This window comes from Bombina bombina, chromosome 9, assembly GCF_027579735.1.
Source record: "Bombina bombina isolate aBomBom1 chromosome 9, aBomBom1.pri, whole genome shotgun sequence".
Classification (NCBI taxonomy): Eukaryota; Metazoa; Chordata; class Amphibia; order Anura; family Bombinatoridae; genus Bombina; species Bombina bombina.
The window spans coordinates 128,014,664-128,086,752 of NC_069507.1; the positions used below are offsets into that span (position 1 = coordinate 128,014,664).

Consider the following 72,089-nt stretch of genomic DNA (forward strand, 5'->3'; position numbering starts at 1 on the left):
AAACGTTTATTCTGTAATTTGTTTCCTGCTTTCAGAATTTGTTATCTTTGCTAATGGGATTAAACCTTTGCTAAAGTTGTGTTGTTTACAAGGATTGAGGCTATAACTGTTTCAATTTATTAATTTTCAACTGTCATAGATCTTCTGTGCTTCTTAAAGGCACAGTACGTTTTAATATTATTCTAATTGAATTGTATTTCCAAGTTGCAAGTTTATTTGCTAGTGTGTTAAACATGTCTGATTCAGAGGATGATACCTGTGTCATTTGTTGCAATGCCAAAGTGGAGCCCAATAGAAATTTATGTACTAACTGTATTGATGCTACTTTAAATAAAAGTCAATCTGTACAAATTGAACAAATTTCACCAAACAACGAGGGGAGAGTTATGCCGACTAACTCGCCTCACGTGTCAGTACCTACATCTCCCGCTCAGAGGGAGGTGCGTGATATTGTAGCGCCGAGTACATCTGGGCGGCCATTACAAATCACATTACAGGATATGGCTACTGTTATGACTGAGGTTTTGGCTAAATTACCAGAACTAAGAGGTAAGCGTGATCACTCTGGGGTGAAAACAGAGTGCGCTGATAATATTAGGGCCATGTCAGACACTGCGTCACAGGTGGCAGAACATGAGGACGGAGAACTTCATTCTGTGGGTGACGGTTCTGATCCAAACAGACTGGATTCAGATATTTCAAATTTTAAATTTAAACTGGAAAACCTCCGTGTATTACTAGGGGAGGTGTTAGCGGCTCTGAATGATTGTAACACAGTTGCAATACCAGAGAAAATGTGTAGGTTGGATAAATATTTTGCGGTACCGACGAGTACTGAGGTTTTTCCTATACCTAAGAGACTTACTGAAATTGTTACTAAGGAGTGGGATAGACCCGGTGTGCCGTTCTCACCCCCTCCGATATTTAGAAAAATGTTTCCAATAGACGCCACCACAAGGGACTTATGGCAAACGGTCCCTAAGGTGGAGGGAGCAGTTTCTACCTTAACTAAGCGTACCACTATCCCGGTGGAGGATAGCTGTGCTTTTTCAGATCCAATGGATAAAAAGTTAGAGGGTTACCTTAAGAAAATGTTTGTTCAACAAGGTTTTATATTGCAACCCCTTGCATGCATTGCGCCGATCACGGCTGCAGCGGCATTCTGGATTGAGTCTCTGGAAGAGAACATTGGTTCAGCTACTCTGGACGACATTACGGACAGGCTTAGAGTCCTTAAACTAGCTAATTCATTCATTTCGGAGGCCGTAGTACATCTTACTAAACTTACGGCGAAGAATTCAGGATTCGCCATTCAGGCACGCAGGGCGCTGTGGCTAAAATCCTGGTCAGCTGATGTTACTTCTAAGTCTAAATTGCTTAATATACCTTTCAAAGGGCAGACCTTATTCGGGCCCGGGTTGAAAGAGATTATCGCTGACATTACAGGAGGTAAAGGCCATGCCCTGCCTCAGGACAAAGCCAAAGCCAAGACTAGACAGTCTAATTTTCGTTCCTTTCTTAATTTCAAAGCAGGAGCAGCATCAACTTCCTCTGCACCAAAACAGGAAGGAGCTGTTGCTCGCTACAGACAAGGCTGGAAACCTAACCAGTCCTGGAACAAGGGCAAGCAGACTAGGAAACCTGCTGCTGCCCCTAAAACAGCATGAATTGAGGGCCCCCAATCCGGGATCGGATCTAGTGGGGGGCAGACTTTCTCTCTTCACCCAGGCTTGGGCAAGAGATGTTCAGGATCCCTGGGCGCTAGAGATAATATCTCAGGGATACCTTCTGGACTTCAAATACTCTCCTCCAAGAGAGAGATTTCATCTGTCAAGATTGTCAACAATCCAGACAAAGAAAGAGGCGTTTCTACGCTGCGTACAAGAGCTCTTGTTAATGGGAGTAATCCATCCAGTTCCACGATCGGAACAGGGACAGGGGTTTTACTCAAATCTGTTTGTGGTTCACAAAAAAGAGGGAACTTTCAGACCAATCCTAGACTTAAAGATCCTAAACAAATTCCTAAGAGTTCCTCGTTCAAGATGGAGACTATTCGGACAATTTTACCTATGATCCAAGAGGGTCAATACATGACCACTGTAGATTTAAAAGATGCTTACCTTCACATACCGATTCACAAAGATCATTATCGGTACCTAAGGTTTGCCTTCCTAGACAGGCATTACCAGTTTGTGGCTCTTCCATTCGGATTGGCTACAGCTCCAAGAATCTTCACAAAGGTTCTGGGTGCTCTTCTGGCGGTACTAAGACCGCGGGGAATCTCGGTAGCTCCATACCTAGACGACATTCTGATACAAGCTTCAAGCTTTCAAACTGCCAAGTCTCATACAGAGTTAGTGCTGGCATTTCTAAGGTCACATGGATGGAAGGTGAACGAAAAGAAAAGTTCACTCGTTCCACTCACAAGAGTTCCCTTCCTGGGGACTCTTATAGATTCTGTAGAAATGAAGATTTACCTGACAGAGGACAGGCTAACAAGACTTCAAAGTGCTTGCCGCACCCTTCATTCCATTCAACACCCGTCAGTGGCTCAATGCATGGAGGTAATCGGCTTAATGGTACATAGTACCCTTTGCACGCTTACACCTCAGACCACTGCAACTGTGCATGCTAAGTCAGTGGAATGGGGATTACTCAGACTTATCCCCTTCTCTGAATCTGGATCAAGAGACCAGAAATTCTCTTCTATGGTGGCTTTCTCGGCCACATCTGTCCAGGGGGATGCCATTCAGCAGACCAGACTGGACAATTGTAACAACAGACGCCAGCCTTCTAGGTTGGGGTGCCGTCTGGAATTCTCTGAAGGCTCAGGGACAATGGAGTCAGGAGGAGAGTCTCCTGCCAATAAACATTCTGGAATTGAGAGCAGTTCTCAATGCCCTCCTGGCTTGGCCCCAGTTGACAACTCGGGGGTTCATCAGGTTTCAGTCGGACAACATCACAACTGTAGCTTACATCAACCATCAGGGAGGGACAAGAAGCTCCCTAGCTATGATGGAAGTATCAAAGATAATTTGCTGGGCAGAGTCTCACTCTTGCCACCTGTCAGCAATCCACATCCCGGGAGTGGAGAACTGGGAGGCGGATTTCTTAAATCGTCAGACTTTTCATCCGGGGGAGTGGGAACTTCATCCGGAGGTCTTTGCCCAAATACTTCGACGTTGGGGCAAACCAGAGATAGATCTCATGGCGTCTCGACAGAACGCCAAGCTTCCTCGTTACGGGTCCAGATCCAGGGATCCAGGAGCAGTCCTGATAGATGCTCTGACAGCACCTTGGGACTTCAGGATGGCTTACGTGTTTCCACCCTTCCCGTTGCTTCCTCGATTGATTGCCAGAATCAAACAAGAGAGAGCATCAGTGATTCTAATAGCACTTTGGTATGCAGACCTGGTGGACATGTCATCCTGTCCACCTTGGTCTCTACCTCTGAAACAGGACCTTCTGATACAGGGTCCCTTCAAACATCAAAATCTAACTTCTCTGAAGCTGACTGCTTGGAAATTGAACGCTTGATTTTATCAAGACGTGGATTTTCTGAGTCAGTTATTGATACCTTAATACAGGCTAGGAAACCTGTTACCAGAAAGATTTACCATAAGATATGGCGTAAATACCTATATTGGTGTGAATCCAAAGGTTACTCTTGGAGTAAGGTTAGGATTCCTAGGATATTGTCTTTTCTACAAGAAGGTTTAGAAAAGGGTTTATCTGCTAGTTCATTAAAGGGACAGATCTCAGCTCTGTCCATTCTGTTACACAAACGTCTGTCAGAAGTTCCTGACGTCCAGGCTTTTGTCAGGCTTTGGCCAGAATTAAGCCTGTGTTTAAAACTGTTGCTCCACCATGGAGTTTAAACCTTGTTCTTAATGTTTTACAGGGCGTTCCGTTTGAACCCCTTCATTCCATTGATATAAAGTTGTTATCTTGGAAAGTTCTATTTTTAATGGCTATTTCCTCGGCTCGAAGAGTCTCTGAATTATCAGCCTTACATTGTGATTCTCCTTATTTGATTTTTCATTCGGATAAGGTAGTCCTGCGTACTAAACCTGGGTTCTTACCTAAGGTAGTTACTAACAGGAATATCAATCAAGAGATTGTTGTTCCTTCTTTATGCCCAAATCCTTCTTCAAAGAAGGAACGTCTACTGCACAACCTGGATGTAGTCCGTGCTCTAAAATTTTACTTACAGGCAACTAAGGAATTTCGACAAACGTCTTCTCTGTTTGTCATTTACTCTGGGCAGAGGAGAGGTCAAAAAGCTTCCGCTACCTCTCTTTCTTTTTGGCTTCGTAGCATAATTCGTTTAGCTTATGAGACTGCTGGACAGCAGCCTCCTGAAAGAATTACAGCTCATTCTACTAGAGCTGTGGCTTCCACTTGGGCCTTCAAGAATGAGGCCTCTGTTGAACAGATTTGCAAGGCTGCAACTTGGTCTTCGCTTCATACTTTTTCCAAATTTTACAAATTTGACACTTTTGCTTCATCGGAGGCTATTTTTGGGAGAAAGGTTCTTCAGGCAGTGGTTCCTTCTGTATAAAGAGCCTGCCTATCCCTCCCGTCATCCGTGTACTTTTGCTTTGGTATTGGTATCCCAGAAGTAATGATGACCCGTGGACTGATCACACTTAACAGAAGAAAACATAATTTATGCTTACCTGATAAATTCCTTTCTTCTGTAGTGTGATCAGTCCACGGCCCGCCCTGTTTTTAAGGCAGGTAAATATTTTTTAATTTATACTCCAGTCACCACTTCACCCTTGGCTTTTCCTTTCTCGTTGGTCCTTGGTCGAATGACTGGGAGTGACGTAGAGGGGAGGAGCTATATGCAGCTTTGCTGGGTGAATCCTCTTGCACTTCCTGTTGGGGAGGAGTAATATCCCAGAAGTAATGATGACCCGTGGACTGATCACACTACAGAAGAAAGGAATTTATCAGGTAAGCATAAATTATGTTTTTACACTTCAGTATTCTGGGGAATGGTACTTCACTGGATTTATACTGTATGCATAGACTTAACCTAAATTGCAGGGACTTGCAATAGGTTTTAAATAACAATTAATTTATTGAGGTTAAACGTTTTTTTGCTGGCATGTAAAAACGTTTATTTCTCTGAGGTACTGGGTGAAAAAATGTTTTGGGCACTATTTTTTCCACTTGGCAATAGTTTTGTTTAGATTAAAGCAGTTCACTGATCTCTCTCACTGTTATGTGTGAGGGGGAGGGGCCATTTTTGGCGCTTTTACTACGCATCAAAAAACTCAGTCAGAGGTTAATTTTCTTCCTGCATGATCCGGTTCATCTCTACAGAACTCAGGGATCTCCAAAGCCTTTTTTTGAGGGAGGTAATCATCACAGCAGAGCTGTGAAGATTGTAGTTGACTGTGATAAAAAACGTTTATTTGTGTATTTTTTCTGCTGCCTGGGTTAGTTATCCTTTGCTAATGGGAACAATCCTTTGCTAAAATTGTATATTTCTGACAAAGATTGATGCTATAACTTAATTATTTTCAACTGTCATAATTTTTTTCTGTGCTTCTTATAGGCACAGTTCGTTTTTATATTATTGTAAATTACTTGAAAAAGCATTTCCAAGTTGCTAGTTAATTGCTAGTGTGTTAAACATGTCTGATTCAGAGGAAGATACATGTGCTATATGTGCTAATGCCAAAGTGGAGCCCAATAGAAGTTTATGTACTAACTGTATTGATGCTACTTTAAATAAAAGTCAATCTGTACAAATTGAACATATTTCACCAGACAACGAGGGGAGAGTTATGCCGACTAACTCGCCTCACGTGTCAGTACCTGCATCTCCCGCTCGGGAGGTGCGTGATATTGTAGCGCCGAGTACATCTGGGCGGCCATTTCAAATCACATTACAGGATATGGCTACTGTTATGACTGAAGTTTTGGCTAAATTACCAGAACTTAGAGGCAAGCGTGATCACTCTGGGGTGAGAACAGAGTGCGCTGATAATATTAGGGCCATGTCAGACGCTGCGTCACAGGCGGCAGAACATGAGGACGGAGAACTTCATTCTGTGGGTGACAGTTCTGATCCAAACAGACTGGATTCAGATATTTCAAATTTTAAATTTAAGCTGGAAAACCTCCGTGTATTACTAGGGGAGGTGTTAGCGGCTCTGAATGATTGTAACACAGTTGCAATACCAGAGAAAATGTGTAGGTTGGATAAATATTTTGCGGTACCGGCAAGTACTGATGTTTTTCCTATACCTAAGAGACTTACTGAAATTGTTACTAAGGAGTGGGATAGGCCCGGTGTGCCATTCTCACCTCCTCCGATATTTAGAAAAATGTTTCCAATAGACGCCACCACACGGGACTTATGGCAAACGGTCCCTAAGGTGGAGGGAGCAGTTTCTACTTTAGCTAAGCGTACCACTATCCCGGTGGAGGATAGCTGTGCCTTTTCAGATCCAATGGATAAAAAATTAGAGGGTTACCTTAAGAAAATGTTTGTTCAACAAGGTTTTATATTGCAACCTCTTGCATGTATTGCGCCTGTCACGGCTGCAGCAGCATTTTGGTTTGAGTCTCTGGAAGAGACACTTCAATCATCTACACTAGATGAGATTACAGACAGACTTAAAGCCCTTAAGTTAGCTAACTCATTTATTTCAGATGCCGTAGTACATTTAACTAAACTTACGGCTAAGAATTCCGGATTTGCCATTCAGGCACGCAGAGCACTGTGGCTAAAATCCTGGTCAGCTGATGTTACTTCTAAATCTAAATTGCTTAATATACCTTTCAAAGGGCAGACCTTATTTGGGCCCGGGTTGAAAGAGATTATCGCTGACATTACAGGAGGTAAAGGCCATGCCCTGCCTCAGGACAAAGCCAAACCTAGGGCTAGACAGTCTAATTTTCGTTCCTTTCGTAATTTCAAAGCAGGAACTGCATCAACTTCCTCTGCACCAAAACAGGAAGGAACTGTTGCTCGCTACAGACAAGGCTGGAAACCTAACCAGTCCTGGAACAAGGGCAAGCAGGCCAGGAAACCTGCTGCTGCCCCTAAGATAGCATGAATCGAGGGCCCCCGATCCGGGACCGGATCTAGTAGGGGGCAGACTTTCTCTCTTCGCCCAGGCTTGGGCAAGAGATGTTCAGGATCCCTGGGCATTAGAGATCATATCTCAGGGATACCTTCTGGACTTCAAATCCTCTCCCCCAAGAGGGAGATTTCATCTGTCAAGGTTGTCAACAAACCAAATAAAGAAAGAAGCGTTCCTACACTGCGTACAAGATCTTTTATTAATGGGAGTGATCCATCCAGTTCCGCGGTCGGAACAAGGACAAGGGTTTTACTCAAATCTGTTTGTAGTTCCCAAAAAAGAGGGAACTTTCAGGCCAATCTTGGATTTAAAGATCCTAAACAAATTCCTAAGAGTTCCATCGTTCAAGATGGAAACTATTCGAACAATTTTGCCCATGATCCAAGAGGGTCAGTACATGACCACAGTGGATTTAAAGGATGCTTACCTTCACATACCGATTCACAGAAATCATTACCGGTATCTAAGGTTTGCCTTTCTAGACAGGCATTACCAGTTTGTAGCTCTTCCATTCGGATTGGCTACGGCTCCAAGAATCTTCACAAAGGTTCTGGGTACTCTTCTGGCGGTACTAAGACCGCGAGGAATTTCGGTAGCTCCGTACCTAGACGACATTCTGATACAAGCTTCAAGCTTTCAAACTGCCAAGTCTCATACAGAGTTAGTACTGGCATTTCTAAGGTCGCATGGATGGAAGGTGAACGAAAAGAAGAGTTCTCTCTTTCCACTCACAAGAGTTCCCTTCTTGGGGACTCTGATAGATTCTGTAGAAATGAAGATTTACCTGACAGAAGACAGGTTAACAAAGCTTCAAAATGCATGCCGTGTCCTTCATTCCATTCAACACCCGTCAGTAGCTCAATGCATGGAGGTGATCGGCTTAATGGTAGCGGCAATGGACATAGTACCTTTTGCACGCCTACATCTCAGACCGCTGCAATTGTGCATGCTAAGTCAGTGGAACGGGGATTACTCAGATTTGTCCCCCACTCTGAATCTGAATCAAGAGACCAGAAATTCTCTTCTATGGTGGCTTTATCGGCCACACCTGTCCAGGGGGATGCCATTCAGCAGGCCGGACTGGACAATTGTAACAACAGACGCCAGCCTACTAGGTTGGGGCGCTGTCTGGAATTCTCTGAAGGCTCAGGGACTATGGAATCAGGAGGAGAGTCTCCTTCCAATAAACATTCTGGAATTGAGAGCAGTTCTCAATGCCCTTCTGGCTTGGCCCCAGTTAACAACTCGGGGGTTCATCAGGTTTCAGTAGGACAACATCACGACTGTAGCTTACATCAACCATCAGGGAGGGACAAGAAGCTCCCTAGCAATGATGGAAGTATCAAAGATAATTCGCTGGGCAGAGTCTCACTCTTGCCACCTATCTGCAATCCACATCCCGGGAGTGGAGAACTGGGAGGCGGATTTCTTAAGTCGTCAGACTTTTCATCCGGGGGAGTGGGAACTTCATCCGGAGGTCTTTGCCCAGATACTTCGACGTTGGGGCAAACCAGAGATAGATCTCATGGCGTCTCGTCAGAACGCCAAGCTTCCTCGCTACGGGTCCAGATCCAGGGATCCGGGAGTGGTTTTGATAGATGCTTTGACAGCACCTTGGACCTTCGGGATGGCTTGTGTGTTTCCACCCTTCCCGATGCTTCCTCGATTGATTGCCAGAATCAAACAGGAGAGAGCATCAGTGATTCTAATAGCACCTGCATGGCCACGCAGGACTTGGTATGCAGATCTAGTGGACATGTCATCCTGTCCGCCTTGGTCTCTACCTCTGAAACAGGACCTTCTGATCCAGGGTCCATTCAAACATCAAAATCTAACTTCTCTGAAGCTGACTGCTTGGAAATTGAACGCTTGATTTTATCAAAACGTGGGTTTTCTGAGCCAGTTATTGATACCTTAATACAGGCTAGGAAGCCTGTTACCAGAAGGATTTACCATAAAATATGGCGTAAATACTTATATTGGTGCGAATCCAAGAGTTACTCATGGAGTAAGGTTAGGATTCCAAGGATATTGTCTTTTCTACAAGAAGGTTTAGAAAAGGGGTTATCCGCTAGTTCTTTAAAGGGACAGATTTCAGCTCTGTCCATTCTTTTACACAAACGTCTGTCAGAAGTTCCAGACGTTCAAGCTTTTTGTCAGGCTTTAGCTAGGATCAAGCCTGTGTTTAAAACTGTTGCTCCGCCATGGAGTTTGAACTTAGTTCTTAATGTTTTACAGGGTGTTCCGTTTGAACCCCTTCATTCCATTGATATCAAGTTGTTATCTTGGAAAGTTCTGTTTTTAATGGCTATTTCCTCGGCTCGAAGAGTCTCTGAGTTATCTGCCTTACATTGTGATTCTCCTTATCTGATTTTTCATTCTGACGGGGTAGTTCTGCGTACTAAACCTGGGTTCCTACCTAAGGTGGTCACTAACAGGAATATCAATCAAGAGATTGTTGTTCCATCTTTGTGTCCTAATCCTTCCTCGAAGAAGGAACGTCTGCTACACAATCTAGATGTAGTCCGTGCCCTGAAATTTTATCTACAGGCAACTAAGGATTTTCGTCAAACGTCTTCCCTGTTTGTCGTTTATTCTGGTCAGAGGAGAGGTCAAAAAGCTTCGGCTACCTCTCTCTCTTTTTGGCTTCGTAGCATAATACGATTAGCCTATGAGACTGCTGGACAGCAGCCTCCTGAAAGAATTACAGCTCATTCTACTAGAGCTGTGGCTTCCACTTGGGCCTTTAAGAATGAGGCTTCTGTTGAACAGATTTGCAAGGCTGCAACTTGGTCTTCTCTTCATACTTTTTCCAAATTTTACAAATTTGACACTTTTGCTTCTTTGGAGGCTGTTTTTGGGAGAAAGGTTCTTCAGGCAGTGGTTCCCTCCGTATAAAGAGCCTGCCTGTCCCTCCCGTCATCCGTGTACTTTTGCTTTGGTATTGGTATCCCAGAAGTAATGATGACCCGTGGACTGACCACACTTAACAGGAGAAAACAAAATTTATGCTTACCTGATAAATTCATTTCTCCTGTAGTGTGGTCAGTCCACGGCCCGCCCTGTTTTTTATGGCAGGCTAAAAAAAATTTTGGATTATACTCCAGTCACCACTACACCCTTGAGCTTCTCCTTTCTCGTTGGTCCTTTGGTCGAATGACTGGAGGTGACGTAGAGGGGAGGAGCTATATAGCAGCTCTGCTGGGTGAATCCTCTTGCACTTCCTGTAGGGGAGGAGATAATATCCCAGAAGTAATGATGACCCGTGGACTGACCACACTACAGGAGAAATGAATTTATCAGGTAAGCATAAATTTTGTTTTTCCTCCCTCATATTTTGAAGATTAGCATATATTCATGCTATTAAGACCTTTTTACTCATTTTTATGAATTTTATATACCCTTTGTAGGTCACAAAATTTGTATGGTTTCAATTTTAAGGGGTCAATTAGGTGTTTAAGCAGACTGATACCCTTAACCTTTTAAAGCCGTTATGCCGTTCTATTCCGTCATAATTACACTGGGCTTTAAAGCTGTTATGACGGAATAGAACTTCATAGCTAACGGCTGTCCTGAAGCCTTCTGTGCTTTCAGGATTTGATCGCGGTCTGGAGGGCGTTCCTAGGGTTGTAGGGACGCCCCCCAAATGCAATCCAATAATTGAAATCTTGTGATTGTGTGCACGATCGCATGGTTTCAATTTGTCTACATCGGAACAGTTGTTCCGATGTAGGCACTTTAGCCCTGACATGAAAGGGTTAATTCCCCACGCCTGATATACCCTATTTTCTATTCTTGGTTGGAATCTAGGATTCCCCTGAAGTGGTAAACACTTCGAAATAGCATAATTCCCTCCCCTCACTTTCATTGTTTCCCTCCAAGTTGCAATAATATCTTTTAATAAAGGATGTAAAAATATTTTTGGGCCCAACTCCTTATTTGATGCATGAAGTATAAAAGCTAAAGAATGGGGGACACACAGACATTCATCCATATTACAGCTAGTAAAATTATTTGTCTGCTCTATCCAATCCATAGGGGCTCTCAATAATATAGCTTGGTTATATAATTTGACATTCGGAAGGGCCTCCTTTAATCCGGGGCAAATACATTTTATCTAGTCTAATCCTGTTTTTTTCCCTCTCCATAAAAAGTGGGTTAAGACTCTTGTAAAATTAATAAGGTCAGTTTTTTTAATAGCCAGAGAAAACATTCTAAGAGGATATAATAATCTTGGGAGAATAAACATTTTAAAAGCTGCCACTCTCCCTGATAAGGAGAGTGGCATATTAACCCATCCTTTTACTCTCTCTGCACTATTTTGAAGAGTTAATGTTAAGTTCAATTTGTACCTTTCAGAAGGGTCAGCCGAAAGATAATCCCCATATATTTAAAAAAAATTACTTCAGTAAATGGATATGTCTGTTCCCTGTTTATTGTTTTTTTTAACCATAGAATATTTGACTTCGAGTAGTTTATCTTATATCCTGACAGTCTGCCGTAGTCTTCCAAAATTTTTACTATTTTATCAACTTGTTCTTCCGGCTACACACATCAATAAGTCGTCTGCAAAGAGAGCTAATTGAAAATTTTATTTGCCTACGATAACACCCTCTACCCGCTCCCTAGGTCGGCTAGCCGGGGGTTCCAAAACCAAATCAAATAAAAGAGGTGACATAGGGCACCCTTGTCTGGTACCCCTGGACAGACCGAAGAAAGAAGACATGCAATTATTAACCAAAATGGAAGCACTAGCATCTGAATATACATTAGAAATTAAATCCAAAAATGTCCCCTCAAAACCAAATCTCTTCAGTGTCTCAAACATACTGTATATCTCCACTCTCTCTGTCGAAGGCCTTCTCTGCATCCAGGGATAGCCGGAAGGCCTCCGGCAGAGCCGAGGTACTAATATCTCCACTATCACCATTATATCTACAAATGACCTGCTGAATTTTTCTAATATTTAGCTCAGATGTTCTCCTGCTAACAAATCTTGCCTGGTCCATATGCAGTATTTTAGGTAAAATTAGTTTCATTCTCTCTGCAAATATCTTCATAAATATCTTGTAATCAAGATTTAAGAGCGAGATAGGTCTACACGAAGAGACCTGGGTAAGATCTTTACCTTCCTTAGGTAATAGAACAATATTAGCTGTTTTTAATTGCCCTGTAATTTTTTTATTCTGCTGAAAATAATATTCATAAAGCTCCCCAAGACACTGAGTAACTTCCTCCTTTAGTAATAAATACAATTCCAAAGGGAGCCCATCAGGCCCAGGTGCCTTCCCCTTTCTTCAGTTGTCGTATAATATTTATAATTTCCTTGTCAGTAATTGGTTTATTTAGTGAGTCGCTATCCTCTTTGCTTATTACAGGTAGAATAGACTCCCTTAAGAACTTCTGAATTGGTCCCAACTCAGGATCCTGAGAAGAATATAAGCTCTCATAATATCTCTGAAACACTAAAGATATTTCTCCAACATAGGTGTGTCCGGTCCACGGCGTCATCCTTACTTGTGGGATATTCTCTTCCCCAACAGGAAATGGCAAAGAGCCCAGCAAAGCTGGTCACATGATCCCTCCTAGGCTCCGCCTTCCCCAGTCATTCTCTTTGCCGTTGTACAGGCAACATCTCCACGGAGATGGCTTAGAGTTTTTTGGTGTTTAAATGTAGTTTTTATTCTTCAATCAAGAGTTTGTTATTTTAAAATAGTGCTGGTATGTACTATTTACTCTGAAACAGGAAAGAGATGAAGATTTCTGTTTGTAAGAGGAAAATGATTTTAGCAACCGTTACTAAAATCGATGGCTGTTTCCACACAGGACTGTTGAGAGGAATTAACTTCAGTTGGGGGAAACAGTGAGCAGACTTTTGCTGCTTGAGGTATGACACATTTCTAACAAGACTCGGTAATGCTGGAAGCTGTCATTTTCCCTATGGGAACCGGTAAGCCATTTTCTTAGTTTAAGTAAAAGAATAAAGGGCTTCATTAGGGCTTAAAAAACTGGTAGACATTTTTCTGGGCTAAAACGATTACTTTACTAAGTATATTTGGCAGATTATTACTTTTAATAGTTGTTAAATCTTGGGGATTGTTTTAATAAAAACGGCAGGCACTGTATTGGACACCTTTTTCACTGGGGGCCTTTTCTAGTCATAGACAGAGCCTCATTTTCGCGCCTCTAATGCGCAGTTGTTTTTGGAAAGCATGGCATGCAGATGCATGTGTGAGGAGCTAAGAACCACTGAAAAAGCTTATAGAAGGCATCATTTGGTATCGTATTCCCCTCTGGGCTTGGTTGGGTCTCAGCAAAGCAGATACCTGGGACTGTATAGGGGTTAAATGTAAAAACGGCTCCGGTTCCGTTATTTTAAGGGTTAAAGCTCTCAAATTTGGTGTGCAATACTTTTAAGGCTTTAAGTTACTGTGGTGAAAATTTGGTGAAATTTGAACAATTCCTTCATACTTTTTCACATATTCAGTAATAAAGTGTGTTCAGTTTGAAATTTAAAGGGACAGTAACGGTTTTATTGTAAAACGTTTTTTGTGCTTTGTTGACAAGTTTAAGCCTGTTTAACATGTCTGAACCATCAGATAACGATGTTCTATATGTATGAAAGCCAATGTGTCTCCCCATTTAAATATATGTGATATATTTGTGTCATAATGTCCAAACAAAGTAGGGATAATAATGCCATAGATATGATATTGCCCAAGATGATTCCTCTAATGAGGGGAGTAAGCATGGTACTGCATCATCCCCTTCTGTGTCTACACCAGTTTTGCCCACACAAGAGGCCCCTAGTACATCTAGTGCGCCAATACTTATTACCATACAACAATTAATGGCTGTAATGGATAATTCTATTGCATGCATTTTTTCCAAAATGCCTACTTATCAGAGAAAGCGTGATTGCTCTGTTTTAAACACTGAAAAGCAAGAGGACGCTGATGATATCTGTTCTGATATACCCTCACACCTATCTGAAGGGGCCAGGAGGGAGGTTTTGTCTGAGGGAGAAATTTCAGATTCAGGGAAAATTTCTCAACAAGCAGAACCTGATATTGTAACTTTTAAATTTATATTTCAACATCTCCACGCACTACTTAAGGAGGTATTATCTACTCTGGATGATTGTGACAATTTGGTCATTCCAGAGAAATTAGGTAAGATGGACAAGTTCCTAGAGGTTCCGGTGCCCCCCGTTTTTCCTATACCCAAGCGGGTGGCGGACATAGTAAATAAGGAGTGGGAAAGGCCCGGCATACCTTTTGTCCTCCCCCTATATTTAAGAAATTAGTTCCTATAGTCGACCCCAGAAAGGACTTATAGCATACAGTCCCCAGGGTCGAGGGGGCGGTTTCTACTCTAAACAAACGCACTTCTATTCCTATAGAAGATAGTTGTGCTTTCAAGATCCTATGGATTAAAGGTTAGAGGGTTTGCTTAAAAAGATGTTTGTTCAGCAAGGTTACCTTCTACAACCAATTTCATGCATTGTTCCTGTCACTACAGCTGCGTGTTTCTGGTTCGAAGAACTAGAAAAGTCGCTCAATAAAGAATCTTCGTACGAGGAGGTTTTGGACAGAGTTCAAGCTCTTAAATTGGCTAACTCTTTTTTATTTTAGATGCCGCTTTGCAATTAGCTAGATTAGCGGCGAATAATTCAGGGTTTGCTATCGTGGCGCGCAGAGCGCTTTTGCTTAACATCCCTTTCAAGGGTAAAACACTGTTTGGCCCTGACTTGAAAGAGATTATTTCAGACATCACTGGGGGAAAGGGCCACGCCCTTCCTCTGGATAGGTCTTTTAAGGCTAAAAAGAAGCCAAATTTTCGTCCCTTTCGCAGAAACGGACCAGCCTCAATTTCTACACCCTCTAAGCAAGAGGGTAATACTTCTCAAACCAAGCCAGCCTGGAGGCCGATGCAAGGCTGGAACAAGGGTAAGCAGGCCAAGTCACCTGCCACTGCTACCAAAACAGCATGAAGTGTTGGCCCCCGATCTGGGACGGATCTGGTGGGGGGCAGACTTTCTCTCTTTGCTCAGGCTGGGGCAAGAGATGTTCAGGATCCTTGGGCGCTAGAAATAGTTTCTCAAGGTTATCTCCTGGAATTCAGGGAACTACCCCCAAGGGGAAGGTTCCACGGGTCTCAATTATCTTCGAACAGGCATTCTTACACTGTGTAGACGACCTGTTAAGCATGGGTGTGATTCATCCTGTTCCATTAGGAGAACAAGGGATGGGTTTTTACTCCAACCTGTTCATAATTCCCAAAAAAGAGGGAACATTCAGACCTATTTTAGATCTCAAGATTCTAAACAAGTTTCTAAGGGTTTCATCATTCAAAATGGAAACCATTCGAACGATCCTTCCTACCATCCAGGAAGATCAATTCATGACCACGGTGGACTTAAAGGATGCGTACCTACGTATTCCTATCCACAAGGAACATTTTCGGGTCCTAAGGTTCGCCTTTCTGGACAAGCATTACCTGTGGCACTTCCATTCGGATTAGCCACTGCTCCAAGGATTTTCACAAGGGTACTAGGGTCCCTTCTAGCGGTGCTAAGACCAAGGGGCATTGCAGTAGTACCTTACTTGGACGACATCCTGATTCAAGTGTCGTCTCTGTCAAAAGCAAGGGCTCATACGGACATTGTCCTAGCCTTTCTCAGATCTCACAGGTGGAAAGTGAACATAGAAAAAAAGTTCTCTGTCCCCGTCAACAAGAGTTCCCTTCTTGGGAACAATAATAGTTTCCTTAGAAATTAAGGTTTTTCTGACAGAGGCCAGAAAATCAAAACTTCTAAGCTCTTGTCAGGTACTTCATTCTGTTCTTCTTCCTTCCATAGCGCAGTCCATGGAAGTAATAGGTTTGATGGTTGCGGCAATGGACATAGTTCCTTTTGCACAAATTCATCTAAGACCATTGCACCTGTGCATGCTCAGACAGTGGAATGGGGATTATACAGACTTGTCTCCGACGATACAAGTAGATCAAATAACCACAGATTCACTCCGTTGGTGGCTGACCCTGGACAACCTGTCACAGGGAATGAGCTTCCGCAGACCAGGATAGGTCATTGTCACGACCGACGCCAGTCTGGTGGGCTGGGGCGCGGTCTGGGAACCCCTGAAAACTCAGGGTCTATGGTTTCGGGAAGACTCTCTTCTCCCGATAAACATAATGGAACTGAGAGTGATATTCAATGCTCTCAAGGCTTGGCCTCGACTAGCAAAGGCCAAATTCATAAGGTTTCAATCAGACATCATGACGACTGTTACATATATCAACCATCAGAGGGTAACAAGGAGTTCCCTGGCGATGGAGGAGCATCCGGGGGAGTGGGAACTCCATCTGGAAATCTTTGCCCAAATAACTCAATTATGGGGCATTCCTGACATGGTTCTGATGGCCTCTCGTCAGAACTTCATGGTCCCTTGTTACGGGTCCAAATCCAGGGATCCCAAGGCGACTCTATTGGATACAATAGTAGCACCTTGGATCTTCAACCTAGCTTATGTATACCCACCGTTTCCTCTCATTCCCAGGCTGGTAGCCAGGATCAATCTGGAGAGGGCTTCGGTGACCTTGATAGTTCCTGTGTGGCCACGCAGGACTTGGTATGCAGACCTGGTGAATGTCATCGGCTCCACCATGGAAGCTACCTTTGAGACAGGACCTTCTTATTCAGGGTCCATTCGAACATCCGAATCTGGTTTTCCTCCAACTGACTGCTTGGAGTTTGAACGCTTGATTTTATCAAAGCGTGGGTTTTCAGATTCTGTAATGGATACTCTTATTCAGGCTAGAAAGCCTGTAACTAGAAAATTTTACCATAATATATGGAAAAAATATATCTGTTGGTGTGAATCTAAAGGATTCCCATGGAACAAGATAAAAATTCCTAAGATTCTTTCCTTTCTACAAGAAGGTTTGTAGAAAGGATTTTCTGCGAGTTCTCTGAAGGGACAGATCTCTGCTTTATCTGTTTTACTTCACAAAAGGCTGGCAGCTGTGCCAGACGTTTAAGCGTTTGTTCAGGCTCTGGTTAGAATCAAGCCTGTTTACAGACCTTTGACTCTTCCCTGGAGTCTTAATCTAGTTCTTTCAGTTCTTCAAGGGGTTCCGTTTGAACCCTTAAATTCCGTAGATATTAAGTTATTATCTTGGAAAGTTTTGTTTTAGGTTGCAATTTCTTCCGCTAGAAGAGTTTCTGAGTTATCTGCTCTGCAGTGTTCTCCGCCCTATCTGGTCCATGCAGATAAGGTGGTTTTTACGTACTGAGCCTGGTTTTCTTCCGAAGGTTGTTTCCAACAAAAATATTAACCAGGAGATAGTTGTACCTTCTTTGTGTCCGAATCCAGTTTCATAGAAGGAACGTTTGTTACACAATTTGGACGTTGTCCGTGCTCTAAAATTCTATTTAGATGCTACAAAGGATTTCAGACAAACATCTTCCTTGTTTGTTGTTTATTCTGGTAAAAGGAGAGGTCAAAAAGCAACTTCTACCTCTCTATCTTTTTGGCTTAAAAGCATCATAAGATTGGCTTATGAGACTGCCGGACGGCAGCCTCCTGAAAGAATCACAGCTCATTCCACTAGGGCCGTGGCTTCCACATGGGCCTTTAAGAACGAGGCTTCTGTTGATCAGATATGTAAGGCAGTGACTTGGTCTTCACTGCACACTTTTACCAAATTTTACAAATTTTATACTTTTCCTTCTTCTGAGGCTATTTTTGGGAGAAAGGTTTTGCAAACCGTGGTGCCTTCCATCTAGGTGACCTGATTTGCTCCCTCCCATCATCCGTGTCCTAAAGCTTTGGTATTGGTTCCCACAAGTAAGGATGACGCCGTGGACCGGACACACCTATGTTGGAGAAAACAGAATTTATGTTTACCTGATAAATTACTTTCTCCAACGGTGTGTCCGGTCCACGGCCCGCCCTGGTTTTTTAATCAGGTCTGATGATTTATTTTCTTTAACTACAGTCACCACGGTATCATATGATTTCTCCTATGCAAATATTCCTCCTTTACGTCGGTCGAATGACTGGGGAAGGCGGAGCCTAGGAGGGATCATGTGACCAGCTTTGCTGGGCTCTTTGCCATTTCCTGTTGGGGAAGAGAATATCCCACAAGTAAGGATGACGCCGTGGACCGGACACACCGTTGGAGAAAGTAATTTATCAGGTAAACATAAATTCTGTTTTCTTTTGAGCTACTGATCATTCTTGCTCTGTCTTTAATTATACCTATTGGTTTTCTTTTTTTTATTTTATTAAAAAGATTTCCCAAATATTTCCCAGCCTTATTCCCAAATCTTTCAAACCGTATCTGACTCTGCTTTCCCAGCAATGGAAAATAAGAATTGGTCCCTTTCTTTCTTGGCTGAGAAATAGCTCTCTCTGTTTATCCTAGAGGGGTTCAAATCTAAGACGTGAATAAGTTATTGAAAGATTGTTAGCTAACTAACCGCTAGAGTTCTGCGGCCAAAGGGGTGCGTTAGCTACGCATGCTTTTTTTCTCCCGCACCTTTTAAATTCCGCTGGTATTTAGAGTTCATAGAAGGGCTGCGTTAGGCTCCAAAAAGGGAGCATATAGCATATTTACCGCCACTGCAACTCTCAATACCAGCGGTGCTTACGGACGCGGCTAGCTTCAAAAACGTGCTCGTGCACGATTCCCCCATAGGAAACAATGGGGCCGTTTGAGCTGAAAAAAAAACCTAACACCTGCAAAAAAGCAGCGTTCAGCTCCTAACGCAGCCCCATTGTTTCCTATGGGAAACACTTCCTAAGTCTGCACCTAACACCCTAACATGTACCCCGAGTCTAAACACCCCTAACCTTACACTTATTAACAAACCTACTTGTGCTACGAATCGATATACCATTTAAACTACTAGTAAGTGAAAATGATGATTCTGGCAGCGGTGGGATTTGAACCCACACCTCCGAAGAGACTGGAGCCTTAATCCAGCGCCTTAGACCGCTCGGCCACGCTACCTTGCACTAATTATGAGCATGGCCCCTGCGCAAGGATGACACGCAAATTCGTGAAGCCTTACACTTATTAACCCCTAATCTGCCGGGCATCGGGCTGAAGAGGTCCATCATCGGGCTGAAATCTTGATCCAAGCGGCGGCTGAAGAGGTCCATCATCGGGCTGAAGTCTTGATCCAAGCGGCGGCTGAAGAGATCCATCATCGGGCTGAAGTCTTCTATCAAGCGGCATCTTTAATCTTCTTTCTTCCTGATCCATCTTCATAAAAGTCTTGTATAGTTACTTCCCCAGTTTTTTGAAATTGGTGAACTAGAAATTAGAAAAAGGTCTAGCCTAGATAAGGTGTTATGAGATTTAGACATACATGTGAATTCTAAACTGTTAGGCTTAAGAAGCCTCTAAATATCTACAACCTTATGATCTACTGAAATATCTTTTTTTCATATTGCAATTGTGATTTCCTAATCTATATATCTGATTATTTAATGTCTTTTTCTATCTAATAGAGAGTTGGGAGTTGCATTAAAGTCTTCCATTATTATCAGTTTTTTTTTTTATCCATCCCTTTATCTAAAATCCTATATATCTTATTCCAAAATTTCCAATAGGTATTATTAGGCCCGTATATATTCCCAAGTATGTATTCAACCTTATTTATAATAATATATATATATAAAAACAAGCCTCCCTTCCTTATCAATTATTTTCTTTTTTAATCTCATACTCTAATTTTTTTATTTATTATAAACGCTACCCCTCTTGCTGCTTTATAATATGAGGCGCTGATAACTTCCCCTACCCATTTTGATTTAATTTTTAAATGTTCTGCTTCAGAAAGGTGGGTTTCTTGTAGCCCTATAATATCTGCTTTTAATCGGGGAATGAATCCCACCCACATTCCAAGAAATTAATTTAACCATTATTGACTATCTTTAAGCTATCTATAAAAGACTTAAGAGCAGTGGAAGGATGTAAGACGGAAGGAGCGGAGGGGGAGAGAGAGAAAAGAGAAGAACGAAAAAAAAACCAGTCATACTCCAAACAGCACTCACACACCCCTTTTGCCTTCATATGCACCTCTTTACTGTTAAGATTCTTCATTTTCGACTTTCATTGCTTTATCTATTATATTTTTAATATTGGCATCCCTTCCAAGACAAAAAAAAAGGGGGGAATTCAAGCATAAAGTTTACTCAACTTTCATTGATGCTTAGTTTACTTATTTTTATACCTTCTAGGGAAAACATTAATCTAACCTAATTTTTCACATTACCTAAAATGGATCTGGTATCACATAAAAAATAATTTGTGTACAGTATATTGCTTTACTAATCTTAATTCCGTGCATCTCGTTCACTAATTCATTCAATTTTTATATACCCAACACCTTCCTTAATACGTTGTTATTATACATAACTTAAATCCTTCATTGTGTTGCTGATACATTATGTTTGCACTTAAAGTAATACCACTTATATAGTGAACCATTATAAAGGTGATACTAAGTGAATTCACTGTACGTGACATGAAATGCACTTGCAAATGCTAGTGCATAACCAGATATTTAAATTTATATTTTCCAGAATAACTGTTGTTAATTCAATCATTACGACAAAAAAAGGCAATTCTAGAAACCAACATTTTTTAACATATCAACTCTCATTAATACTTAATTTACTTATATTCATACCTTCTATGAAAAAAAAATGAATCTAACCTAAACTTTCACATTACATAAACTGAATCTAGGATCACATAGAAAGTAATTTGTGTACAGTATTTTGCTTTACCTAGTCATAATTCTGTGCATCTCATTCAGTAATTCATTCAGATTTTATATTCCCATCACCTTCCTTCATACATTGTTATTGTGCATAACTTAAAGCCTTCATTGTATTACTAATACCTTATATTTACACTTACGGTAATACCAATTATATAGTGAACCGTTATAAAGACAAGACTAAGTGAATTCACTATATGTGAAATGAAGTGCAACATATCAAAACACCATTACTTAAATTCCATATGTAAAAAAAAAAAGGCAATTCTAGAAACCAACGTTTTTTAACACATCAACTCTCATTAATACTTAATTTACTTATATTCATACCTTCTATGAAAAAAAACATAATTTTTGTAAGAACTTACCTGATAAATTAATTTCTTTCATATTGGCAAGAGTCCATGAGCTAGTGACGTATGGGATATACAATCCCACCAGGAGGGGCAAAGTTTACCAAACCTCAAAATGCCCACAAATACACCCCTCACCACACCCACAATTCAGTTTAACAAATAGCCAAGTAGCGGGGTGATAAAGAAAGGAGTAAAAAGCAAAGAAATTTGGATATGAAATAATGAATTAAATAATTGTGCTTTATACAAAAAATCATAACCACCATAAAAAGGGTGGGCCTCATGGACTCTTGCCAATATGAAATAAATTAATTTATCAGGTAAGTTCTTACATAAATTATGTTTTCTTTCATGTAATTGGCACAAGTCCATGAGCTAGTGACGTATGGGATATAAAATACCCAAGATGTGGAACTCCACGCAAGAGTCACTAGAGAGGGAGGGATAAAAATAAACAGCCAAATGCTGAAAAAATAATCCACAACCCAAAATATAAGTTGTTCTCATGAAGAAAAGAAAAACTTAAAACATCAGCAGAAGAATCAGACTGAAACAGCTGCCTGAAGAACTTTTCTACCAAAAACTGCTTCAGAAGAAACAAATACATCAAAACGGTAGAATTTAGTAAATGTATGCAAAGAGGACCAAGTCGCTGCTTTGCAAATCTGATCAACTGAAGCTTCATTCTTAAAAGCCCACGAAGTGGAGACTGATCTAGTAGAATGAGCTGTAATTCTCTGAGGCGGGGCTTGACCCGACTCCAAATAAGCTTGAAGAATCAAAAGCTTTAACCAAGAGGCCAAGGAAACAGCAGATGCTTTCTGACCTTTCCTAGGACCAGAAAATATAACAAATAAACTAGAAGTCTTCCTGAAATCTTTAGTAGCTTCAACATAATATTTTAAAGCTCTTACCACATCCAAAGAATGTAAAGATCTTTCCAAAGGATTCTTAGGATAAGGACACAAAGAAGGAACAACAATTTCTCTACTAATGTTGTTAGTATTCACAACCTTAGGCAAAAATTTAAATGAAGTCCGCAAAAACCGCCTTATCCTGATGAAAAATCAGAAAAGGAGATTCACAAGAAAGAGCAGATAGCTCAGACACTCTTTTAGCAGAAGAGATGGCCAAAAGGAACAATACTTTCCAAGAAAGTAGTTTAATGTCCAAAGAATGCATAGGCTCAAACGGAGGAGCCTGTAACGCCTTCAAAACCAAATTAAGACTCCAAGGAGGAGAAATTGATTTAATGACGGGCTTAATACGAACTAAAGCCTGTACAAAACAGTGAATATCAGGAAGTTTAGCAATCTTTCTGTGAAATAAAACTTAAAGAGCAGAGATTTGTCCCTTCAAGGAACTTGCAGACAAACCCCTATCCAAACCATCCTGGAGAAACTGTAAAATTCTAGGAATTCTAAAAGAATGCCAAGAGAATTTATGAGAAGAATACCATGAAATGTAAATCTTCCAAACTCGATAATAAATCTTCCTAGAGACAGATTTACGAGCTTGTAACAAAGTATTAATTACTGAGTCAGAGAAACCTCTATGACGTAATACTAAGCGTTCAATTTCCATACCTTCAAATTTAATAATTTGAGATCCTGATGGAAAAACGGACCTTGAGACAGTAGGTCTGGCCTTAACGGAAGTGGCCAAGGTTGGCAACTGGACATCCGAACAAGATCTGCATACCAAAACCTGTGGGGCCATGCTGGAGCCACCAGCAACACAAACGATTATTCCATGATGATCTTGGAGATCACTCTCGGAAGAAGAACTAGAGACGGGAAGATATAAGCAGGTTGATAACACCAAGGAAGTGTCAGCGTATGCACTGCTTCCGCCTGAGTATCCCTGGACCTGGACAGGTATCTGGAAAGTTTCTTGTTTAGATGAGAGGCCATCAGATCTATTTCTGGAAGACCCCACATCTGAACAATCTGAGAAAACGCATCCGGATGGAGAGACCACTCCCCTGGATGTAAAGTCTGATGGCTGAGATAATCCGCCTCCCAATTGTCTACACCTGATATATGAACCGCAGAAATTAGACAAGAGCTGGATTCCGCCCAAACAAGTATCCAAGATACTTCTTTCATAGCTAGGGGACTGTGACTCCCACCCTGATGATTGACATATGCCACCGTTGTGATATTGTCTGTCTGAAAACAAATGAACGGTTCTCTTTTCAACAGAGGCCAAAACTGAAGAGCTCTGAGAATTGCACTGAGTTCTAAAATATTGATTAGTAATCTCGCCTCTTGAGATTTCCAAACTCCGTGTGCTGTCAGAGTTCCCCAGACAGCTCCCCAACCTGAAAGACTCACACCTGTTGTGATCACAGTCCAGGTTGGCTGAACAAAAAAGGCCCCTTGAACTAAACGCTGGTAATTTAACCACCACGTCAGAGAGTGTCGAATATTTGGATTTAAGGATATTAATTGTGATATCTTTGTATAATCCCGGCACCATTGATTCAGCATGCAAAGCTGGAGAGGTCTCATGTGAAAACAAGCAAAAGGAATCGCGTCCGATGCTGCAGTCATGAGGCCTAAGACTTCCATGCACATAGCCACTGAAGGGAATGACTGAGACTGAAGGCGCCGACATGCTGCAACCAATTTCAAAGGTGTCTCTTCTGTTAGAGACAGAGTCATGGACACTGAATCTATCTGGAAACCTAAAATGGTGACCCTTGTCTGAGGAATCATAAAACTTTTTGGTAAATTGATCCTCCAACCATGTTTTCGAAGAAACAACACAAGTTGATTTGTGTGAGATTCTGCAGAACGTAAAGACTGAGCTAGTACCAAGATATCGTCCAAATAAGGAAACACTGCAATACCCTGTTCTCTGATTACAGAGAGTAGGGCACCCAGAACCTTTGAAAAGATTCTTGGAGCTGTTGCTAGGCCAAATGGAAGAGCAACAAATTGGTAATGCTTGTCTAGAAAAGAGAATCTCAGGAACTGATAATGTTCTGGATGAATCAGAATATGAAGGTAAGCAGACATATAATGTCCTTGCTGAACAAAAGGCAGAATAGTCCTTATAGTCACCATCTTGAAAGTTGGTACTCTTACATAACGATTCAAAATTTTCAGATCCAGAACTGGCCTGAATGAATTTTCTTTCATTGGGACAATTAATAGATTTGAATAAAACCCCAGGACTTGTTCCTGAAAAGGAACCGGCATGATTACTCCTGAAACCTCCAGATCTGAAACACACTTCAGGAAAGCCTGAGCTTTTACTGGATCTACTGGGATGCGTGAGAGAAAAAATCTCCTCACAGGAGGTCTTACTCTGAATCCAATTCGGTACCCCTGAGAGACAATGCTCTGAATCCATTGATTTTGGACAGAATTTATCCAAACATCTTTGAAAAAACTTAATCTGCCCCTACCAGCTGAGCTGGAATGAGGGCCGCACCTTCATGCAGACTTAGGGGCTGACTTTGGTTTCTTAAAAGGCTTGGATTTATTCCAATTTGAGGAAGGCTTCCAATTGGAAACAGATTCCTTGGGGGAAGGATTAGGTTTTTGTTTCTTATTTTGATGAAAGGAATGAAAACTATTAGAAGCCTTAGATTTACCCTTAGGTTTTTTATCCTGAGGCAAAAAACTCCTTTCCCCCCTGTAACAGTTGAAATAGTAGAATCCAACTGAGAACCAAATAAATTATTACCTTGGAAAGAAAGAGATAGCAATCTAGACTTAAATGTCATATCAGCATTCCAAGATTTAAGCCACAAGGCTCTTCTAGCTAAAATAGCTAAAGATATGGATCTAACATCAATTTTGATAATATCAAAAATGGCATCACAAATAAAATGATTAGCATGTTGCAGTAAGCGAACAATGCTAGATATGTCAGAATCCAATTCTTGTTGTGCTAAATTCTCCAACCAAAAAGTTGAAGCAGCTGCAACATCAGCCAAAGTAATTGCAGGCCTAAGAAGATGACCTGAATATAAATAGGCTTTCTTTAGATAAGATTCAATATTCCTATCTAAAGGATCTTTAAAGGAAGTACTATCTTCCATAGGAATAGTGGTTCGTTTAGCAAGAGTAGAAATAGCCCCATCAACTTTGGGGATCTTTTCCCAAAACTCTATTGCAATTGCTGGTAAAGGATACAATTTTTTAAATGTTGCAGAAGGATTAAAAGGAGTACCTGGCTTATTCCATTCCTTAGAAATCATGTCAGAAATAGCATCAGGAATAGGAAAAACCTCTGGAGTAACCACAGTAGGTTTAAAAACAGCATTTAAACGTTTACTGGTTTTAATATCAAGAAGACTAGCTTCCTCAATATTCAAAGTAATTAACACTTCCTTTAACAAAGAACGCATATACTCTATTTTAAATAAAAAAGTAGATTTGTCAATGTCTGAGGAAGGATCTTCTGAATCAGATAGATCCTCATCAGAGGTGGATAATTCATTATGCTGTCGGTCATTTGAAATTTCATCAACTTTATCAGAAGTTTTAAAAGACCTCTTACGCTTATTAGAAGATGGAAATGCAGACAAAGCCTTCTGAATAGAATCAGTAACAAATTCTTAAAAATTCACAGGTATATCATGCAGATTAGAAGTTAAAGGAACTGCAACAGGTAATGTACTATTACAGATGGAAACTCTATCTGCATGTAAAAGTTTATCATGACAACTATTACAAATGACATTTGGAGATATAATCTCCACAATTTTACAACAAATGCACTTAGCTTTGGTAGAACCGATGTCAGGCAGCAAAGTTCCAGCAGATACTTCTGAGGCAGGATCAGATTGAGACATCTTGCAAAATGTAAAAGAAAAAAAAAACCATATAAAGCAAAATTATCAATTTCCTTATATGACAGTTTCAGGAATGGGAAAAATGCAAATAGCATAGCCCTCTGACATAGCAAAAGGCAAGAGGCAAAAGCAATGGGGCAATAAATAATGAAAAACATTTGGCGCCAAGTATGACGCACAATGTAACTGAAAAAAGTTTTTTGCCACCATGTCCAGAAATGACACACTCATGTCACTAGCGACGCAACCCTGTGTGAACCCCTGCATCAAGTATGACACCGGAAATGACGAACTTGCGTCAACGGACGTGCCTTTTGCGCCAAAAAAAATTGCGACAAGAATGACGCAATAAAGTGTAGCATTTAGCGCACCCGCGAGCCTAAGACAGCCCGCAATTTGAACAAGTAGTCAATTGAAAAAAAGACTAACCCCAGGTAAGAAAAATATTTCTCAATATTAACTTTCCCAAATATGAAACTGACAATACGCAAAAGGAAATGCATGAACCTGACTCATGGCAAATATAAGTACAATACATATATTTAGAACTTTATATAAATGCATAAAGTGCCAAACCATAGCTGAGGTGTCTTAACAAATAATAACATACTTACCCAAAGACACCCATCAAAATATAGCAGATAGCCAAACCAGTACTGAAACAGTTATCAGTAGAGGTAATGGAATATGAGAGTATATCGTCAATCTGAAAAGGGAGGTAGGAGATGAATCTCTACGACCGATAACAGAGAACCTATGAAAAAGACCCCCGTTAGGAAAATCATTGCATTCAATAGGTAATACTCTCTACGTCCCTCTGACATTCGCTGTATTCTGAGAGGAATCGGGCTTTAAAATGCTGAGAAGCGCATGTCAACGTAGAAATCTTAACACAAACGTACTTCACCACCTCCATAGGAGGCAAAGTTTGTAAAACTGAATTGTGGGTGCGGTGAGGGGTGTATTTGTGGGCATTTTGAGGTTTGGGAAACTTTGCCTCTCCTGGTGGGATTGTATATCCCATACGTCACTAGCTCATGGACTCTTGCCAATTACATGAAAGAAAAATGAATCTAACCTAAACTTTCACATTACGTAAACTGGATCTAGGATCACATAGAAAGTAATTTGTGTACAGTATTTTGCTTTACTAGTCATAGTTCTGTGCATCTCATTCAATAATTCATTCAGATTTTATATTCCCAACACCTTCCTTCATACATTGTTATTGTGTATAACTTAAAGCCTTCATTGTATTACTAATACCTTATATTTACACTTAAGGTAATACCAATTATATAGTGAACCGTTATAAAGACAAGACTAAGTGAATTCACTGTATGTGAAATGAAGTGCACTTGCAATCAAAAAAAAAAAAAGGAGCATTTCTAGAAACCAGCATTTTTAACATATCAAAACACCATTACTTAAAGGGACACTGAACCCAAATGTTTTCTTTCATAATTCAGATAGAGCATGAAATTTTAAGCAACTTTCTAATTTACTCGTATTATCAAATTTTCTTTATTCTCTTGGTATCTTTATTTGAAATGCAAGAATGTAAGTTTAGATGCCGGCCCATTTTTGGTGAACAACCTGGGTTGTCCTTGCTGATTGGTGGATAAATTCATCCACCAATAAAAAAAATGCTGTCCAGAGTCTGAACAAAAAAAAAACTTAGATGTCTTCTTTTTCAAATAAAGATAGCAAGAGAACGAAGAAAAATTATTGATAAAGTTGCTTAAAATTGAATGATCTATCTGAATCATGAAAGAAAAAAATTTGGGTTCAGTGTCCCTTTAAGTTCCACATGTTCCAAATTTTTATATATATATATATATATATATATATATATATATATATAAAACTACATAAATGTAGTTAACAGCCCTAGAAGGGAGGCCATATCCCTGCTTTACTTGACATTCTTATTAAAAAAAGATGAGCTGGTTCTGGAGTGTCAAACACAAAAAAAATCACCACCGACTTTCACCCTTAACCTAACAGGTTATAGCAGTGAGAAAAAAAAAGTCCCTTCTTTAACCAAGTGGGAACAGATATTTGAAAATGCTCTTCTTTTTGTCGCCGTCTCATACGAAAAGTCCTGAAAGATAAGTATTTTCCCTTCTTTATACGTTAGATCCTTTATTCTTCTGTAGGCTCTAATTGGCTCCATTTTAGCCTGATAGTTCAAATACTTCACCACCACCGGTTTTGGCCTATTTGACCTCTGATCCAATCTTAACTCTGAAGTGTCCTGTACTCTCCCAGTTCTATGGGCTCTTTCTACAGTGAATTTAACAGTTGGACTTTCCAGCTTTAATAGTGTAGGTAGTATTTCTTCTGCAAATTGCACCAGATTTTCAGTGCTCCTTACTTCTGGCAAACCTATTATCCTGAGATTATTTTGTCTGCTCCTATCTTCTAGGTCTTCCAATTTGGCAGTTAATCTTGGATTTTGTTTCAAGATCATTTCAAATTTAGATTCCGGGGCGTTTTGCCTGTCTTCACAGTCAGAGATTCTTTGCTCTGCTACAGTAATCCTACTGTTTTGATTTTTAATATCTTCCATAATTTTAGCGCATTTTAAATTGATTTCCTCCATTTTAGGGAAAATAACTGCTGAGACCTGTGTTGCTATAAGCTTCATTTGATTCTTCTCCCTTTTCCTCGAGAATTGAGTCACCCGTTATACTTGCATTTTTAGAACTTCTTTTCTCCCCCTGTTTAATCTTAGGGGACATTTTTTTTATATATTTTTCCATTTACTCACAATTGATTTTTAATCATTCAGACATCTTTAAGTGCTTTCCTCAGCAAATCCAATTGTAAGCTCAACCCATTTGTTGTAAGACTACCATTAGAGTCCAACAATGCTTAATTAGAACTTGGTGAACCCCTTTCTCCTTTTCCTCACTATTCCCCAAACACACAAAAAAGGAAAAAAGTTATTTTCCACAGGACCTGTTACTGATGTCCTTTACCTTTTCGTATAGCTATTCTGTACTTTCAGACAAGAGTAGCTCTGTTTGATTCTCTGCTATATTAAAGGCAGATAAATATTACTTCTTAAGTATGTATTCCGATATTTCCACTTGCCACCTGTTTCTTTAATCTGTGATTTGTAAATTCATTTACACCATGTCAGATTATACACAAAATTCACTCTTAAGTCCCTAAAAAAAAACTTTGCAAGGGACTTTTAGCAGATATTTTACTTTTAGTTCCTCTTCTTAGGGGGGCAAGTCTCCACCGCAACACTTAAAATATTGCTATGTAATTACCTTGAATCTAAGCGTGGAAAAAAAGGTATTGCGGATTCAGTAGACTGGTTCCTTAAAAGAAAGGACCTACGTCTCCTACCGTGCAGTGGTAAAAAGAAAGGGGTCACCAATCCGCCTCTGCTGTAGCGTGCAAGCTCAAACTTCACTTTGCTTGAGTTTGTTTGTACTTTAGCCGTGTTTGCTAGGGAAGACTATCGCTCTATGCTTTAGCTTAGTGCTACAGCCGCACCCTTGTCTACTCTTCCTCAGCTCTGCTCCACGCTGTCTTCCGCCGCACACAGTGTGATGACGTCACCATTCAGCACTTCATCCACCATTCAGCACTTCCTCCCCCGCACCATGGTATACTCTATCAGCCAATAGGACCGAGCTTGCATTCTATTGGCTGTTCCAGTCATTATTACTTCTATTATCAAATTTGCTTCATTCTCTTGTTATCCTTTGCTGAAGGAACAGCATTGCACTACTGGCAGCTTGCTGAACACATCTATTTAGCCAATCACAAGAGACAAATGTGTGCAGGCACCAATTAGCAGCTAGCTCCCACTAGTGCAACTTAAATTTTCTATTTCCTATCCCTTTAAAATAGCCATAGATTTCAAATAAATACATATGATACTCTGATTACATGTTATATTCGAAATTATTCCTGCTCAGAATAATAATACATTTACAATATATACATATAGTGGTATAAATAAACAAAGAGTTATGACAGACAACATTGTTTAGAACAAAAAAAGGAACTTCGGGACATATAAATATGTTTGCAAAAGATTTCTGACATAACACACACACACACATATATATATATATATATATATATATATACATACTTGCAGAAATGATGGAGACCGCACTCATAGGACTTTAAACATTCACCTTAGTGATATTTAATAACGTGTAACGTTTCGGGGTCTCCCCCTTTGTCAAACATGTCACTACTTGCTATATTCGCAATTAGTCCTGCTCAGAAAAAGAACACATTTACACTATATACAATAATGTGCTAAAGAGTAATGTGCTTGTTTGTGGACAGTATTGAAATGGTATAAATAAAGTTGGGAAAAGTCAGAATAGCCGCGACATTGATGACTGTTAGTTAACACCAGTCCGATGCTCTTCGCACCGTACTTGACGCTCATGTTTTTAATGGCTTTTTTGATAAATAAGGAGATCGTATTCAGATTAACGCTTGCGAATGCAACATAGTTGACACTTTGATAAATAGGCTTCTTAGTGTCTATGATTCTTTCTCTGATAGACTAGAGACGAATGTAGTTAATTTTAGTTTGTCTAAACCTTCAGTCTCTATTTCCTTCAGTGGTTATGTGCATGGAAGTTTTAGATCTCATGACATCGGCATCAGGTACAATCCTCTTTGTTCGTTTTCATTTGAGCCCTCTATAGCTTTGCATGTTGCACCATAGGTGCAAGGATTATTTTCAGATATCACAACTGATATACTTAAATTGCAACACTCTTTTCTCTCTGATTTGGTGGTTGGATTATCACCTTATTGTTCAGGGGGCCTCATTTGTTGGACTGTAATCTCAACAGATGCACGTTTTTCAGGTGGGGGGGGGGCTGTCTGAGAGTCTGACAGCACTAGGGGTTTGGAAACCTCAGGAGGCGTGGTTAATAATCAATATTTTAGAACTCTGTGCTATTTTCAGGGCTCTTCAGGCGTGGCCTCTATTGAAGGGACAACTTTTACATTTGTTTTTATACAGACTATCACAACAGTGGCATATGTCAATTATCAAGGAGGGACTCCGCAGTCCTTCAGTTATGGAGGAAGTCAGAAATATTAATCAGGAAATTGTTGTTCATTTTCTCTGTCCCAATCCTTCTCATAAGGAACGTCTGTTGCACAATTTGTATGTTGTGTGTGCTCTAAAACTCTATCTACAGGCAACTAAGGATTTTCGCCAGTCTTCTGCCCTTTTTGTTTGTTTCTCAGGAAAGCGTAAGGTTCAGAAGGCTACTGCTACATCTCTTTCTTTCTGGTTGAGAAGTATGATGCATTTTGCTTATGAGACTGCTGGTCAGCAGCCTCCTGATAGAATTAAAGCTCACTCCACTAGGACTGTCTCCTCTTCCTGGGCTTTTAAAAATGAAGCTTCTGTGGAACAGATTTGCAAGGCTGCAACTTGGTCCTCTCTGCATAGTTTTTTTATAAATTTAATTCTTTTGCCTCGGCTGAGACTTCTTTTGGGAGAAAGATTTTTCAAGTGGCGGTTCCTTCTGTTTAGGTCTGCCTGTCTTGTTCTCCCTTCCTGTTCATTCCTTGTCCTCTAGCTTGGGTATTGGTTTCCATTAGCAATTGAATAGGAAAGAAAGAAAACAATTTTTTTTTTTTATTGAGAAAAAAAAGATATTAAATACAGAATGAAAAAAAGAGAATTCACATTCTTATATCTGGGAGTGTTTTCTATGATAACTCCCAGGTGGAATGTTCCGGATTTGGGTCTAATGGCATCTCATCTACAACGCTACTCTCCCAAGATACGGATCTGCACGCAAACTAGCTCTTTGGAGCAGTGGCCTATACAATGTCTCCTGCTTATTATTCACTCCTCGAACAGTGGTTCAAATCCCATGGATGCAAACTTTATAAATCTTCTGTTTGCCTTCCTTCCTCAGGGTTTGCTTGTATCAAATAGGAGCAGGTTTCAAGTGAGTCAGCATTAGTAGCCTGATGGTTACCTTAGCTGTCTAGCAAGCGGTAGGTTTATGGTTTGCAACCAGCTACAGATATTTACAACTTGAAGTGAAGTGGGTTTGCAAACTGTTTAGCTTGGCCTCGAAAAATTTGGTTTGTGGATCTGGTATGACTTCTTCCTTTTCCCAGTGGATTTTGTCTCTGAGGAAGACCTTCTACTTCTGGGTCTTTTCCTATAGCCAATCTTAGGCTCTCTGACGGTGTCTGCTTGGAAATGTAGCTCCTAGTCTTGTATGAACGTGGTTTCTACGATAAGGTGTTTGATAACCTGGTTCAGGCTGTACGATGGTAGCTGGCAAGATTTGCTATAAAGTATGCCGTTCATTCTTTCTCTTGTGTGGCTCTAGGGGTTTTCTCTTGGATTATCCTCAGTCTATCATTCCTTCAGAAGGTCCTGAAGAAGGGCTTATTAGTCAGTTCTCTGAAGGGCCAGATCTCTGACCTTTCAATCTTTTGCATAATCTAACTGACTTACCAGATGTTCAGTCTTTTGTTCAGGCCTGTGTACTTAAGTGGGTTGCTCCTGCATGGAGTCTTTATCTCTTCTTAGGATTCAGCAGTAGACTCAGTTTGAGTCCATATTCTCTGTTGATTTTTATTGGTTATGTTGGAAGGTTTTGCTTCATCTCACTAAATTCTTCTACTCACAGAAGCTCAGAGTTTCAATTCTGCAGTGTGACCCTCCATAACTTATTTTTCTGGCAGATAAAGCGGTCCTTCGTACCAAATTGGGTTTGCTTTCTAATGTGGTTTTGGACCTCAATATTAATCTAGATTGGTCATCTTCAGCCAGTGTAGCCTAGTGGGTAGCATTTCTGCCTCACTAGTCAAAGGTAGCGTGGCTAAGTCCAACTGTTACTGCAGGCAGCCTATGTAGCCTAGGATTAGCTTTTTGGATTAGCAACTCAAAGTTGGCTAGTTCGCATCCAGCTACTAGTGCTGAATATCCCTTGGATCGTTTCTTTTAGGAGAGCCTTTGGTGTCACCTGGATGTTGTACGTGCTTTGTAATTCTATCTACAAGCATCTAGAGATTTTCAACTATCTTCTGTTTTTTTTGTTGTATTCTCTGGTTAATGTAAGGGCTAGAAGGGCTCTTCTTCTTCTTTCTTTTTGGTTCAGAAGTGTTATCGCTTGGCTTATGAGACAACTGTACAACAACCTCCTGAGAGGATTATGATTCTTTCCTCTGGGGCTGTTTCTTCTCCTTGGCACTTAAGGATGTGGCCCTGTGGATCAAATTTGCGAGGGACCACTTGGCCTTCGTTGTATTCTTTTTTCGAGTTTTTCGGATCCGATGTGTTTGCCTCAGCTGAGGCTTCTTTTAGTAGGCAGTTTTTAAGTGGTGGTGCCTTCTGTTTGAGTGCGCCTGTCTTATTCTCCCTCTCTTCCATTCTAAGTCCTCTAGCTTGTGTATTGGTTCCCACTAGTAATTGAATTGAAAACAAAATGTTTGCTTACCTGATAAATTATTTTCTTTTCTGGCATGAAGAGTCCATCACCCGCCCTTAAGTTAACTTTAAGACGGCATTTGTCTATTTCAAACTTCAGGCACCTCTATACATTTTGTCATCTTCTCTTTCCATACATCTTCGGCCGAATGACTGGGGGCTTGTGGGAAGTAGGCGTGATACTTTACAGCTCTGCTGCGGTGTTCTTTGCTTCCTCCAGGTGGCCAGGAGTTGGATTCTCACTAGTAATTGAATGGATTTGTGGACTCTCCATGCCAGGAAAAGAATTTATCAGGTAAGCATAAATTTTGTTTTTATTTTATATCTTTTTTTTCCCTGTAGTGTGGGGTTTAATATCCCCCCTCCAACTGATTTCTTCCTGTAGTGTATGGGACCCATCCTTCCCTCTCCCTTCCTAAGCATTTTCCGTAGTGAAGGGAATCCTGTCACTACTTCCCCCTACTGCACTTGGTCACCCATTTCTCTTCTACCAGCACCAAGGGAAGATCATTAAAGAGTGACACAGATGGACCACTCTATGTATCGGTGATCTGGCTTCATATGGTATGTCTTTTGCCCCCCACTGGTTGTGGCCATGTCACACAATCCCTTTGCCCAGCGTTCTGTGTTTATGTAGTACCCACGTGCAACACATAGGTGCATGTTGCAGTCCCGCCTGTCAGCTTAGACAGTGTGCTGGGCTGAGGGCTGTGTGACATAGTGCCTATGTCCATTTGGCAGAAGGGGTTAAATATGGGCAAGTACAAGTAATTATATAAAGTTACTTCACAGAAAGCGCACATATCACATTTTCTTCAACCAAAGGAGAAGCCAATTAAACTATTAGGTCTGCCGAATGTCCAAGTTTGTCTCAGTTCTATTTTCATTATTATTATATACATTATTTTTTTATATATATATATATATATATATATATATATATACAGCCATCCTTGTATGGTTAGCTCCTAAGTATTCTTACTGGTAGATAAATATAAAGTAAAGTTTGTTTTATTTTAAAAAAAAAGGTAATTTAAAATGTATGGTTATGGTGTATGTGTGTGTATATATATATATATATATATATATATATATATATATATATATACACACAATATGTATATGTATGTATATATGTATGTATATGTATATATGTATGTATGTATATATATATGTATGTATATATATATATATATATATATATATATAAAATTTATTTTTTTAAGTGCATACTAAAATAATGTATTTTTCTAGCACACCAGGAAGAGTAGATTATCGCATAACATTTATATATACACTAATTCTTATAGTCAGTATTACAAACTAATTAGTATTTCATTCCATATGGCAGGGAGAGCCCACAACTTCATTCCTTACTGTTGGGAAATACAACACCTGGCCACCAGGAGGAGGCAAAGACACCCCAGCCAAAGGCTTAAATATCCCTCTCACTTCCCTTATCCCCGCAGTCATTCTTTGCCTTTTGTCACTATAGGATGTGGCAGAGAAGTGTCAGAAGATTTTTGGATAGTCCTGTAATGGGTATGTTCCCTTCAAGAAAGGACTGGAGTTTTATGTAATCATGTCAACCTCTCAGTGAGAGTATTGATAAAAGGAGATGCAGGGAATTTTTTTCTGTGAACCCATCCAGACTGTCGCCTAACAGCTCTGCTCTGCACTTTCAAGTCCATGTCAGAGCGTTGCTGCAAGATTGTCACACTTGAGAGGTTGTGCCTTTTTTTAATATATTTTTATTAGTTTTCAGAATAGACACATAAATCAAAAATATGGAGGAACATTCCTCCAACATGAATAATGATAAACAACATAAAAGAAAAAGAAACATATCTTGTTATTAATATAAATATTGATGCATTTGTTATTAATTTATAGAGAGAGAAAAAAAAACATCCCAGTCTCAGTCCAATCTCTCTTCTCCCCCCTCCGCCCGCCACCCCTAAGCCTCTACCCAACATTCTGGAAATGTACCTATGTAGACATTTTGCAGTACATATTCAGTTGTACTGAACGGCTTAACTAATTGAGTTTGTGAATCTTCTGGAAGGACTTTAATGACTTTTGTCTATTTTTAAAAAAATCTTTTGATATGGACATTAGTGGGATTTTGTAGGGACAATTGTTCAATGGTACATTGAGTTATCAGTGCCTTTTTACATTCTACAAACTTAGGCGCTTTTGGGGACTTCCATCTTTTTAGTATAAGATTCTGTACTAATAGTATTATTGTATTGAGTAAGTCATTATCCTTATGTTGTTCTGAATATTTAATTAAAAAGAACATGTTGTCTGAGAATCTCATTCCCTATTGACAAATTCCTTTCAAGCCAATAATTAATTTGTGACCACAGTCGGCAGATCTTGGGGCATGACCAAAAGTAATGTGAGATATTTGCTGCTTGTGAGTTACATTTCGGGCAAGCTTGATTTGTCTTATACCACTTCTTAAGGTTATATGCTGTTATATACGTCTTAATAAATGTTTTATTTATTGCTTTAAGGCTATCTTGTATATCTAGCCTGTTTATATTAGGGAAATCCTGACACCATCTATCGCAGATTCCCTCTATCTGCCTTTAATTAAAATTAAATTAATCAAGTTATATAGGTGAGATATTGAATGTATCCCACCTAGGTATAGTTTAATTCTACTTCCTATTGTCCCCAGTGACAAATCTGAATTATATTTTGTTTGTATTACTTTAATGTAATGCCTAACTTGTAGATAGGCATAAAAATCTTGCTTAGATTGAATTGAGTTGCTATATTCTGAAAAGAGTTGATGGTTAAATTTGGTAGTAAAAGTTGTTTAATATATATTAGACCCTTGGTTTTCCATTAGGAAAAGACCCCATGGGAGAGGCCTGGTATAAATTCAGGGTTCCCAGTGATTATTCTGAGCAATAAGGGTTAATCTTATTTTCTAAGAAATATTTTTGCCATGTCAATATTATGTTTTTGAAGGTAAGCATTTTAGTTACTATAGTTGGTAATTGGGATTTATTAGTGTTTATTAGAGTAATATAGCGTTTAAATTATATGGATCAATCATATTATTTTCATATAAAGTAAATGTAGCGTAAACCTGTTCAGTTATCCAGTCTAGGGCAAATTTGAGCAATGTTACTAAGTTATAAAATTTCACATTTGGGAAGGCCAATCCAGCAAACTCTTTGGCTCTCATCAGTTTATTTATGGCAATTCAAAGTCTTTTCCCACCCCAGATAAATTTTGTACATACTTGGTTAAATTTATTTAGATCAGTTTTATTTAAAAAAGAGGGATATTTTGGAGAAGATACATAAGGGATAAACCTCCTATTACGTCTTTCTTGTACCAACAAAATGAATAAATAAAGACACTTGAGAACAGGTTATATGGGCTAAAGACCGGTCACGGTCACATTTATTAATAACAATAAGCCTTTAAAACTAGGCTTATTCAACTATGCCAAATAGGCAACTTTAAATAGATATATAACAAACTATATTAGTTCTTCGCTGGTGGCGGCCAAGACTAGCTAAATTAACCCTTACTGACAGACGGCCAGGGCCCTACACGGTGTTTGCAACGTGGCAGGCTGCCACGCCCAATTGGCAGGGAGAGAGAGCTGTAAGCTATAGAGGTATTTGCCTAAGATTCGTAGGGGGGAGTAACCCCTAGGTCGGCACCTAGTGGGTGTCACCTCCCCCATCCCATGACATCACTCATCTCGCCCCCTGCCCGCTCTCTAGGCCCTGACCGACCGCCAGCTGGGGCATACAACCAGCCCAGTAAGGCAACCCCCCCCCAGAACGAGTCGTAAAACACGCTCTAGGTGGGTGGAAGACTAAATTACACCCCTGGTCTTATTGAGCTAGTTCAATTAAACCTACCCATGCCAGGGGATAAGTCCCTAACCCTACCTAACGCCGCCACATCTCCATCCGGGGCCGGGCGGGCGGGGAAAGCTTGCTTGAAGTCTGGAACCAGGAAGAAAAGAGGGCCGGATCCACTGCAGCCAGGACCTATAAAGGTAAGCAGAAACACCACCCCCCTACATGCAACATTGTAACATCTAGTACCTTCCAGACTTCAACTCAGTTATCCCTTAATTTTGCTACAGGCCCACTAGAGGGCCCTCCACTTCCAGTAGTTTGGGAAATAGAATTATTTTAACCAACATTATCTGCGCTGTAATAGAAATTGGAAGATTTATCCAGTCTGTTGTTTTCTTTTTACACTCTACAAAAAAATTAGCAAATCTCGATTCGTACCATTCTTGTGGATCTCGGGTTAGAATTACTCCCAAGTATTTTATTTGTTGGACTTCTTTGGACGGGTGCTTATAAAGTAGTTTAATCGGTTTATTTAGCCATAGCAATTTTGATTTCTCAATATTGATCTTATAACTTGATATAGAGCCGAATCGCTGAATGGCCATAATCAATATCGACAGAGTTACCTCCAAGTTACTTAGATATAATATTAAATCGTCTGCATATAGGGAGAGAGGGAATTGTTGTCCTCCCATTTTAATACCTTGTAATTGTTGTCTTAGCATTATTGCTAGGGGTTCCGGGGAAAATGTTAAAGAGAAGGGGGGAGAGGGGACACCGCTGTCTAGTGCCTCTATAGATGTTGAATCGTTCAGAGACTATGCCATTAATTATAATAGCGGATGTTGGCTTACTGTCAATTAATTTAATAAGATTGTAGACATTGCCTGAGAAACCAAATCCCTCTAATGTGTGAAATAAGTGATCCCAATTTTTAGTTTTACGTATATTCCTAACTGGGTTCCTATTGGACATGAAACCTGTTTGATTTTCGTGGATTATTTTGTGCAAGTGTGGTTTTAACCGATTAGCGATTATTGATGTTAAAAGCTTGTAGTCCACATTGAGTAGAGCTATCGGTCTATATGATGATGGATTTTCTAAATCTCTGCATTTTTTGGATATTAATGTAATATTAGATGTAGTGAAATTGGCTGCAAGTGCAATATCTTTATTAAAGTATGCATTGAACATCTTATATAAAATTGTTGTCACCTGCTGATACAGAATTCTGTAAAATTCTGTTGAAAGGGCATCAGGCCCAGGGGCTTTATTTAACTTTGCGGCTTTTATCCCATTTACAATTTCATGCATTATCATCGTCTGATTCAATTCTTGAACTACTTCAATTGGCAATTTAGGTACTTTAACATCCACCAAAAGGCTTTTTTTTGTTCTGTATTAATTCCCTCATCTTTGTATAGTTTTTGAAAAAAATTATAAAGAATCTTTTTGATGTCTATTTGTTATGTATCTATTTGGGGCAGCCTTATTTGCTGTAATCTGCGTGATTTTTGTTTCGTAATGTAAGATAAGTATTTATCTGCTCTGCCCCTAAACCCCCCTTATAGTGCTTTAAGACGTAATTCTTCTTGGATTAGATTTTGTTTGAGGAAGAGGTCACGCGGTGTTTTAGCATTTATATATTTGTCCCAATTGGCTTTAATAGACTTAGCGAAATACTTGTTTTAACTATTTTTAACGCAATTTGATAATTGTATATTCTGTTGCTTCTATATTTTTTTTTAAGTCCACATAGATAGGCTTTGATATCTCCATGCATGACCGCCTTCCCAGTTTCTACTTTGTCTATGCATGCATAGTTAAAATTCGTTAATTCCTGCCATTTATTATTTAACCAACTCTGAAATTTGGGGTTATGCATTAGATATTTAGGGAAGAAAAAATTGTTGGAATGGGTTTGTTGAAGAGCTTTTACTTGCACTTCCAAAGAGATAATAGCATGGTCTGATAGGCATATATCTTGTTTTTATTTCTAAGCCAGTCAACCTGTCCAATATTAAAAGCATATCTATTCTGGACATAGTTTGGTGTCCTTTTGACAGGCATGTAAATGTTTTTAAGTCTGGATTTTGGATGCGCCATATGTCCCGAAGGTCAGTCTTATTACAAAATCTATGTAAACTACGTATTTTTTATCTCTTGTAGCAGCTGTTCTCATTCTATCCATATTTGCCATTAGTGTTAAGTTCATATCTCCCCCTCCTATTAAATTATTCCCAGTATAGTCCATTAATTTTAATGCCAAATTATCCCAGAAATTGTCAGTTTTGTTGGGGCCATAAACGTTGCAAAGAATAAAAATAATTTTATCTATTTCTATACTTATAATTTGAAACCTACCTTCCAGGTCTGCTATTTGGTCTAAAATTTGTTATGTAAAATGTTTATTAATTAGGATAGCTGTTCCTCTCTTCGTTTCCTTACCTGGGGAGGAAATATTCTCTTCGATCCATTTGCACCTTAATTTAACTGTTTCTTGGTCATTCAAGTGAGTTTCTTATAGCATTGCTACATCTGGTTTGTACTGTAACATAGTAACATAGTAGATAAGGTTGAAAAAAGACTGAAGTCCATCGAGTTCAACCTATACAAATCTAAAATACTTACAAAAAGCTCCAGTTAAGCTTAAATAACCCCATTAAAATGTGACCCATTTAATACTAGCAATCATATCCATGAATTTTGTTTATATACAGAAATTTATCCAGACTATTTTTAAATGTATCTATGGTATTGGCATTCACTACCTCCTTTGGTAATGAGTTCCACAATTTTATTGCTCTTACAGTGAAAAAAACGTTTCCGTTGCAGGAGATTAAATCTCCTTTCCTCCAACCTTAAATTATGACCTCTTGTCAGAACCAATTTTCTTGGAATAAAAAGAGCTTCTGCCATCTCTGTATATGGGCCTTGAATATATTTATATAAAGTAATCATGTCACCTCTCAAGCGCCTTTTTTCTAAAGAGAACAGACCCAGTTTGGCTAGCCTCTCCTCATAGGTTAATTTCTCCAATCCCCTTATTAGCTTTGTGGCCCTTCTCTGAACTTTTTCTAGTTCTGCAATATCTTTTTTAGCAATCGGTCCCCAGAACTGCACTCCAAACTCAAGGTGAGGTCTTACCAGGGCTTTATATAATGACAGAATTATGCTTTCCTCCCTTGAATCAATGCCTCTTTTAATACATGCTAGTATCTTATTAGCCTTTGAAGCCGCTGCCCTGCATTGTGCACTCATCTTTAGCTTGTTATCTATTACTACTCCCAAATCCCTTTCCTCCTGTGTTTGGCTAAGTCTTGTCCCATTTAAAAAATACATAGCCTGCTTATTTTTACTTCCAAAATGTAGAACCTTACATTTTTCCGTATTAAATCTCATTTTCCATTCACTTGCCCATAGTTCTAATTTTAGCAAATCCCTTTGCAAAGAGAGTTCATCCTGCTCTGACCTAATGACCTTACTTAACTTAGTATCATCTGCAAAAATAGAGATGTCGCTATTTAATCCTTGCTCCAAGTCATTTATAAAAATATTAAAAAGAACAGGGCCCAGTACTGATCCCTGGGGGACGCCACTGATTACCTTTGTCCAATCTGAGTATGATCCATTTACTGCTACTCGTTGCTCCCTATCTTTTATCCAGTTATTTATCCATGAGCTAACATTTTCAGCTATTCCCAGTCCCTTAATTTTGTGCATTAATCTCTCATGTTAAAGTGCTAATTCTTTACTTATTGCCTTCCTCTTAATTGGGGAGGTAATCCCCCCACAATCCACGACAAGATCTTAAGCAATGCTTTCTGCATCTATGGTATCATAAAAATACTATGGGGGGTAGTTAAAGTGCTAATTCTTTACTTATTGCCTTCCTCTTAATTGGGGAGGTAATCCCCCCACAATCCACGACAAGATCTTAAGCAATGCTTTCTGCATCTATGGTATCATAAAAATACTATGGGGGGTAGTTATCAAGCCGTCTACTTTTCTGGCTTCACAGGCCCAATACGCCCGCCTAAGCTCGCCTACCTTCGCCGCTGCGGACCTGAAAAAATACGCCTAAGTTATCAAATAAAGCTGTCAAAAAGCCACGGGGCGATGAGCAGCGGACTGTGAGAGTTATCACTCATCCGATCTCGCTGCTCTTCTGCTTTTTCCCAGCTTTATTGCTAGCCTGTCACTAAGCACCCACACTAAACTACACTGTTCTATCCCTATACCGGCGCCCCCGGAGCCTCCCGCAACTCAATAAAGTTACTAACCCCTAAACCGCCGCTCCTAGACCCTGCCGCAACTCTTATAAATGTATTAACCCCTAAACCGCCGCTCCTAGACCCTGCTGCAACTCTGATAAATGTATTAACCCCTAAACCGCCGCTCCCGGACACTGCTGCCACCTACATTATACCTAGTAACCCCTATCCTGCCCCCCTATACCGTCGCCCTCTATAATAAAATTATTAACCCCTATCCTGCTGATCCCGCACCTCGCCGCAACTAAATAAATAGTTTAACCCCTAAACCGCTGCTCCCTGAACCCGCCGCAACCTATATTAAACCTATTAACCCCTATCCTGCCCCCCCTACACCGTCGTCACCTATAATAAATTTATTAACCCCTATCCTGCCCCCCACTACACCGCCGCCACTGTAATAAAATTATTAACCCCTAAACCTAAGTCTAACACTAACCCTAACGCCCCCCTAACTTAAATATTAATTAAATAAATCTAAATAATATTTTTATTATTAACTATATTAATCCTATTTAAAACTAAATACTTACCTTTAAAATAAACCCTAATATAGCCACAATGTAATTGATAATTATATTCTAGCTATCTTAGGATTTATTTTTATTTTACAGGCAACTTTCAATTTATTTTAACTAGGTACAATAGCTATTAAATAGTTATTAACTATTTAATAACTTACCTATCTAAAATAAACTGAAATTTACCTGTAAAATAAATCCTAACCTAAGTTACAATTACACCTAACACTACACTATACTTTAATAAATTATTCCTATTTAAAACTAAATACTTACCTGTAAAATAAACCCTAAGATAGCTACAATATAAATAATAATTATATTGTAGCTATCTTAGGATTTATATTTATTTTACAGGTAACTTTGTATTTATTTTAGCTAGTTAGAATAGTTATTAAATAGTTATTAACTATTTAATAACTACCTAGCTAAAAGAAATACAAAATTACCTGTAAAATAAATCCTAACCTAAGTTACAATTAAACCTAATACTACACTATCATTAAATTAATTAAATAAACTACCTACAAATAACTACAATTAAATACAATTACATAAACTAACTAAAGTACAAAAAATAAAAAAAGCTAAGTTACAAAAAATAAAAAAATAAGTTACAAACATTTTAAAAATATTACAACAATTTTAAACTACTTACACCTAATCTAAGCCCCCTAATAAAATAACAAACCCCCCCAAAATAAAAAAATGCCCTACCCTATTCTAAATTAAATAAAGTTCAAAGCTCTTTTACCTTACCAGCCCTTAAAAGGGCCATTTGTGGGGGCATGCCCCAAAAAGTTCAGCTCTTTTGCCTGTAAAAGAAAAATACAACACCCCCAACATTAAAACCCACCACCCACATACCCCTAATCTAACCCAAACCCCCTTACAAAAACCTAACACTAATCCCCTGAAGATCATCCTACCTTGTCTTCACTCAGCAGAGCAGCGATGGAACCGAAGTGGACATCCGGAGCGGAAGAAGTTAATCCTCCAAGCGGCGCTGAAGAAATCTTCCATCCGATGAAGTCATCATCCAGGCGGCATTGAAGAAGTCTTTGATCCGGCCGATGTCATCTTCCAAGAGGCGCTGAAGATGTCTTCTATCCGGGCGATGTCATCTTACAAGCCGGGTCTTGAATCTTCCTCCCGCCGACGCGGAACCTCCTTCTTCACCGACGGACTACGACGAATGAAGGCTCCTTTAAGGGACGTCATCCAAGATGGCGTCCCCTCAATTCCGATTGGCTGATAGGATTCTATCAGCCAATCGGAATTAAGGTAGGAAAAATCTGATTGGCTGATTCCATCAGCCAATCAGATTTTTCCTACCTTAATTCCGATTGGCTGATAGAATCCTATCAGCCAATCGGAATTGAGGGGACGCCATCTTGGATGACGTCCCTTAAAGGAGCCTTCATTCGTCGTAGTCCGTCGGTGAAGAAGGAGGTTCCGCGTCGGCGGGAGGAAGATTCAAGACCCGGCTTGGAAGATGACATCGCCAGCGCCTCTTGGAAGATGACATCGGCCGGATCAAATACTTCTTCAATGCCGCCTGGATGATGACTTCATCGGATGGAAGATTTCTTCAGCGCCGCTTGGAGGATTAACTTCTTCCGCTCCGGATGTCCACTTTGGTTCCATCGCTGCTCGGCTGAGTGAAGACAAGGTAGGATGATCTTCAGGGGATTAGTGTTAGGTTTTTGTAAGGGGGGTTTGGGTTAGATTAGGGGTATGTGGGTGGTGGGTTTTAATGTTGGGGGGGGTTGTATTTTTCTTTTACAGGCAAAAGAGCTGAACTTTTTGGGGCATGCCCCCACAAATGGCCCTTTTAAGGGCTGGTAAGGTAAAAGAGCTTTGAACTTTATTTAATTTAGAATAGGGTAGGGCATTTTTTTATTTTGGGGGGGTTTGTTATTTTATTAGGGGGTTTAGATTAGGTGTAAGTAGCTTAAAATTGTTTTAATATTTTTAAAATGTTTGTAACTTATTTTTTTATTTTTTGTAACTTAGCTTTTTTTATTTTTTGTACTTTAGTTAGTTTATGTAATTGTATTTAATTGTAGTTATTTGTAGGTAGTTTATTTAATTAATTTAATGATAGTGTAGTATTAGGTTTAATTGTAACTTAGTTTAGGATTTATTTTACAGGTAATTTTGTATTTCTTTTAGCTAGGTAGTTATTAAATAGTTAATAACTATTTAATAACTATTCTAACTAGCTAAAATAAATACAAAGTTACCTGTAAAATAAATATAAATCCTAAGATAGCTACAATATAATTATTATTTATATTGTAGCTATATTAGGGTTTATTTTAAAGGTAAGTATTTAGTTTTAAATAGGATTAATTTAGTTAATAATAAAAATATTATTTAGATTTATTTAATTAATATTTAAGTTAGGGGGACGTTAGGGTTACTGTTAGACTTAGGTTTAGGGGTTAATAATTTTATTACAGTGGCGGCGGCGTAGTGGGGGGCAGGATAGGGGTTAATAAATTTATTATAGGTGGCGACGGTGTAGGGGGGCAGATTAGGGGTTAATACATTTATTATAGGTGGCGACGGGTTCAGGGAGTGGCGGTTTAGGGGTTAATAAATTTATTATAGTTGCGGTGGGCTCCGGGAGCGGCGGTTTAGGGGTTAATATGTATAGAGTAGCTTGCGGTGGGCTCCGGGAGCGGCGGTTTAGGGGTTAATTGCGGTGGGCTCCGGGAGCGGCGGTTTAGGGGTTAATATGTATAGAGTAGCTTGCGGTGGGCTCCGGGAGCGGCGGTTTAGGGGTTAATATGTATAGAGTAGCTTGCGGTGGGCTCCGGGAGCGGCGGTTTAGGGGGTAATAACTTTATTTAGTTGCGGCGGTGTAGGGGGGGGTCAGATTAGCGGTGTTTAGACTCGGGGTACATGTTAGGGTGTTAGGTGCAGACAGCTCCCATAGGAATGAATGGGATGTCTGTCAGCAGCGAACTTGTACTTTCGCTATGGTCAGACTCCCATTGATTCCTATGGGATCCGCCGCCTCCAGGGGTGGCGGTTTGAAAACCAGGTACGCTGGGCCGTAAAAGTGCCGAGCGTACCTGCTAGTCATTTGATAACTAGCAAAAGTAGTGAGATTGTGCCGCACTTGTGTGCGGAACATCTGGAGTGACGTAAGAATCGATCTGTGTCGGACTGAGTCCGGCGGATCGAAGCTTACGTCACTAAATTCTACTTTAGCCGGTCTCGAGCCTTTGATAACTAAGGCGAATCAGCCTCGCCACAAATACGCTGCGGAATTCCAGCGTATTTGAGGTTGACGGCTTGATAACTAGGCCCCTATATCTGAAATAAGTGTTGGATTCTAAGATAATTAAAGGGAGGCAGAGACAGGGAACATGGGCGAGTCGAGAGGGAAGAAGAAAAAAAAATTATACACACATAACATAACAAAGATGAAAATCTGCATAAACCTGCATAAAACCTAGATAGGATACATTCTTCAGACATCACACACATATATCTGCATGTCAAATCTATATAGTCTACAGTATACCAGAATATATAACAAATATATATATATATATATAAGTTTAAACGCATAACGTTCCATTCTTTAAGATCAGCAAAAGCAAGGAAGAAAAAAAGATGCTACATATTAATCTAATCCCATATCTTTACAGAAGTCTTGTGCTTCTTGGGCATTTTTTAGGGTTATTGTGTCTCCATTTTTAATTATGACTAGTTTGGCTGGATATACCAGCCTAGCATTCATTTTGGCTTCAATTAACTTGGAGCAATAGGGGGACATTTCCCTTCTCTTGGCAGAAGTTTCTGCCTAAAAATCCTGGAATAAAAAAATCTTCTCCTGTTGTATCATTAAGGGGATGTTCCTCCTATAACTCCTGAGATAGTTGATTTTGTCCTGGAAATTCAGGAACCTAGCAATAATATAAATCGTATAGGACCTATTCTGTGGACCCTCTCTACTTGAATAGGGTGCGTAGATGTTACTATGTTAAGCAATTTTGGAAGGGTATCTGTGATGAAATGCATTAGATTTTGATATTCTGTGGTTTTGGGTACCTCAATCATTCTTATGTTATTCTACCTGGAGAGGTCCTGCAGGTCTTCCAGTCTTGCTTGAAAGTTAAGTGTATTATTACTGTGTTGTAAGTCAGTGTGTTCAAGATGAGTAACCCTATCTTTTAAGTCAGAGACCCTTCTACTTCGTTCATCCTTGAGGCAAATTGTCTGATTTAATTTGTCAGTATGCTAATCTCTTGCTTAATCTCTGTTTTAAGCGATTCTAGTTGGGGTGAAATAGCTTTGGTTTATTTGTGCCATTATGTCAGCTATCCCAGCATTAGTGAAGCTTATATCAGACTGTTCTTGTGAGTGTTCTAAATTTATCTCTGTTGGTTTCATTTTTTTTTAATATATGTGAATTATTATATATATAAAAACAGTTTTCTAACGTGTATGTTAGCAAAATCAAATTGTGTTTGTGCTTAAATGTGCATCTAAGTGAATCATGTGGTTGAGGTTCTTTTTTTTCAGACGTAACTTGTGCGTATAAGCCACGTCTACCAAAAGCAGGAGAGATATTCCCCTTCTCTTCTTAAATTCAAGAAGAGATGTTTATTTATATGCAATATTTAAAAGATTCCTACAATCTACTATATCACTACTAATCTAAGAAGTACAATACTAAATGCAGTTGGAATTGTTTCCCAAATATTGAATAGCTTTATCAAATTTTTAGTTTAAGTATGCAAATGTTTGTAAGTGCCTATAGTTAGAATTTAACAATTCCCTCTTATAGAGACTAGTCTCTGCAAATCCTTTACACAGAAATCCATATAATACATTTGCAGTCTCTTAGCAGGTGCCTTTTCAGACTCCTACCCGTTGGGTTATGGGAGGGCCAGCTTAAGAATAGTATTGGTAACTCAATGTTTCTCTGGAAATTAAGTCTTCCGGGTACAAAGTTACTTAAATAAAGTCCACTATGTGGTTCCAGATATCTCCTTGCCTTCCCTTCTTTCCTCCTGTCAGGGTCTGTATGGTCTGTTGGCGTGGGTCTTTCCAGGTCCTTCTGGGTTACCAGTGTTTTAGCCATTTTCAACTCCTACCCATGGGGTTATGGGAGGAAAATGGCTTACGTTGTGGATCAGACTAGAGATTTCCCAGTTGCTCCACTATGTAATGTTAAGCCTACAGTTCAGAAAATGTCTTTCCCACTTTCTCTCCTCCCATCAGAATTAGTTATACCTCTGGCTCTTTGAATCCAGAACTTAAGCACAGAGAGTAGGTTTGTGGGTTAATTAGTGCCGTTAGTCTGATGTAGGGTTAAATTAGCTTAGCATGCAGCAGTCAGGATATATATAGCTCACCTCTAACTGCTATATAATTGCTGTTTGCGCATAGGTAGAGCATATTCCATATATAATTGCTGTAATATTGACTTAAACCTAATTCCTTAGAGACAACTGGATTGCAGCAATGCAAAAGCAGAAATGAGTTCAAGATAACAGATGCGGTTTGTCAAAGCGTGCAAAGCAGTTCAAAGCACTAAGCATTAACTGAAAAGTCGCAGTCTGTGTGTTTTACACTTGTTAATAGCAGAGGGTTAGAGCAATAGTAAAAGAAAAGCAGTACCATTCACTGTGCAGCTTCTTGTCCGTTCTGCTTCACTGTTAACGATTGAGCACAGTCACATCTCAGTGGCATCACACACCAGCTGCGTGTCTGCAGTAGAAGTATGGGATTTAAATATCCTACCAAATACCGACCTGGTTCGTTGCTTTCTTGAGATGAGGGTACTGAAGATGCTTGTCAGGAAGAGATCCTGCTTGTACCTGCTCTAATGGATTGTTGGAACTGCTTCAGCCACAAAGCTATCGTTGCTGTTTGGACTTCCGTAGCGCTTGCTCCCACTTCTGGGTCCAGGCCAGTCTGTATACACGGCCCAGGTAAATGCGCCAGTCGAAAGATGGGTACTCGTTGCAGCACGCTAAGCTGTACACCACCTGCACATCACCTGTAGTACGCTCCACCCTGCACCGGAAATCCAGACATCACCCCTAAGGAGAGCGTTTTCACTGGTAGCTGTCTGGGTCTAGGAGGTGGTGAGTGCCCCAGCCATTGGGAATATAAAGGTACCGTTTTTTTAAATAAAAGCATGATTTTGTTTGTCCTTCTGTGGATATATACTTAGCTATGGAGGACTCTGATACTACATTAGAAGGCTCCGCTCCTTCTGTACTGATTAATAATTCCTGTTTATATTGTGAGGAGGCCGTGGTGTACCCGCCTGCTCAATTTTGTTCCATTTGCCTAAGCAGTGTTCTAAAGTCTAAGAAGGGAGACAAGCCTGCCAATACTCATAGTGCTATTAGCCCCTCTGAACTGTCTACCTCTCAGGAATCTATGTCCTGAGAGATTACTACCCTTTCTACACTACCCGCTCCACATGCAGTTCCCTGCGGCTCAACTAATCCTTCATCTTGAGGGGGCTTTTTTCCTGCGGACTTTACCACGCAGTTACAATCGGCGGTGTCTGCGGCCCTAAGTGCCTTACCTCCCTCTAGCAAACATAAGAGAAAGGTTAAACATAGTTCTCCTGACTTAGAGTCATCTAAATATTTGTCGGATTTAGCGACTATGTCCCAGCTATCCGAAGATGAGTTAACCTCTGTAGCTTCAGAGGGTGAACTTTCTGAGTCGGAAACCTCAGTTTCTAAACCTCCTTCAGCGAAGGAACCCTTCTTTAGATTTAAAATTGAACATCTGCGTTTTTTACTAAAAGACTAAGAAGCCTGCCGAGAACAAATCTCCATGAAGGGGCGGCCCCCGATCCGGTATCGGATCAGAAGCTTGGTTCCAGGATGTACAGGATCCTTGGGTCCAGGAGGTTGTATTTCAGGGATACCGGATAGGATTCAAATCTCATCCACCCAGGGGCAGATTCCTACTTTCCAGACTGTCTACATTACCAGAAAAGAGGACTGCCTTTTTAGGTTGCGTAAGGGATCTCTCCTCTCTAGGAGTAATTGTCCTGGTACCTACAGCAGAAAAAGGTTTGGGGTTTTATTCAAACCTTTTTGTGGTTCCAAAAAATGAGGGAACTTTTCATCCAATTCTGGACTTAAAGTGTCTAAACAATTTTCTGATTGTTCCCTTTTTCAGTAGCGCCTTACCTGGACGATATCTTGGTACAGGCACCATCTTTTCGTCTAGCGGAAGGACACTCGGAGTCCCTTCTTAGTCTTCTTCGATCACATGGATGGAAGATAAACTTGGAAAAGAGTTCTCTTACTCCAGATACCAGGGTAAATTTCCTGGGGACAATAATAGACTCCATATCCATGAGAATATTTCTCACAGATCAGAGGTGTTGCAAGCTAACTACTGCATGTCTTGCCCTCCAGGCCTCCTTGAGACCCTGAGTGGCTCAGTGTATAGAGGTGATTGGACTCATAGTGTGCTGTATGGACATCATTCCTTTTGCCAGATTCTATCTCAGACCCTTACAACTATGCATGCTGAGACAATGTAACGGCAACCATTCAGATCTGTCTCAACAAATTGTGCTGGACAACCTGTCGAGAGACTCGCTCTCTTGGTGGCTCTGTCCAGATCATCTGTCCCAAGGCACGTGCTTCTTGATACCGTCCTGGGAGATTGTGACTACGGACACAAGTCTTTCTGGCTGGGGAGCCGTTTGGGGTGCCAAGAAGGCACAAGGGCAGTGGACTCAGGAGGAGGAGAGGAGGAGTCCTCTCTTCCGATCAATATATTGGAACTCCGGGCAATCTTCAATGCTCTGAAGGCTTGGCCCCTTCTAGGTTCTCTGAGGCTGACTACGTGGAGATTGAACGTTTAGTCATAGCCAAGAAAGTTTTTTTTGAGTGTTATCGACACTCTGATTCAAGCTCGTAAGCCAGTTACTCGTCGTATCTATCATAAAGTGTGGAGGGCTTACTTGTACTGGTGTGAAGTGCGTGGCTTTTCCTGGCATAAGGTTATGGTTGCCAGAATTTTGTCTTTTTTCCAGGATGTACTGGAGAAGGGTCTGCTAGTTCCCTGAAGGGACAGATATTGGTCCTGTCGGTGTTACTGCACAGAAGATTGATCGAATTTCCAGGCATGCAGTCCTTCGTTAAGGCTCAGAACTGTGTTTAGATCTGCGGCTCCACCTTGGAGCCTCAATCTTGTTCTCTGTTTGAGCCTATGCATACTGTTGAAATTAAATTATCCTTGGAAGGTTATTTGTTTGATGGCTATTACCTCTGCGTGCAGAGTTTCTGAGATTTCTGCTTTGCAATGTGACCCCCTCCCTTATCTTGTTCTCCATGCTGATAAAGCGGTTTTACGTACTAAATTAGGGTTTCTCCCTAAGGTGGTATCTGCTCGTAACATTAATCAAGAGATTGTTGTTCCTTCTTTGTGTCCTAATAATCCTTCAGCGAAGGAACGTTTGCTTCATATTCTAGATGTGGTTCGTGCCTTGAAGTTTTATCTTCAGGCTACTAAGGAGTTCAGATAATCTTCCTCTTTGTCATCTATTTGGGGAAGCGTAGGGGGCAGAAGGCCACAACGACTTCCCTATCTTTCTGGTTGAGGAGTATCATCCGCTTAGCTTACGAGACAGCAGGACAAAAGCCTCCTGAGAGGATAACGGCTTATTTTACTAGAGCAGTGGCTTCCTCCTGGACTTTTAAGAATGAAGCCTCTATGGATCAGATTTGTAAGGCGGCTACCTGGCCCTCCTTACACACTTTTTCAAAATTTTACAAGTTTGATGTGTTTGCTTCGGCCGAAGCAGCTTTCGGGAGAAAAGTTTTGCAGGCTGTGGTTCCCTCAGACTAGGGTCCACCTCTCTTTTGTTTGCTCCCGTGATTCCTTCAGTGTCCTCTGGAGCTTGGGTAAAGTTTTCCCAAAAGTAAGGAATGAAATCGTGGACTCTCCCTGCCTTATGGAAGGAAAATATAATTTATGCTTACCAGATAAATTTCTTTCCTTCCTGGCAGGGAGAGTCCACGACCCCGCTCGTAATTTATTTTTGTTGGGCGGCTCACTTTTTTATGTTATTTCTTCTGGCACTTTTATACCCTGATGTTTCTCCTACTTTTCCTTGTTCCCTCGGCAGAATGACTGGGGGGATAAGGGAAGTGGGAGGGATATTTAAGCCTCCTCCTGGTGGCCAGGTGTTGTATTTCCCAACAATAAGGAATGAAGTTGTGGACTCTCCCTGCCAGGAAGCAAAGAAATTTATCAGTAAGCATAAATTATGGGGTTTTTAATTAATATTGCATTCTAGTGGTAAACCATATTCTACAACATTTTGCAGATTTACAGTAGGCCTGAAGAAAGTATTATACTTGTCGTATTCATTTAAAAATTGTTTTAATCAATTTGAACAGCATTAACATTTTTAAGCAAACCTATTTCATTGCTGCTCTTTCATATGCATAAATATTGGGTTTAATGTTACATTAAGTATTACGAGTAATGTGGCTAGTGTTTAATTATATTAGGCCCCTCCTTTCTATAAATATAGATTACTTTATTGGTGCCAATGATACCCCACTTTAAATAGAGAGACTTGCTATTTCTCAAGAGGTTAATTGTCCTTCTATCTGGTATAAGATGGAGTGACAGTGGCTCCAGAGCCCCATTTTCCTACCTAAAGCTCCTTAGTGTCTACTGTTGCAGGTAATCACTATAAAACAGGTAACCAACATCTTAGAAGAGCACAGAACACCAAATCTGGAAAAAAAAAATATCACCCTCCTTCAAATAAGGGATCCTGAAATATGGGCTCCAAAAGAGCTGTACAAACCCCTTACATTAAGAACAGTGAGCAGTTGTCTGATGTGTATTGTTTGTGACATTGTCCTACCTAAAGATGTCGACACAACGCCATGAAGAGTTACCCCAATATGGTCTTATTGCCCCACTAGAATATATAGTAAATTAAGGCTCCCAGAAGTTGACACTAGATCATCAACCACACTTAGGCAGTTAAAACCATTATTCTTTTAAAACACACTCTGTCTAGTATCTGTCCACCTCACTGAAACAATGGTAAAGTAACAGGCCTGTTCTCTATATACCACTAGATTTCATGACACTGAACTCTACAGCTTTAAGTCTTTTCTTACCGTATTCTTCTCATGAAACTTATGAAAACAAAATGTATGCTTACCTGATAAGTTATTTTCTTTCATGGCATGGAGAGTCCATGAGTTTGTTCAATTACTGTTGGGAAATCCCCCCCCCCCTCAAACCAGGAGGAGGCAAAAAACACAACAGCCAGAGCTTAAAGGGATACTAAACCCAAAAATGTTCTTTAGTGATTCAGATAGAGAATACAATTTTAAACATTCCAATTTACTTCTATTATCTAATTTGCTTCATTCTTTAGATTTCCTTTGTTGAAGAAATAGCAATGCACATGGGTAAGCCAATTAGATGAGGCATCTATGTGCAGCAAGAAATCAGCAGCTACTGAGCCTATCTAGATATGCTTTTCAGCAAAGTATATCAAGAGAATGAAGCAAATTAGGCAATAGAAGTAAATTAGAAAATTGTTTAAAATGGCATGCTCTTGCTAAATCACGAAATAAATAGGGTTTAGGACTCTGACAAATGGTTTTGTGCATTCTGCAGCCCTAAATGTTTTTTTTAAATGTTACAGGAAAAACTGTGTGTGTTGTGAACATACTCATAATTCAAAAGTCTATAATAAGAGTATAGGCAAAGATATAGGGGGTAAGGATCATGAAATAAAGGGGAGACTTAATTGTAAATCTGAATTTATAGTCTATATGTTGGAATGCAAGTGCGATACTCCTTTGAGGTACGTAGGCAGAGCCAAACGTACCTTAAAAACTAGATGCCTTGAACATATTAAAAATATTGAGGCTGGAGTACTAAAAAACCCTTTGATCAAACACTTTAAAGATCATCATAACAGTGACCCAACACAATTTTATTTCAAGGCTTTTGAACAGGTACAAGTAGTTCCCAGAGGGGGCAGCAGGTTATTGGCTCTAAGAAAAAGGGAAACCTTCTGGATCCACGCTTTGGATTGCTTGGGTCCATTAGGTTTAAACAGGGACATTGACCTTGCTGCCTTCCTCTAGACAAATACAGATTTTCATGGTTCTCTCTAATATTTAGGTAAATACTTAGGTATATATTTAAACATATTTTAGTGACCTTATGTTACAGTTCTATGCACTATATTTAGATAGGGGGTTCCTTCTGTGAAACACGATCTAAATGGTTTTCAGTACATTCATACTAAAATCCCCTCTAGGGTTAACAGATTTGAAGGGGAAAGTATTTGTCTTTAAACTGTGGCTAACATATATGTGTCCTTATACCCTCTCTATAAGTTTTAATGGAATGGTTAAAAATCGGATAAACAGGTGCAAAAACAGTCTTTTTGACGAAATTAAGGCCAAAGTATTCCTTCACTAATGTGTTTTTAGATGAAGCTTACTTAAAACAGTTACTAGTATTTTAACGTTTTAAATAATATATATATATTTATTTATATTGTTTTTAAGTATTTAAAATAATGTATGAGAGAGGTTTTAAATTACACAGTTGGGATTTTAAATGGAATTGTAATATCTAAGTAAATATGCATGGGGGAACTATATGCCCACTACAAAGATGGAGGATGGGTGCTCATCAATATAGGGGCTGTGATGCATAAATGAGTTATAGGGGGGCGTCACCAACCTCTGAAGAAGCGACCAATAGAGTCGTGAAATGCGCCAAGCTCCACCCCCTGTCATTTTACACTATTACACCACGGCAGAATAGCCGATCAGGAGGTTTGTGGTTAATTTTCTGCTCCTCAAGCTGACCGGCTCGTGCCTAAGTGTATTAAGTGATTCAATCGATTCTATATGTTTTTATTTATTTATTATTTTTTTGTTCTGTAAACAAGTGTGATGATCCTGTTACCCTTATTATTAAAAACCGTGTTTTCATCAAACAAACGGTCCTGCCTCTGTTTCATATAAGAGACATTTGGAGTCAGAGGCCATATATATATCCCCCTTCAGATACTGGAGTCAAGCTATCAGACAGTTGAAAAATCCAAGTCAAGCTATCAGACACTGTTTTGGAGCTATCAGACAGTTATAACACAGTAGTCAAGCTATCAGACACTTATTTGTTAGCACTTTCTTAAGACTATTAAAGGCTGTACCATACATATATGCTAATAAAAAATGTTTTAATGAATACAACAAGCATTTTTGTTATAAATGTCACTCAAATTTAAAAAAAAGTCATTTTCCAGCATTTCTCTAAGCGTTAAAAACAAAATTCCCCATTGTGCCACTAAATAGTCACCAAAGCTATCTCACACAATGACCCCTCTACGATATCACAAAGTATGGGGACTTTTTAGAAAAAGATAGGAGGAGAGAAGCGCAGAACACGATTCAGGTGTAGATATATTTTTAATGAAACAAAGCACACAAAGTAATGTACTCACAAGAGTTCAAGCAAAATAAGGCACATCAGTTTTATAGTTGTCCCTCGTAACCCTGCAGCTTGGACAATGCTGTTGTTATTTGGATCTCCAGATATCCCCACAAAGTTTGTTGTATCCGAAGCAGATAAATGTTGCCGCGGGTATTCCGGTCTCAATAGCAGTCTTACTGTGTAACCACTACGTCAGGGACACACCTGCACACACCCTCTGCTGCGTACCAATAGGATTTCCCCTAGTGCTGAGCTCACTGCACACGAGGAGCTACGGTGGCTTCACCAGCTGCAGCCGCCTGTGCAGGAAGTAAGTAAGGGGAGGAATGATAGAAAACTACAGTTCCCAGAAACACCCTGAGAAGTCACATGTCAATCAGCAGCCCTGATTGACATGTGACTTCTCAGGGTGTTTCTGGGAACTTTAGTTTTCTATCATTCCTCCCCTTACTTACTTCCTGCACAGGCGGCTGCAGCTGCAGAGGGTTTTTGAACCAGGTAACCAGATGTTACCTCAGGCGTTTCCCTGTGACAGAGCTAAGGTGGGATTTCTCATCTCGTTACTCTCTGACACAGCTCTTGCCTGGGCTAATCCCTTGTGGGAGACTAATAAACTTGTGATTTCAAATTACCCTGAATTTGTGGCCTCCTTTCGAAGGGTATTTGATGTTCCGGCTTGCTCCTCCTCTGCTGCTAAATGACTCATGTCCATTCAGCAAGGTACAAGATCTGTTGCTCAGTATGCTATTGAGTTCCGTACGCTTGCCGCAGAGGTAGGTTGGAACAATGAAGCCCTTGTTGCCGCCTTCTTTCATGGGCTCTCTGATGCGATTAAAGACGAAGTTGCTGCCAGAGATTTACCAGAGGATCTCGAGGCATTGGTGTCTTTTTTGATAATTATTGACATCAGACTCAGAGAGAGGCCCTCTTTCAAGGAGCGCTTGCGGAAGCCACCTGTTCCGTTGTCTCCTACATGTTCGTTGCCACCCATGCCTCCCTCTCCTCCCATGCCTCCTGGTCCAGAGTCACCAGGTACTGCTGAGCCGATGCAGCTAGGATTCACGTGTCTCTCCACGGCGGAGAGGTCCTTTAGAAGGAGGGAGGGGCTCTGCCTCTATTGTGGGTTACAGGGCCACCTTTTGAAGTCTTGTCCTACACGGCCGGGAAACGCTCATAACTAAGGTCCTGTCGGGGGCAGACCTTGGGTGGTTTATTCTCGTCCCCGGGACTGCTTAAGGAGAAACCTTTGGTCACAGTTGTCCTTTCCTGGGTGGACTCCTCCATAGTCACTCAGGCTCTTGTTGACTCCGGTGCTGCGGGCTATTTCATTGACAGTGCTTTTGTATCAAAGCACTCCATTCCTGTTTTGCCTTGGTCCGTTTCCGCTTGCTATTGAGGCCATTGATGGCAGGCCCCTTCAGCCCGCATTCGTTACTCAAGAAACTGCCCGGTTGTCCATGGCTGTTGGGGCTCTCCATTTTGAAACCCTCCAGTTCCAGGTGATAAAATCTCCGCATTTTCGGGTTGTTCTGGGTTATCCCTGGCTCCAAAAGCACAATCCCAGTCTCGACTGGCGCAGGTCCGAAATTTTGTCATGGTCCCCGTAATGTATTTCCATTTGTCTTCGGAAACCAGTTAAAGTCTTGTGCACTTCTTCGGTATCTCAATTGCCAGAGGAGTACCGGTACGTTGCCTCCTCACCAGTCTTACGATTGTGCCATAGACCTGCAACCCAGAGCCATTCCTCCTCGGGGCCGGGTGTACCCTCTGTCTGTTGCAGAGAATTGTGCTATGGAAGAGTATGTTGCCAATGCTCTGTCGCGGGGGATCATCCGCAAATCCTGCTCTCCTGCAGGGGCTGGCTTCTTCTTTGTGAAGAAAAAGGGTGGCGAGTTAAGACCATGTATCGATTATAGGGGTCTTAATCGTCTTACCATTAAGAATGCTTATTACGGAACTCTTTGACCGCCTCAAGGGAGCTACGGTCTTTACTAAACTTGATTTGAGAGGAGCGTACAATCTCGTTAGGATTAAGGAGGGCCACGAATGGAAAACAGCATTTAACACCAGGGGCGGGCATTATGAGTATCTTGTAATGCCCTTTGGCCTATGTAATGCTCCTGCTGTTTTTCAGGAATTTATTAATGATGTCCTACGAGATATGTTGCAACAGTGTGTTGTGGTTTACTTAGACGACATCCTCATACACTCACCCACACTTGAGGCTCATCATTCTGATGTTACACGGGTTCTTCAGAGACTACGTGAGAACGGCCTATTTTGTAAACTCGAGAAATGTGAGTTCCATCAGACTCAAGTAACCTTCCTAGGTTATGTTATCTCCGTTGCAGGGTTCTCCATGGATCCTGACAAGTTATCTGCAGTTCTGCAGTGGCCTCGCCCAGTTGGTCTTCAGTCTATTCAACGTTTTTTTGGGTTCGCCAATTACTATAGTACTTTATTAAAAACTTTTCTTCCTTGCTCAAACCTGTCACTGACATGAGCCGTAAAGAGAATGATCCACTCCATTGGTCACCTACTGCCATTAAGGCCTTTGATAGTCTTAAGACTGCCTTTGCTGCTGCTCCAGTTCTGTCTCATCCTAACCCTGTCCTTCCTTTCGTTCTTGAGGTTGATGCGTCTGAGACTGGAGTAGGTGCCCTCTTGTCTCAACGTCCTACGCCTAACGGTTTATTGCATCCGTGTGGTCTCTACTCTAGAAAATTGTCTCCAGCGGAGTGCAATTATGAAATTGGCGACAGGGAATTACTGGCCATAATTTTGGCACTTAAGGAATGGAGGCATCTTCTCGAGGGTACTAGCGTGCCAGTGCTCATTCTTACTGACCACAAGAATTTAACTTATCTATCTGAAGCAAAACGTTTGTCACCCCGACAGGCCAGATGGGCGCTATTTTTGTCTCGGTTTAATTATGTGGTCTCCTACCTGCCTGGTAGTAAGAATGTTAGGGCTGATGCCCTCTCTCAACAATTTTTGCCTCTGTCCAAGGAGGAGTCTGTACCTACTCCTGTTATACCTCCTGACCATATTTTGGCTACCATACGTATTTGACTTCTCCCTTTGGGGAGGAGATCCTGGCTGCACAAACTAATGCACCTCCTGAGAAACCTAGTGGTAAGTGTTTTGTTCCTGAGAATCTTCTAACTAAACTTTTGCACACTTACCACTATCCTAAAGCCGCAGGTCACCCTGGCAAGAACCAAATGATTTGGTCTGTCACTCGACAATTCTGGTGGCCAGGTCTTCGTTCTGATGTTGCTGCGTATGTTGCCTCCTGCTCAGTTTGTGCACAGAATAAGACTCCTCGATGTCTTCCTGTGGGTCTTCTTCAACCTATTGCTAATGGTGAGCGTCCTTGGACACATCTTTCCATGGACTTCATTGTCGAGCTCCCTGTTTCCAATGGCAATACTGTTATCCTTTTTCTAAAATGTCACATTGCATTCCCTTGATGAAGCTGCCTACCGCTCAGGAGCTTGCTTCAATTTTTGCCCGGGAGGTCTTCCGTTTACATGGGTTACCCAAGGAGATAGTGTCGGACCGGGGTAGCCAGTTTGTCTCCAGATTTTGGCATTCCTTTTGTCAGTATATTTATGAAAATCTTAGCAGTGCTATCCAAATAATATATATATAAGTTTATGGCAGGGTTATAAACATAATACAAAGAAATAGAAACCCTTATCAACCATGCACCTACTAGACCATACAATTAATATAAATATCTGAATTCTTTTATTTAGTTAATATCCATAAACATATTGAACTATATTTGCAGTAAAAGGAAATTAAATAAAAGTTTATATGCGTTAAAACCAACTCTTAAGATATGCTATCCTTCTTACAAAACCCAGAAAAATATACCTTCACAATTCAGCCTTTTATTTATTTAACACAATGGGACTAAAAACCTTTAACATCCAAGCAATACAATTCTAAACAGTGTTTATAAAACAATAGGATAAAATATATATTCTGTTATTTAACTGCAATTTATCCTAATACAAAATTAACCGACAATATCAGAACTTGTATAGATGAGTTACTTAGCCAATTCAGACACAGATTTGAACAATACCTAGGCTTATAACTACCAATTTAAAATACAATATACTTCACCAATTTTGAACCAATTCGTAGCGGTCTTTAGGTCATCTCATTTGAAAGAAGGTTTTTGCACAAATCAAGGATAAGTTTTAAGCTCCTTGCTGAAGTGAACTTTTTTTTTTTCAGGTATATCGCAGCCAAAATCAGATCACTAATTTTCAACAAGTTACAGACAACTCTCTCTTGTGCATTCAACACTCCCATTATATAATCATTGATGACATCATGTGGGTGGCACTACGGGAGCTGACCTTCCCATTGGTTATCTGGGAAGTCTAAATCGGATTGGCCCTTGGAAATTTCATTTTTAACAGCCAGAAAGAACCTTCTGGCTGTAGTTCTCGCAACATAACACCAGGTGGCAGCATACAGTACAACATAGCAATACAATACAGCATTTCTGACATTTTTAAGCAAGTTAATTTTTTTTTTTATAAAATAGTTATTTAATCAGATCACACTCTCTGCATTAATCATATATAACCCCAATTACAGATGGTTAATATTAGGTTATTTTTTTTTTTGATTATTCTGATACCAAATATGTTATATTATTAACATTTTATTATATCAAGGCAATTTAATACTGCTAATTAGTAGCTTAAAATGCATTACAATTTTATCGGTATCCTGGCATTTATATGTGAATAATAGCTTATTTTTAATTCAGTATTGTACTGTATTCCAAGTGAATCCTGTCTATGTAGATCTGAAATAAGAAAATAAATGTTAATAATCACTTCTCTTCAGGTCCATAAACATCTATTCATGTTTTTAAACACACAGAGGCTAAGTAAGATCTTTTATGTTTTCAAAACATATAAATATATATACACATATATATACATATATACACACATATATATATATATATATATATACACACATACATGCACATTCACTTCTATGTAGATTTGAGATTATCTGTCTGAAAAATATAAACAAAACAGAATTTATTACACATTTTTGACTGATTAAAACAGTTACCTCCCAAGCTTAGCAAATACCCATGTAATAATAATATAGAATTAGACAATTTCCCAAATTTCTATATTTAATACATTCTGGGGCATGTATTTAAACAGAGAGAGAAAAAAAAAATGTTTATTTGCTGTCTGCTTACGTGACTTCCAGAGTCACATCTTAGCATTTGTCTGTGTTTTCCAAGGCCTTTATTGCTCCACATGGGGTCAATCCATGAGGAGTTGTAAGAGTCTTTAAAACAGCATATTTCCTGTTTAGCCAGCAGTGCAGATGTGTATTTGATTTTATTTGTGTCACCTTCCCCCAAGAGGGGTTTTTGCAGTAAGTCTTCAAATAGAGATTCAGTGAGATAGAACTGTTGTATCACACGTGTCAAATTCCAAAGGGGTCCTTGAACACATTCTTTTCTCACCTCACCAAATGTTCTGAGGTTATAAAATCTGCATATATAGTCAAATGAATAGGGTCACTGAGCTATTTCCTTTAGAAAAGAAATGTTTGTGTTTCAAAAAGGCTCTACTGATCGTCAATCCTGATAGACGTGTATTAGAAGCTGTGTTCAACAAACTCATGTTTAATTAATCCTGAGGTCTCATCTAACATATACAGTGTATAAAATATACATATATATATATATATATATATACACATATGTAATATTCATCATAATATTTATATACTCTGACATAAATCCCCCTTCCAACTTCAAATAGATGTAGGACACATGTATTTGAATTGGCTTAAAGTCAGTGGTATTTGATGAGGATCAACCGTATACCTCATAGACAGTCTCTTATGAAGAAAGTTTGTTATTTTGAGCTTTCATGTTTATCAGTTAGGCATCTTTAAATTACAGTATGTCTTTAGTGCATTTGGGGATATGACACTTCATTCTCCCTCTATGACTTGTAGTTGGGACCTGGGATGACATGCCCGCAGTTGATTTATATGTACCCATTTATCTATGAAACCTTCATTTTTGGGGATCCGTATTTTATAGGCCACTGGAGATATTTTGTCAGTAATGACAAAAGGACCTTTCCATGAGGGAAGAAATTTCTTCTCCCTAACCTGATCTCTTCCAAAGTTATAAAGATAAACTTTATCATTTATTTCATATTCCTTTAAGTTAGTTGGGTTTTTAGAATTCACTATAGCTTTCACCTTTTTCTTCTGGGGATTTAATCCATCAGAGGTAACTTCATGTCCCAAGAAGTTTACACGAGTGCGGCACCATTGAGCTTTTTGCAGGGATAATTTGACACCTGCCCTTTTAAGTTGGCTGAGGACGTGTTTAAGCTCTGCGATGTGTTTTTCAAAGTCTGTGCTTTTGATTAAAACATCATCAACATAAGATAAGGTCCCCCTTTCCAGTGCATCAGGCATAGCCTTATGCATGAATACAGCAAATTCATGTCCAGAATTTATGTATCCAAAAGGAAGTCTTTGAAATGCATATTGGACCTTTTGGAAGGAGAATGCTAGCTTATATTGGTCCTTTTCATGTACCTTTATGGTCCAATATCCCTGTGCACAATCAATGGCAGTGAATATTTTGGATCCTTGCATTTGTGCTAGGCACTGGTCAATGTATGGTACAGGCCAGCCAGACATGTATACTCGTTTGTTTAGCTGTCTTAAGTCAGCACACAAACGCCATTGTCCATTGGGCTTAAGGACACCTAGAATAGGATTATTATAAGAGCTGTGCACCTGTCTGATAATACCTCTTTCTTCCAAATTCCTTATGATCTCTGCAAGAGAATCATATGAGGCTAAGGGAAGTCTGTATTGTTTGACAAATACAGGTGGTGCATCGGGATCTGTTTGTATTCTTGCAATGTGCAAGTCTGTAGTACCACAGTCATAAGAATCCTTAGCAAAAATATCCTTGTACTCCATCAGGAGTTCTCGCAGCTGTTGGCGTTCATCATCGCTGGAACAGCCATTAGCTAAGGATATTTGCTCTTCGACTATTTGCTGAAATCCTGGAAAGATTTCAGGCTGTCCTATTTCATAGGCTTCTTCCAGTCTAGAGGTGAGATCCCCTTGATTATAATTTACATTGCTCCCATGACTCTGGGTATTGGGGTAATCTTGCTGTTTGATTGGCTGATCAAACACTAGAGAGGCTTCTTCAATTTTACAGATGCCTTCCTCTGAGCTGAAGGGATAAATAGACTGAATATTAAATAGACCCTCTGGCATAGATGCAAAGGATTGTTCTATTAATTGTTCTTCAGTTAGGTATCCTTCAGGTATTAGCCCAATTACATTATTCTGGAATCCAAAAGTGTAATAACTTGATTCCAGTGCATATCCTATGGTAGTTCCCTTGGATAATGTTATATCCTGTGGGGTCATGTTATGCACAATAATATTTATTGGAACAGTTCCAATATTCACCATAGGAGTGTAGGTTACTGAGACACCCAGATTTTGTATTCTATGGGAGAGGCAAATCAGTGTTTCAGAAGTTTTTAATTTCTGACCTCTCTTTACCTGTAAGGGTAAAAGAAATTTATCAGCCCCAGCAGGAATTATGACATCGCTAGATACCTGCATATTCACAGCATATGGCAATTGCTGGTTTGATTTCAGGGCTGCATTTTCATCCTGAAATACTTCAGGGTCCCCCTTTAACCTGCTCCAGAGGCAAGAATTAATCAAATCTATTTGTATGGCATATCTATGTAAGATATCATTGCCAATGTATATTTGATTATGGGGAGTATTTAAAACTAAAAACAGGTGCTTCACTGACTTATTTCCTATAGAGATAGATAATAAGCACTTAGCGGTGATGTTATAGCTTTCAGACCTGTCATCCAGGTTGCTGACACTGTGGTCTTGGGGAGAAAGATATTTAATCACTTTAGGTTCAGCTATCTGCGCTAATAAACCTTCGCTTATATAGCTAGCTTCCTGTTTTAAGTTTATTTTAGCATACTCGGTTTTACCAAGGTCATGCACTTGTATAGGGATAAATAGATCCTCTTTAACTCTCTCAATCCCTGTGAGGTATTGAGTGTGGCCTCCCCCCTTAGGGATTTTATGATCCCCCTTGTGGAGTGATATGGTTAGTACATCGCCATCTAGGGAAATATTCGCTATCTTTCCAGGCGAAATTTTAAAAGTATTACCATCAGAGCCACTAAAAGGAGTCTGATCGTCTATTTGTAGAATAGTGATTTCAGGTGCAGAGTTATTCCTGAAATGAATCTCCACAGCATCTGGTTTCTCTTCCACCACGTGACAGCTATGTCGGGCGTGAGATATACCAGATTTTTCATAATTGATAGGCCGTTTAACTTGCGACCAAATTACATTATTTATGCAATCAATTATGGTGCTTAATCGTTTCAGGAGATCACTACCAATAATTAAACGATCAGTTGGCAGATCCACTATAATGACAGGGTGTCTTATGACCCTGTTCCCCAATTTAAATTTTAACCAGGCAGTACCGTAGACTTTTAGGGAATCACCCCCAACACCTATCAGAGAACCGTCAAATTCTTTTATTTTAGGTTTGTGGGGTGTTAGCTCATTTAGCTGTGTGTAGTATCTGTGGGATAAGATAGTTGCCTGTGACCCAGTGTCAATTAATCCCCTGATAGGGTTGGAGACTGAATCTTGCAGCTCAACTAGTACATAATATCTTCCTGCAGTTTCTATCATTTCACACATAAAATTTGCATTCTCATACATTTGTGGGCTTCGCCACGTATTACCTGAGTTTGCCATGCTTTCCGATGCAGAAGAAGCTTCATACCTACCTGTTTCCTCTATGACAGGGTCGGCTGGATTCTTTTGTACTGCATCTGTGGAAACAAGGTTAAGAGAGAGCTGCAAAGGAAGAGATTTGTTAACTTTTTCCGGCTGATGTCGCTCATTGTCACAGCTAATTTGTCCGTTTCCGGTCTGTGGGGAGATAACATGATTAGTATCATTGATATTTATTACTACATTTTGTATATCTCTCCCCTCCCCTTCAGGTGATACTGCAGTATTTATGACTGTGCCTGTGGTCCACTGCTGACCACTGGCTGTACCCCTAAAAAAGTATTGTTCGGTTGCTGAGCCGTAGATTTTTGACTCATATTAGCGATTTGTTCGCTCAACCGATTTAATTGGGTAAACAGCATATCTACCTGATTGTACAAGTTACCTCTACCCCTGGGCCTATCTCTTGGTGCCCCATTGTACTGATTCCTGGACCATTGGGTTCCCTCAGAATCAGGGCCACTATTTCTATTCTGGCGTGGTTGCCCCTGGGGTTCAGCTTGTTCAGCATTAGTACTTTGGGGAGCATTATATACCTGGGGTGTCTGGTTACCCTGAGAATATCTTCGCCGTCTATTGTATCTACCCTTGCGCGGATACCAATTATTTGGTGAGTATTCTCTTTGTGAGTAATTATTCACCTGATTATGTCCCCCACTTTGGTTATAGTCTCCCTGCGCCTCAACCTGTGTAGGGGGAGGGGCAGAATTAAACCTCTGTGGAGATGGCCTGTTTTGACTGGCCACCTCTGCATAAGTCCTCTTGTTGGACTCCAAATTGAGGGGGCTAGGTGACACCCTAGTTTCTGCCACAATTTTGGGTTTTGACTCCTTTTTAACCCCCTGCTCACTGGACTGCTGAATAGAGTATAACTTCGTACTCTCTTTGATCAGCCATTCCAATGAGCAGTCCTCATCAAAATCTCTAGCTAAGTTGATTTTGATGGGTGTAGGCAATGCTTCAAAAAATAAATTTACAAATTCTGAGCCATCAAATCTGGGATTATCTTCAGCCATACTGTACGCATTTTTCAATACAGAAAGGAATTCGACTGGACTCTGATTCGCACGACACTTTAAACCATATACCGCTATTTTCGCGGCAGTTTTAGTGCGATATTGCCCGAATTCTTTTCTGCATTGTTGTTTTACCCCATTCCAGGAATGAATATTCATATCCTTTAGTGAAGCAAAGAATTTGTGATGCTTACTGTCAAATACCCAAGGCAGAAATTCAATTTTCAATTTCTCACTTGTAACATTCATTATAGCTAACGCATTTTCAAAAGCCTGTAAATGATCAATTACAGATGTTGTTCCCTTATTGGAGAATATAGGTACTGCGCGTTGTACGAAAGTGATTATTTTATGGGAATCATAGACTTTATCAGACTTATTTTGGGATTCTCTGTTAGAGTTTCCCTCCCCCGCATCAGCTGCGCTACAGCTGTCCTCTGGATTTACATCCTGAGGGGATTGTCTATTTGGGAAATCTACTTCTGACCCGTTAGGGGTCATTTGTCTATGTTGTTCTATATATTTTCGTACCTCGTCCCTGACGCGTTCGCTAAAGGAGTTAGCATTATCTGTATTATTCTCATTGCTAATATAGGGGTTTTCATTATGGCGATATGACCTTTTTAAATCGCTTAATTCTCTCTGGCTTTGCGCAAGCTGTTTATTTAAATCTTGTATCTGCGCGATTAAGTCCATATTGTGCTTATCTAAGGTGGCTAGGTTTTGGGCAAATTCATCCATTTTATTTTTGGCTATTTTTAAACCCTCTTCGCGTCTGCGCGAGGAACGAATACTATTTTCTAGCTCCTGTATTTGCAATCGTTTGTCTGTGACACAAAACGACATTTCGTCAATTATGCATATTAAAAGGGGCCAGGATTTTAGTATTAGTTCATCTCGCTTTTTGGGAGCTTCGCATTGATTAATCATTAATAATTCCTGGAAGAATTCATTCTCTTCATTCCACATATTATTATTAACGGTAATATTTTTAGCCCTAGTTTCAAGCATATCCATAAAATCATTTAATTCACCCGCAATATTAAACTTCCCTTTAAGGTAACTTAAGATATCTTTCTTAAGGACCTGACCTTTAGTAATAGGTATGGTTATGGGACCAATTTCATTGCTATGTATAGAATTAAATGAGTCACTTCTGGCTACAGACATTATTGTATTGGTTTAGTATTTATTTAACTAAAACGCTAATACAATTTTTGCCAATAAAAAGAGAGAAGGAAAAATTTTATATTTCAAAAAAAATATTATTAATTTTGAAATATGAAAAATTAATATTCCGAAATATGAAAAAATTAATATTTTTGATTAACTTTGAAAATATGAAAAATTAATATTTTTGACTAATTTTGAAATATGAAAAATTAATATTTTTATAAATTTTTCAAAATTAATCTTTAATAATATTTCAAGATATTAATGTCAATCTCGAAATATGAAAATTAATATTTCAACTTTTCAAAAAAAATATATCTTCAAAATATTAATATCGAAATATGATTTTTTTTTTTTTTTTTCTCTTTTATAATAATTTCTGTTTATTTACAAATATATTATATCAATTATGATGGATATTATTAAATCTCATGCAATGCCTCCAATTATTATGTCAGTATATTTATGAAAATCTTAGCAGTGCTATCCAAATAATATATATATAAGTTTATGGCAGGGTTATAAACATAATACAAAGAAATAGAAACCCTTATCAACCATGCACCTACTAGACCATACAATTAATATAAATATCTGAATTCTTTTATTTAGTTAATATCCATAAACATATTGAACTATATTTGCAGTAAAAGGAAATTAAATAAAAGTTTATATGCGTTAAAACCAACTCTTAAGATATGCTATCCTTCTTACAAAACCCAGAAAAATATACCTTCACAATTCAGCCTTTTATTTATTTAACACAATGGGACTAAAAACCTTTAACATCCAAGCAATACAATTCTAAACAGTGTTTATAAAACAATAGGATAAAATATATATTCTGTTATTTAACTGCAATTTATCCTAATACAAAATTAACCGACAATATCAGAACTTGTATAGATGAGTTACTTAGCCAATTCAGACACAGATTTGAACAATACCTAGGCTTATAACTACCAATTTAAAATACAATATACTTCACCAATTTTGAACCAATTCGTAGCGGTCTTTAGGTCATCTCATTTGAAAGAAGGTTTTTGCACAAATCAAGGATAAGTTTTAAGCTCCTTGCTGAAGTGAACTTTTTTTTTTTCAGGTATATCGCAGCCAAAATCAGATCACTAATTTTCAACAAGTTACAGACAACTCTCTCTTGTGCATTCAACACTCCCATTATATAATCATTGATGACATCATGTGGGTGGCACTACGGGAGCTGACCTTCCCATTGGTTATCTGGGAAGTCTAAATCGGATTGGCCCTTGGAAATTTCATTTTTAACAGCCAGAAAGAACCTTCTGGCTGTAGTTCTCGCAACATAACACCAGGTGGCAGCATACAGTACAACATAGCAATACAATACAGCATTTCTGACATTTTTAAGCAAGTTAATTTTTTTTTTTATAAAATAGTTATTTAATCAGATCACACTCTCTGCATTAATCATATATAACCCCAATTACAGATGGTTAATATTAGGTTATTTTTTTTTTTGATTATTCTGATACCAAATATGTTATATTATTAACATTTTATTATATCAAGGCAATTTAATACTGCTAATTAGTAGCTTAAAATGCATTACAATTTTATCGGTATCCTGGCATTTATATGTGAATAATAGCTTATTTTTAATTCAGTATTGTACTGTATTCCAAGTGAATCCTGTCTATGTAGATCTGAAATAAGAAAATAAATGTTAATAATCACTTCTCTTCAGGTCCATAAACATCTATTCATGTTTTTAAACACACAGAGGCTAAGTAAGATCTTTTATGTTTTCAAAACATATAAATATATATACACATATATATACATATATACACACATATATATATATATATATATATACACACATACATGCACATTCACTTCTATGTAGATTTGAGATTATCTGTCTGAAAAATATAAACAAAACAGAATTTATTACACATTTTTGACTGATTAAAACAGTTACCTCCCAAGCTTAGCAAATACCCATGTAATAATAATATAGAATTAGACAATTTCCCAAATTTCTATATTTAATACATTCTGGGGCATGTATTTAAACAGAGAGAGAAAAAAAAAATGTTTATTTGCTGTCTGCTTACGTGACTTCCAGAGTCACATCTTAGCATTTGTCTGTGTTTTCCAAGGCCTTTATTGCTCCACATGGGGTCAATCCATGAGGAGTTGTAAGAGTCTTTAAAACAGCATATTTCCTGTTTAGCCAGCAGTGCAGATGTGTATTTGATTTTATTTGTGTCACCTTCCCCCAAGAGGGGTTTTTGCAGTAAGTCTTCAAATAGAGATTCAGTGAGATAGAACTGTTGTATCACACGTGTCAAATTCCAAAGGGGTCCTTGAACACATTCTTTTCTCACCTCACCAAATGTTCTGAGGTTATAAAATCTGCATATATAGTCAAATGAATAGGGTCACTGAGCTATTTCCTTTAGAAAAGAAATGTTTGTGTTTCAAAAAGGCTCTACTGATCGTCAATCCTGATAGACGTGTATTAGAAGCTGTGTTCAACAAACTCATGTTTAATTAATCCTGAGGTCTCATCTAACATATACAGTGTATAAAATATACATATATATATATATATATATATACACATATGTAATATTCATCATAATATTTATATACTCTGACACTTTTGTGCTCAAATGGGGATCCAGCTTTCCTTCTCCTCGGCATATCACCCTCAATCCAATGGGGCTGTGGAATGGTCTAATCAAGCTCTGGAACAGTTCCTCCGTTGCTATGTCTCAGATCACCATAGTAATTGGTCTGAACTGTTACCTTGGGCAGAGTTTGCTCGTAATAGTGCTATTAATGCTTCCTCCAAGTTATCCCCGTTCATGGCGACTTATGGGTTTCAACCATCCTTGTTGCCCGATTCATTCATGTCTCAGGGTATTCCGGCTTTGGAGGAGCATCTCCGGCAACTCCGTTCCACGTGGGTGCAGATTCAGGATTGCCTTCATCGTTCTATGCAGCGCCAAAAGTTCCAGGTTGATCGTAGGCGTCTGCCCGCACCTTCCTATCAGGTTGGTGAAAGAGTTTGGCTGTCCTCCTGCAACTTGAACCTTCATGTGCCTTCCAATAAATTGGCTCCCCGTTATGTTGGTCCTTTTCGAATACTCCAATGGGTTAATCCTGTGGCCTACGCTCTTGACCTTCCTGCTGCTATGCGCATCTCCAATGTTTTTCATGTCTCCCTCTTGAAACCATTGGTTTGTAATCAGTTTACCACTGTGTTGTCTCGTCCCCATCCTATCTTTGTTGACAACCATGACGAGTATGAGGTCAGCAGCATTATTGACTCTCATAGGTCCAGGGGTCGTGTACAGTATTTGGTTCACTGGAGGGGCTACGGTCCGGAGGAGCATTCTTGGGTTCCCTCCTCTGATGTTCATGCTCCTGCCCTCCTCCATGCCTTCCATGCCCGTTTCCCCAATAAGCCTTTTGTCCTCCCGCGGGGAGGGGTCATTGAGGGGAGGGTACTGTCAGGGTTTTTTCCCTGTTGTGTTTACCATGTGCTGCTGGCAGCCATTTTACTCACCTCTCTTCCTGACTATGGTGCATTGTGGGGGATGCTGCTCATTTCCTGCACTTCCTTTTATGGCCAGACTGGTGTGCATCATCCATGTGAGACAGGATGCAGTCTCAGAATTGTGATGTCATCACAATTATTTAAAGGGACTCTGTTAAGTATGCTTTGCCTTTGCGTTGTCTCAGACCTGTTTTTGAGAGTTCCTGTGTATTACCTGGCTGTCCTTCCTGGTTCCTGATCCCTGGCTTGTTCCTGACTCTGCTGTTTTCCTTGTTCCTGATTCCGGCTCGTCTGACTACCAGCTCTGGTTTTTACCCCTGGCTTGTTATTTGATTTCTGGACTTTTTATTATTTTTTGCTATTAATAAAGGTGTGATTATTTTTGCACTTCTCGTTTCAGTCTGATTCCTGGCACCCTGACAGAGGGGCTGGCTGTGTGTGTGAGGGAGAGGGGTTGTGTGTTTTTTATATATATATATATATATATATATATATATATATATATATATATATATATATATATATATATATATTCAAATTACACCATTACCGAAAAATATTATGGCCGAAAAACAGCCTAATTTTAAGTGCCTAGGGCAGCACAAAACTTAAATACGCCACTGGATAAAAACAAAATCTCCCATTGTGCCACTAAATATTCACCACAGCTATCTCACACAATGACCCCTCTATGATATCACAAAGTATGGGGACTTTTTACTGTAGAATTTTAAAAATATTGGGCTCCAAATATCACTCAAATTGCAGAAATAGGCACATTCAAACAATTTCACTTGGGGATAAAAACAAAATCTTCCATTGTGCCACTAAATATTCACCACAGCTATCACAAATTATGGGGACTTTTTACTGTGGAATTTTAAAAATATTATGCCCCAAATGTCTCTCAAATTGCAAAAATAGGCACTTTTCAGCAAATTCACTTAGGGATGAAAACAAAATCTCCCATTGTGCATCTTAATATTGCCAACAGCTATCTCACACAATGACCCCTCTACAATATCACACAGTATGGGGACTTTTTACTGTGGAATTTTAAAAATAGCGGGCCCCAAATATCCCTCAAATTGCAAAAAAGGAAATTTATGCTTACCTCATAAATGTATTTCTTTTACGATATGACGAGTCCACGGATTTCATCCTTATGGGATTACGCCTCCGGTCAGCAAGAGGAGGCAAAGAGCACCACAGCAGAGCTGTATATATATATATAGCTCCTCCCTTCCCTCCCACTCCAGTCATTCGACTGAAGTTAGGAAGAGAAAGGAAAAGCCAAGGTGCAGAGGTGACAAGTTTAACAACAATAAAGACCTGTCTTAGAAAATAACAGGGTGGGCCGTGGACTCGTCATATCATAAAAGAAATACATTTATCAGGTAAGCATAAATTTCCTTTACTTTTACAAGATATGACGAGTCCACAGATTTCATCCTTACTTATGGGATACAATACCAAAGCAATAGGACACGGATGAAAGGGAGGGACAAGACAGGAACCTAAACGGAAGGCACCACTGCTTTAAGAACCTTTCTCCCAAAAACAGCCTTGGACGAGGCAAAAGTATAAAATTTGGAAAATTTGGAAAAAGGGTGAAGAGATGACCAAGTTGCAGCCTTGCAAATCTGTTCAACAGAAGCATCATTTTTAAATGCCCATGAGGAAGCCACAGCCCTAGTAGAATGAACCGTAATTCTTTCAGGAGGCTGCTGTCCAGCAGTCTCATACGCCAAACGGATGATACTCTTCAGCCAAAAATAAAGAGAGGTAGCCGTAGCTTTCTGGCCCCTACTTTTTCCAGAAGAAACAACAAATAATGAAGATTATTATTATTATTATTATTATTATCGGTTATTTGTAGAGCGCCAACAGATTCAGCAGCGCTAGTAAAGTAAAACTTCAGGGCACGAACCATGTCCAAGTTATGTAACAGACGCTCCTTCTTAGAAGAAGGATTAGGACACAAGGAAGGAACAACAATTTTCTGATTAATATTCTTATTAGAAACAACCTTAGGAAGGAAACCAGGTTTGGTATGTAACACCACCTTATTAGAATGGAAAATAAGATAAGGAGAATCACATTGCAAAGCTGAAAGCTCAGAAACTCTGCGAGCAGAAGAAATAGCAACCAAAAATAAAACTTTCCAAGATAACAACTTAATATCTATGGAATGCATGGGTTCAAACGGAACCCCTTGAAGAACATTAAGAACTAAATTCAAACTCCAAGGTGGAGCAATTGGTCTAAACACAGGCTTGATTCTAGTCAGAGCCTGACAAAAGGATTGAACGTCTGGAACATCTGCCAGACGCTTGTGTAGCAAAATAGACAAAGCAGAAATCTGTCCCTTTAAGGAACTTGTTGACAACCCTTTCTCCAATGCTTCTTGGAGAAAAGATAAAATCTTGGGAATCCTAACCCTACTCCATGAGTAGCCCTTGGATTCGAACCAATAAAGATATTTACGCCATTTCTTATTGTAAATCTTTCTGGTAACAGGCTTACGTGCCTGAATCAAGGTATCAATGACCGAATCAGAAAACCCTCGCTTAGATAAAATCAAGCATTCAATCTCCAAGCAGTCAGCTGCAGAGAAACTAGATTCGGATGATGGAAGGGTCCCTGAATGAGAAGGTCCTGCCTCAATGGAAGCTTCCACGGTGGCAGAGAGGACATGTCCACCAGATCGGCATACCAAGTCCTGCGAGGCCACACAGGAGCGATGAGAATCACCGAAGCCCTCTCCTGTTTGATCCGAGCAATCACCCGGGGAAGGAGA

The 72,089-nt window shown here is 39.6% G+C and overlaps 1 non-coding gene and 1 pseudogene across 1 annotated transcript; one reads left to right on the forward strand and one right to left on the reverse strand.

The window, feature by feature from the left end:
- Positions 1 to 19,039: 19,039 nt before the first annotated feature.
- Positions 19,040 to 19,121, reverse strand: TRNAL-AAG (transfer RNA leucine (anticodon AAG)). The gene has a single exon. It is a non-coding gene; the product is annotated as a tRNA-Leu (tRNA).
- Positions 19,122 to 19,129: 8 nt separating this feature from the next.
- On the forward strand, positions 19,130 to 19,190 carry LOC128640633 (uncharacterized; annotated as a pseudogene).
- The last annotated feature ends 52,899 nt before the right edge of the window (positions 19,191 to 72,089 follow it).